Source organism: Thamnophis elegans, chromosome 5 (assembly GCF_009769535.1).
Source record: "Thamnophis elegans isolate rThaEle1 chromosome 5, rThaEle1.pri, whole genome shotgun sequence".
NCBI lineage: Eukaryota > Metazoa > Chordata > Lepidosauria > Squamata > Colubridae > Thamnophis > Thamnophis elegans.
The window spans coordinates 44,802,170-44,852,950 of record NC_045545.1 but is presented as its reverse complement, the minus strand read 5'-3'; the positions used below and the strand labels follow the sequence as shown (position 1 = coordinate 44,852,950).

The following is a 50,781-nucleotide window of genomic DNA, read 5'->3' as shown; positions in this document are numbered from 1 at the left end:
TGTTTTTCAACCTTTTTTGTGCAAAGGAACACTTTTTCCATGAAAAAAATCACGAGGCACACCACCATTAGAAAATGTTAAAATTTTTTAACTCTGTGCCTATATTGACTATATATAAAGTAATTTTCCCACGGCACACCTTACACCAGTGATGGGCAACCTTTTTGGCGTGGTGTGTCAAAAATCGGCAAAAATCGAGCATAACTCGCGTTGTGTGTCACTTCGACAAAAACATAATTTTGCGCAATTTATAGTTTAAACTACAAAAATGTATAATTGCAATATATAATTGTATTTAATAAACCAAAAACAAATTATTTAACATACCTGCTTAGTAACTTCTTTGTTAAGCGCTTTTGCATGCTGAGCTATGGAGTGAGCAATGCTCAAACTTGCAGAGTTTAAATTTGTAGAGCCTTTCATAAATTTAAGGATGGAGTTAGATTGGCTCTTATAAAGGTGTAGCTTCCTGGAAATGTATTCCCTCCTTTCATCCTCACTTTTTTCCAAGAGCTGGGAATGATTAGTTTCAAAATGTCTATTTATATTCCACGTTCTGCTTACTACCGTTTCAGTACATAGAACGCAAAATGATCTGCCATTTTTTTCTATAATGCCATACATCTCGCTCCATGTCTCTTGAAAGGGTCGGCCACTGCCACTACCACTCCCTTTACTTAACCTTTGTTTTTATTTTTTGGGTGCTCCATCAGTGGGCCAGTGACAGCAGATAGAATTATAGATAGCCAATTAGGGGTTAACTAGCCTAACAAGCTAACACAACCTCCCCCTCACTTATCTCAGTTATTGTGGGCAATTACAAGTCCATGGCACCCCAATAGTTGCTGCTAATGGCGCTCACAGTTCCCGTTGGCACTCCGCTGGTCCCTGCTGTGATGCGGTCGTAACCGACAGTCCCAGGAGTAGACTCTCTGTGCCGGCCTGACTGGAGAGAGGCGCGCACTGTTCCCGCGCTCCTCTCCTGCTGGTCCTCCCTTGCCGCGCTGATGACGTGTGTGCGCACAGCACGCACGCCTTACCAGCAGCCCCTGCGCTCAGAAAGGGGCGGCGGCAATACAGTAAGTGAGTGTGGGCGTGGGAGATCACACGTCCCGCCCCCCCCCCCGTTCCTCCAGCACAGATTCTTTCATCCTCGGCGGCCGTGCAGGAGCCGAGGATGAATCGCATGAAATCCTGTGCGTATCACCCCAAATGGCTACGTGTGTCAGCACTGACACGCGTGTCATAGGTTCGCCATCACTGCCTTACACTATGTCACGGCACACTAGTGTGCCGCGGCAGTGGTTGAAAAACACTGGTCTAGACTCCTGGAAACTACATGGACAAGTCCCCCAATTCTTTCAGCACCAGTTTCCCTTTGCTTTTATCTGGGGATTAATCAATGATTAACAACTGGATTTGTGCTTAAAGCAGAAGTAGAACTTGCAGTTTCTGTTTCTAGCAGAGTAAGTCTAACTACTTCAACCAAACTGGCTTTCACTTCCCTACTTTCAATTTTCAGCGTTTCTTTAAAAGTTGCAAGTACTGCAGTACCTTACACATTTGCTCATTTAAAATAACTTTGAAACGTGATTACGAACGGCAACATTTTGTGCAGTTCCAAATAAAGCAAACTGACAGTTCTGAGGTTTAGCCCTCTGTTGTTTTTGTGTTCTAAAATCATAATTAATTTTTGCAAGCCAATTGTACGGATAAATTAATTTCTAGGTCATGTATCCTATTCCCCTAAGGATATAGGAAGAATAGTACGGCCATTTATTAGGATTTATGGATTTAATGAACGAGATTTCCGAGAACAGCAAACCGAATGGCTCGGCCCGTGCTTCGGAAGATCCAATTCTTTCAGGAAACCACCTTAGATGAATGGCTGGATTTTATCCCCAGCGCGGTGCTTTCTATTTTCCATGCGTTTTATATTTCTCCTATTTTATAGCCTGGTGTTTTTAACCCTTTGTAAGCCCCCAGAGCAGCTTAGCGAGGCGGCGGCCTCGGGAAACTAATTTGAATGGATTCCAGGTAAAAGCGCTTGGCTTTTTTTTTTGGGGGGGGGGGGAAACGAGGTTCCGAGATGCGAGAAGGGAAATTCGGATCCTTTCCGTGACCCGCTAAGCCCATTTTTTTCAGCCTCACCAACCAACTTTCAAAATTTCGTCGCCAGCACTTGGATGAGAAATGACCTGGCTGGCGGGAGGGGAATTCTGGGAGTTGAAGTCCACACATCTTAAAATTGCTGAGGCTGAGAAACGCTTCCCGCCCAGACGAACACACGCCCGCGCTCGCTGTAGAGAAAAAGAGAGGCGAAACGATATCTATTCGACAAGTCTTTTCCCGCCTAAGCTAAAAAAAACCTCGAAGCTGCGTCCACTGCAGGTCCCAACAACAAAAAAACTAACAACCCCGCCGCCCCGGCCGTCTCGTTCGTCTGTCAGACCCAAAGGCCCCACGTGGTCTAAGCACTTTTGCGCGGGTTCAGGCCGGCGGGGAAACTGAGGCCTTCCACAAAAACCGTCAATAAGAGCGTGGAGGGGGTGGGAAAACAAAGAGTTGGGATTCTTGCTTCCGCCAATGGGGTGGAAGTTCTTCCAGTTCGGGCCATTACCGCTCAAGAAATCGATGAGTGATTGGCCGTTCATCCAACGGCCTAGTGAAAGTAGCGTAGGAAGGCGAGATTTCTGTTTCCGGTGCTTGGAGCGCTTCAGATTCTACGCTTTTCTTCACCGACAGGTCCTTTGTGCAATGAACACGATGGGCTCCGATTAAACTGTCCAATGCCTGCCCAGTGGGCGGAGTTCCAGCCTGTCGGAGGTTCCAAGATGGCGGCGGGTGCGTGAGGCGCGATACTCCGCGCGCGATTCCCTCTTGTTGGCGCTTGCCGCCATGAAGGGCAAGGAGCGCTCGCCTGCCAAGGCCAAACGGTCCCGCGGTGGCGAGGATTCTTCTTCGGCGCGGGCCGAGCGGAGCAGTAAGAAGCCCAGCAACGGCGGTGGGAAATCTGCGGGCGGCGGCTCGGGCGAGGGCGGTGGCGGCAGTAGTCGGCGGAGCCTTCATCTGGAAAAAGCGAACCGGGCCAGTAGCCGTGAATATGAATCGGCCGCGGTGGGAGGCTCTGGGAGCGGCAGCGGCCGCCACGGCTACGGCGGGAGCAACAATAGCAAAAACGCGGAGTCTTCCTCGTCCTCCCGTGGTAGCAGCGGCCGCGGCGTCGATTCCCGCGCGCCCCCCGCCGACTCCGCCGGCAGCAGTGAGTACAAGACGCTGAAGATCAGCGAGCTGGGCTCGGCGCTGAGCGACGAGGCGATCGAAGATGGTCTCTTCCACGAGTTCAAGCGCTTCGGAGACGTCAGCGTCAAGATCAGCCGCCTGCCCCCGGGCACCGGATCCGGCGACGAGCGGGTGGCCTTTGTCAATTTTCGCCGCCCTGAGGATGCGCGGGCTGCTAAGCATGCTCGCGGCCGCTTGGTCCTCTACCATCGGCCGCTGAAGATCGAGGCCGTTTATGTAGGGGGCAGCAGCGGAGGGGGAAGCAGCCGGCGACGCGGCAGTCGCTCCCCAGCGCTTTTGGACAAGGAGTCTTCCTATGGGGCCTCAGCAGTGGGGGTGGCGGGGGCATCTCCTGCCACTATCAGGCACCCTGCCACTGGGGCCACCCAGAGGGCCCTCTCTCCTGTCGGCGGAGGAGCAGGCTTAGGGTACAGAGACTTCCGATTGCAACAGCTTGCCCTTGGTCGTTTGCCCCCACCGCCTCTGCCCCGGGAGCTGGAAAGAGAACGAGACTACAGCAGCTTCTATGATCGGGTGAGGCCCACGTACAGTCTGGATCGAGTTGCTGGAGTGGCGGCCGCTGCGTTTCGTGGGTTGGTACAGGAACGGCCACTGAAGAAGAGATCAGTCCTGAAGATGACCAGAGAGCTAATCGTACCCTGTTTCTGGGTAATTTGGATATATCTGTTACAGACTCAGACCTTCGTAGGGCTTTTGATCGCTTTGGGGTTATCACCGAAGTGGATATTAAGAGGCCATCCCGGGGGCAAACTAGTACATATGGATTTCTTAAGTTTGAGAACTTGGATATGGCCCACCGGGCTAAGCTTGCCATGTCTGGTAAAGTGCTGTTGCGCAATCCTATTAAAATTGGCTATGGTAAAGCAACCCCCACCACGAGACTCTGGGTGGGTGGTCTGGGACCCTGGGTACCTTTGGCTGCTCTTGCCAGGGAGTTTGATCGCTTTGGTACCATTCGTACCATTGATTATCGTAAAGGTGACTCATGGGCCTACATTCAGTACGAGAGTTTGGATGCTGCACAAGCTGCTTGTACCCACATGCGTGGCTTTCCTTTGGGTGGGCCAGACCGTCGCCTGCGTGTGGACTTTGCTGACACTGAGCATCGGTATCAACAGCCCTATTTGCAGCCATTGCAACTTCCACCCCCTGCTCACTATGAACTGGTAGCAGAAACATCAGCTTTTGGAGCGCATCGTGGAGCCCCACCAGATCCACTCCGAGGTGCTCGGGACAGAACATCACCACTGCTCTATGGTGACCGTGATAGAGACTTATATGCTGAACCAGACTGGGTGCCTCCTCCACCTCCAGTTCGGGACCGAGGCAACCGAGCATCTGTGTATGATGCACTTGAAAGTCTGGAACGGCGTCGAGATGGTTGGTCTCTAGAAAGAACTCGTGGGGAAAGAGAGCTTGGTAGTAGTAGAGACCCACCTAGGAAGCGAAGGCTAGTGGAGGATGGGGGTCGACATTTGGACCGATCACCAGATAGTGAACGTTCATCTTCATCTCGTAAGCGTCACTGCCCTGCTGTAGCATCGCCTCAAGATCGTAGTCCTGAAACAGGCTTAATCAGAGACCGCTATAACACTGATACTGATCGGCCCTCTTCTCGCCTACTCTTGTTGGATCATCCTTCACCAGTCAGAGAGCCACGTAAGGGGAGTTTGGAGAGAGGGCAGAATGAGAAGCGGGAACATAAGAGTTTGATGGAAAAAGAAAGGAAACACCGCACACTTGTATCAACTGCCATCCAAGAGTGCAAGAGTCCAGCTAAAAAGGATGAACATACTTCTGAAGGGAACAGTAGCAGTGGATCTCGGCTGAAGCCACCCCAAAAGCAGCAACAGCAGGATGGAACCTCAAAGTCGGGATTATCTACCAAACTCTGCCTAGCCTGGCAAGGAATGCTTCTGTTGAAGAACAGCAACTTTCCATCAAACATGCACCTACTACAAGGTGACCTCAGCGTAGCTAGCAATCTGCTGGTGGAAGGAACATCTGGTGGCAAAGTGGCCCAACTAAAGATCACACAGCGTCTTCGTTTGGACCAGCCCAAGTTGGATGAAGTTAACCGCCGTATCAAAGTAGCAGGACCCAATGGATATGCTATTCTCCTTGCTGTGCCTGGTACCACAGACAACCGTGCCTCATCTGGGGCTGGTGAAGCTAATACCACCTCTACCCAGCGGCCATTAAGAAACCTGGTTTCCTACCTTAAACAAAAGCAGGCAGCTGGAGTGATAAGCCTCCCAGTAGGAGGCAACAAAGACAAAGAAAACAGTGGGGTCTTGCATGCTTTCCCCCCCTGTGATTTTTCTCAGCAATTCCTGGATTCTACAGCAAAGGCCCTGGCTAAGTCGGAGGATGACTATTTGGTCATGATCATTGTTCGTGGTGCATCTTAAAGTCTTAATGCTTTCTGTGCTTATCCTGCTGCTTCATACAACTCCCCCCTCCTCCAGTGTCTGCCAGGTGCTAAGCCTTAGCCAACACCCTAAGTATAATTTTTGATCTGTAGTTACTCTTATTTTCCCTTTATTTTCTATAAATTCTAGAGAGCAGATATATTAACTGTTCGCTAGGCTACCCTCAACTGTCTTGCTAGTGACAGTATAGCAAGAAGGGATGGCCTGCTTTCACTAAAATATGAAACATTGAACAAGCTTGCCTCCCTCTTTTTTTTTTTACTTTTTAACTTGTCCTTGTTCATTTCACAACTTTAAAGTAGCTATAAAATCTTTTCCTATACTTACATTCTAAATTGCCATACTTAAAACATTCATGATTCATACCCATTCTGAGCCCCACAGCTTCCATAAAACTATAGTTATGATTTCAGATTAATTCCTAGTTTACAAAATGTAAAATTGAATTGAATTAACTCACGGTTGAGTCCCTGATACTGCTGATATTAAGCCTTCATGGTGCATTGCAGTTTTCTTTCAGCTGGGTTTTCAGTTTTTGTTCCCAAATTCAGAGAAATGCGTACCCTTGAAAAATGTCCCTAAATGGTATTTGCTTTTTTGATTTTTTTAAAACTTGTGTGCATTTAAGGGTTGTGGTTGTAATGAGAGCTTTACTATAACCCATGAACATCATGAACTTCTGTATTAAAGAAGCAGGTGGTTAATGGTATCATTGTTTTTGCCCATTACTAATTGTAATAGGCACAATGAATTCTAAAGTATAACGGGAACGCAACTTTCAAAGATGGCACTTAACTTTTGTGAAAAGTTCTGCCACATAACCATTTCAATTATCATTCTATCCCTGTGGAAATAGAAAGGAAACTTACCTGCTCAATATTTTTCAGGTAAAATATAGGCATTATGCGAGGTTTTATAGTCTGGTTTGCACTGTTTTAATCTTGACACTTGCATTCACCTTATATTTCTAAATGTTGGGGAAGCAATTCAGTTTACTAAAAGAACACAATTTGATTGAAAGTAAGCCTATAAAAGCAGTCATTTTTTAAAATATGTGCTAAGACTTAGGAGGAAAGAATCAACAGTTTAAATGTGTCACTTTTTGCTTGGTCTCTTCTCTAGTCCAATGTTTTCGTTCCTTTGTAAAGCCGCTGTACAGTAACAATGTTTCTCATGTGTAAACCAATTCTCAAGTTTGAATAAGTACAATTACGATAGTTGAAAAAGTGGCCTAATGAAACACTGCTCAGTGAAATATTGGGAAACATACTATTCTTAAAGTATTTTTTTCAAGTAGAGCCTCACTTCTGAAACTATTACACCCTTTCACTCTTTTAAGAATGTGGGTACAGTAACCTAAGTCCCACAATTCTGAAATATAAATTGTTCTGTAATAAATGAAACTTGGAACTGTGAACCAAATTAAATCTAGCCACTGTTATAGGCAGAGTCACTAAGACAAATTTGTGTTGCCTGTACTGCATAACATTATTGGATTATCCATATTACTGCATTTGTCAAATTCAATATGCTAGTGGCTACATAAAGAGTTTTCTTAGTGTATTTATTTGGAGAGTGAATTTGCTCTATGTTGAACTAATATATTAATTTAAAAGCCATCCTTGTATTTTTGGGAAAATCTTTAATATCAGATTCGAAAGTCAAACTTGTTGGCACTAGTATGCATACTGATGTGCTCTCCTTGTTAAAAAATCCTTTGGAACTTGAATTTGAGGTAAAGTGAACATACTGGCATTTTAGGCAACTTTTGGGAACCGGTGTTGGAAAACTCTACACCATGGATTTCTTTTTCTATTTTAATTGAAAATTATGTTCAATGCTGCTTCTTATGATTTGAACTGGGTAAAGGATATGTGAAATGGGCAATTCAGTTTTCCAAACCTTTATCTAAGATTATTTTTTAAGAAAGAAGATAATCCAGTAACAGCTATAGAAAGAAAAAGAATGTTAGGAGTCCAATTTAGACTAAAACGATAACCAACATTGGATAGCTCAGCACTTAGTTATAGCTGCTGTAGCTTTTTTTTTGTATTAGGATAACAGCAGTACAATTATTCATTTGAGCCAACCTCCAAGACTTCAGCATAGCAAAAGTTAAGTTTTGTGACACATCTGTATGCAGAAAAAAAGAATTGTGATCTTTTGTATATGGTATTATGAAGCTTTAGGGCAATGTATATTTGAATGATGCACATGTTCAGAAATTTGTTTCTAGAGTTATAACATTAGGATGAAGAATGTTTTTTTTTTCCTGAGAGTCACTTAATACCACTTTTGGGGGAACTGGAAAGGAAAATCTTAGTTGGCATGTTGTCTTTAGGATTTAAATTCTATAATTAGAGACTTAAAAGTTGCCCTCCCTTTTAAAGTTAACTAGGAGCTTTGCATTTTGACAGTTCATCATACGTGGTTGGCTGTCAGTGGAGTATCAATTTAAGGCTACCTCATTTACCAGGATCCACTTTTGTGTTTATACAATTGCCTCCCAATTTTAATTGTCAAAATTTATTGGCATTTTAAAAGCCAATATATTTAGCATGGATCTTTTCTTCCCAAGATATATAAGGGGGAAAGGAAGAAGCCTTCCTTAGGAATTTAAACAAGTAGTAGGAGTTTGACTATGTTTTAAGAGTAAAAGAATGTAGGAATACATCTGAATTGGATAAAAATGGAAAGGTTAAGGGTAGCCACATAAGCATACAAAATAATAATCCATGTAGGGTGCCTGATTGAATGGTTTGCAAAATTGTAAAGTAATTTGATGTATGTTCATTCCTTGCTTTCGGTTTTCCCCCTATAGAGCAAACAATATTAGCTGCTCCAGATGTGTCACTGAAGATAAACATGTCCCTTTACATTATCCAAACTAAAGTATTTTGGAACAACTAGAAAAATGCACACAGATGTGGGATGAAGAGAATCTGATGCATATTTTAGCTAGTTTTCTCCAGTAAGTAAAGAATCTGTAGTTGGAGATAACATAGCAATGTGAAAAAATACACTTACAAACAGAACACTAAATTTCTTGTTCTTGTTTGACTTTTTGAAAGTGAGAGAAATTGTGTGAATTGTGAAAATTCAGTTGATTTTTCTCCTGTATGTTTTTTTAAACTAGTACAGCTTTTTTTTTCAATCTCTACCCTATATTTTAACTCCCTGAACTACTATTTGTGCATTTATATACAGATGTTAATTCATTTCAAAAGCTTTGTGCCAGTGAAGGGTGATTGGTGCTTTCAGACATTACCTAGAACATTAATAGCCTTGTAGTTGGAACAGTTATCTGTAAATGCAGGGGGAAAACAGATCTCTTGTAAACATTTGTACTGAATAACCTCTTCTTTCCTCCTGAAAGCAAGGCTAGTGAAGTGCTGAAGACCACAAGGGATTTCAAACTCTAATGGACCTTTGCGAAGAAAAGCGTTGGCTTATGTGGAATTTACATGGGCCTCATGGAAGAAAGCTTATCTGTTTAGTATTTGTGCATTTTACTAAAATGGCAGCTTAAAAAGTTGTGTATCTGCTATTTGTGATGCCAATGCCCATGTTTTAAAGTGGAAAATTGACCTCTTTGCTATGTGCTGTGTACACAAGATTTCTGCAAAAGTAAAGGAAAAAAAACCTTTTATGGCTCACACAGCTTAAAATAGCTGTCACTCAAAACATGCGCTCACAGTCGAGCTGATTTTGTTTCATTCTAAATAAATTGTTTCTTTTGAGGAAAGTGGTTTTTCTGCCTGGAAATGAATTGACGACAAACCTTTGACCCCTTTGTTTGCAGCTGTGGGGGTACTTTACAACTGCTCCTGCTGCTCCTCCTCCTCGATCTGATAGTTGTGGGTCTCAGACAAGAAACAGGGAAACCTTCGCTTTGATATTGACCATCTTTTGTATCAGATCTGAAGAAATCTAGTTTGTTGTGTTGCTGTGTCCTCTTGTGTACGGTGAATGGGGATCAATGGCTGCTATCTCCTCATCTTTACGAGGAAATGGTGCTGTTGCTGGCATGCAAGAAGCAGGGAAAGCATCTTGAGTCTCAGAACAGTGTGCAGATCTGGGACTTTGTTGATTTTGAAGAGCTGGAGTTCCTGAATTTTAAGTTCTTGATTTATTTTGTTCACCTAACTTGTTTGGCCTTAGTTCTGATTTTAATTTGAAGAAAGTTTGAAATTGCTTTGCATCTTGCTCATAACCTTTTCACCAAATTGAAAAGAAAAAGTAACTCATAAAAAAAATTAAATGATAGCGCGTTTCCAGACACAGTTGAAGAGCTCCTCCCCCACCAGGGGCTTTTCTTCAGAGTTATGCAGTCCTGGGTGTAGTTCTGAATGGAAGAAGAGTTCCTGAGAGCTAGAGCGCTGTCATTTAAAACCTGTACGATTGTTATTGGTGCTCTTACTTGACCCCGTTTTGAAGCAAATGGTCTACACACCTTGGATGTGCATGCAACTTGATCGTTTCATAGGTACCGCTGCAAACTTTTTAGTTTGTAGTACAGATGATATCAGGAGGAAAAAAAAGTGGTGAAACTTTGAAAACAAATGTGCTATATTTCCTGCATTTGGGGATCTTGAGCTTTGGAAAGCTGTTCCCACTGTGCAGGAGTACAACTCTTTGCTGCAGGAGACTTCGGGGCACAGTTGACTACACATCACCAGAGGTCAAGAGGAAGCGAACAGTGCTGCACCTGCATCGTGGCTGCAGAAACTGCATTTGTTTCCCGAGTCTCTTAGAATTAACTAGTTGCCATTTGACATGCAGATGGAAGACACCTTGAAATGCAAGCTTGCTTTGGTTGCCTTGAAATGCTTAACCTATTGTGGATAAAGAACACTAGCGCGGTCCTATATCCATGCAGGATGATTGCTAGGCAGCAGGTGCTTATCAACCAAGGATGCTACGATTGTGTTCCACAAAATATGGGTTCCCATGGCAAACTGCTGTATAAAACTCTTAAACAGGTAAGGGGGTTTTAAGAGGTCAAAGTGAATTGTAATTATAAGGAACTGGGTTGACTGCTTTTAGGCTTTGCTCATTGTAGCCTTCCAAGTTCTTAAATTACTGGTTCTTACTAACTTTTACAATACCCCCTCTCCCAATGCAATGAGGTTTAGTACAATTAAGTATTAATTTGAACATCTAATGCCACTTTCATATTGATTCCCGAACTTTTAAAATGATGTAAGTAGTTGTGAGGGCTGAACATTTATGGCGACATTTCTGTTCAGCAAATTACAGAAGCTATTAAGGCTTGTATCAAATACAATAATCTCTAACGAGGTCCTTTCTCTGTAAGAAAAGTAATGTAAAAAAAGGTGGGCGTGTATTTATGGGTACATACATAATGAAATATATTTCTGTGGTGATTGGTCCCTTCTGTACAGTGAAAGACTGAAATGTGAAGATGCCAATTTTTAGATAATTCAATTTTTTTCAATAGTTAATTGAGATATGACCAGAAATAAATCAATCTGCTTATGGAATGCTAGAGGATATCAGTAGAAAAGCTACTTGGCAGAAATAGTTGTAATTCTAAACTTTAGAATTTTTCTTGATTGGTAAGTAACAGGTTCCAATAAGCATCCTTTATTGGAAGAAAGCAGCTAATTTTAATAAATAGATGAAAAGGTTTGGTTAAGTATCCTCTGTGATTGTAATCTAAAAATTGTATCCTAACTTGCTCCTGTCTACTCAGAAATAATTCATGTAAAATGGAATTCACTGCTACATATTTATAGAATTGCAGTTTAAAAGAGTTTCTGACGAGGGAATGATACAGTTGAGTTAGCAAACTGAAGAAGAGTCTTCAGATCAATTAAATCACAATATTTGATGTATTTTCCCTTTATTGTTCAATCCAGTATATAACTACAGTGCATTTGGTGCTGGGAAATGCTTTTAATAGCTGTTCCATAATAGTTATTTCTTCACAGGATTGGTCAGCCCCTCTGGACTGATAAGAGGGACATCTTTATCTGAAAGGTAACTATTTTTTCCATAAGAATGAAATGCTGCTTAGGTTGGCTTTGACTATGACATAAGAATATAAAAAATGGACGTAGCTGTGTAATCATTCAAAGCAGACTTGATAAACTTCTGAAACTGCATTTCCTTAGAGCACTGTCTTAAAATTATATACTGTAAAACTAAAGCGGAATAGCAGTTTTAATATTAAACAGCATTTAAGATACTAATTTTAGAAAATCTTACCAATTTCATCAGAGAACAAAATTATCCCACTAAAACCAATGAAATTGAAAAAATGATTAACTTTGGCTAATACTGTACATAACTTGTACAGTTAAAGGCAGCTTTTAGTTACCAATCCAAATATTAGGGCTATACAGTTTTAAGATTTCAGACAGTATTTCATTAAAAAAGACAATCTAAATGAAATATTGCCCCTCATCAGGATATACTCTGCAATGGTACAATAATCCTTATATTTCTCCATTTTTCTAGCAGAATATAACAAACCTAACACTTTGTTCTTAGATTTTGGAAAATAATTGCATTAAATCCATGTAGAATTCATGTTTCAACATAATGAACTACAAAGATAGCTACTCTGACTATATTTAATGTCATGATAAACCAAGGTTTATTGTAATGTGCATGACTTTATGAAGCCTCGGGATTATAATATATTCTTTAGGAAAATAGGTTTGTATAGCTTTTAGTTTGATTGTAGTTAAGTCATTGAATGCTCTGATGTTTGCATTAATTATACTACATTAACTTGTGTTTTGAATTGGCTTGTTTTAGAAATATTTATAATTGATATACAGCCAGAATCTCTAGTTCATATAAAATGAGATGTTCTGTTTAACTAGAGTTAAATGTTTCTACAGGCATTCTTGGGATCACGCAAAAAGAAAGATCCGGGCATTCTGTGATTGGTGTATGTCATGCAGTGACGTGCGGTGAGGTTTATAGTTGGTGAGGCACTGACACAGGTGTTTCAAAATTTTTTAGACTTGTGGACTTCAACTCCCAGAATTCCACAGCCAGGCATGCTCAGTTCCGATTTAAAGCGACAGAATTTCCCCTCCTTGCAAAATAAGTTTTCCTTCATTCTTTTTCTTCTCCCTCCCCCTCCTTCCTCCCTCTCTCCCTCCCCCCCTCTCAAACAGACACACGCACACAGAGAAGTTGGATCCCTCTCCCACTCACTCCCAAACAAACACAAACACAGAAGTTGGATTGGATATATTTTCCAATGGCTTAAAAGCAGCTCCTCTACCCTCCCCTGCTGCCTGATCTGAGCCTTTGATTGCAGACGGAGCCACGTTGCCTTTTCAAACTTGTAATCAGTGAAGCTGGGCTTATATACTTTTATCCAGCTGTGTGTGTGTGTGTTTGTGTGTTTGAAAAGGCAACGTGGCTGCATGCAATCAAACTTTTTCAATTCCTCCCCCTCCCCACACACACACCTTTTCCAGCTGTTTCAGAGAGGATTTCAACTCTGCTCTTGCCTGCCATCATGAAAAGAAAAAAAAATGTAAAAAGAGAAAGGCAAGAGCTCTGAGGTCAGACTGAGCTAGTTGCTCCCAGAGAATTCTAAAAAGCCTCTAAAAAGTGCCCCTACAGGAGGCGAGAGAACCATGTGCCTCCTTTGCATAAGGAATTTTTCGCCTTTTAACCCTTGCTTAACTCTGCTCAAGTGATCATAAAGATAGACTAAAGGAGGCACGTGGTTCTCTTGCCTCCTCCTGCAGTTAAGCACTAAGCAGAGTCATTCACTGTGACTCTGACAGCAACTATCTTAGCCTTTTTCCTTTTAAATTTGTTTTTCTTTTTCATGATGACTTGAGGTGAGGCCCTGCCTCTCCTGCCTCCCCTGACTGCACGTCCCTGATGTCATGCAATGATTGACTTTGTGTCCATAGTCTTTTTTTTAGACTGCAAATTATGTTATTTTTTCTACATTAATTTAGCAATGGAGCTAAGATTGCTCCATTATTTTATCCCAGATATGATTAGATGAAAGGGGGGGAGCCTTCCTGATTGTAACATTAAAATTAATTGATCAGGAAAGATGGCTGCTAATTGGCTGAAGTTAAACAGGACATCGCTAGGGAAATAGGGCTTCAGGCTAAATCAGGCATTCAAAAACTATCCCAGAAGATAATGATATCCGTAATGGTTGCTAGAAGCTATGCAATTACTGTGATAGTTTCTGCAGTTGAGATAGAACCAGGTTTGGTTAAAGGATATCTTTGCATTTTAAAAAAATACCTTTATAAAGTATTTTTACAAATACTTTGATTCCAGACTTAAGCATATTTAGATAAAATCCTTTGAAAACAGTGGGTCTTTATTCCTGATTAATTTGCATCAAATTGATTTCATTTATTTTCATTAAATAATTTAAATTTTGATCTAACTGGAGAATTAGTTCCAGTTTAAAGTTGTATTATGCGTAAAGGGGATACGGTTGGCACAAAGGTCGGCAGTTTGGCGGTTCGAATCCCTAGTGCGGCATAATGGAGTGAGCTCCCGTTACTTTTCCCAGCTTCTGCCAACCTAGCAGTTCGAAAGTACGTAAAAATGCAAGTAGAAAAATAGGAACTACCTTTGGTGGGAAGGTAACAGTGTTCCGTGCGCCTTCGGGTTCAGTCATGCTGGCAACATGACCATGGAGACGTCTTCGGACAGCGCTGGCTGTTCAGCTTTGAAACGGAGATGAGCACCGCCCCCTAAAGTTGGGAACATCTAACACATATGTGCAAGGGGAACCTTTACCCTTATGTGTAAAGGTTTATCACATATAATGAAGTATAGGATTTGATACATGATAAGAAAGTATTCATCATAGTGTGGATGCTATAATCCTAATCTACAAGTGGAATTTTTGAAAGGTATTTAAGAAAGCAAGATCCCAAGTTAATTACCTTTTAGGCTTCCTCTGTGTGAGTAGAGTTCACTTTTTGAGTAAAGCAAGAATTATATGGGGGCGGACCTGCAGACCAGGATTTTAGAGATGCTTACGTGGGACATGGGCAAAAAAAGGTTGGGAACCATTGATTTAAAGCCAATTATTATTTAGTATGGCAGGTGGGGTTGGAATCAAATTAAAAATATGAAAATAAAATTTCTTGATTATATTCTTAAATTAAATTTGCATGCTTCTTGAACAGGATGAACATTTCAGGCAAATCCCTGGTGTTTTCCAAGTGCATTATTTACTAAGTTACTGTCCCCAGGAGCCTGCATGATAATCTTGGTGTTAAGTCTTCAACAAGGCAAATGGAAATGCCCGCTGCTGGTAGGTTCTGGTGATGACAGACTTTAATTATTAAGGACAGTAATGATTGGACTTTAACTCAAAGAATAATAGGGCATGGAAGATATCACAGCTTCTATGCACTACTGACGGCATGTCTATGTACCAAGACATTCAAGTACCACTAAATGCATTTTATACCTTTGAGATGCAAAATGCATTCAGTGGTACAAAGATAACTTGCACAGTGTGCTGTGTGTATGTTCATTTCTACTTTCCATCATGTGTTACATACTTAAGATAATTTGTAGTGATAAGGTATCTTCATTTCTAAATGAATCTGAAGTATTTAGGAAAATATATCAGAAGCTGCAGTTTATTTAATTATTTATTAGATTCTCTCTCCCCCCCCCCCCATTACCTTTTAAGTTCCTTCCTTTTATTTTTCCCACAATAACAATCCTGTGAGGTGAGTTGGACTGAGAGAATGACTGGCCCAGAGTCACACAGTTGGCTTCTGTTGTATGTATTTGGGTTTTGGTTTTGAATCCAGGAGACATAAACATTGCACATTACTACAAATTGTATCACACCATTACATTATCATTTTAGTCAAACTTAGGCATGCTGAGTGTATAAGAGGTATTTTTTTAAAAAAAATCTTAGAGGATAAATGTCTTGGGTTGAAAAGGCAGGGTTAACAGCTAATTGACTTAGCGGTTGGAAGTGGAAGACACAGAGAGCACAAAAATCATTTTGAGGATATATCTCTTTAGTTCCTTTTTAAATCTATTCATGGTGCTTAATTATTGTGGCTGGTGATATGTGTGTGTGTGTGTGTATAATAGTGAACAAAATGGCAAACAATGTTAAAGTTTTACTACAAAATTAAAGAGTAGACTTAGAGATCTGGGCTGGAAAAATCTGAACAAGCATCAGAGTTAATATTTTTCTTGCTCTCTGTGCTGCTACCTAGTGGTTGTTGGATAATTGCAGACCAGTTATTGTATTTCTATGCTATGCTATGAGAAAGGACCCTCTAATGACAGATGAGATTGGGGGCAGTAGAGTGGCAGCACAATTGAAACATAAAATGCCCTGGACTTAAAAACATCACTGTTTCAGCAGCTTATGATATGCAATATTGTTTATAAGAAGAAAGATCCCCCAAATTAGGAATTCCATTAATATATTGCTATCCACCAAAATGTTCTCAAATATTTTGGAAAGCTTTCCAGAAAATTTTAGATGACTGAAGCAAGGTGTTGGAGACCCTTTAATTCCTAGATTAAATTGGATTTTTTTTTTTCTTGCACCTTTGCCTACTTATGTCAAACACTTTTTTTGCCAGCATGGAACTGAACAATTTTTTAAACTATCCATGTTCTAAGTTTTTGTCAGACACAAAAGATTCAGCAAAATTAATGTATTGTTAACAGCCTATGCACAGACTTCAATTGGCACAGGAGTCAGTTAACACCTGCTTAGAATTAAATAAAGGTCAGTGGCACCCAAGGGGGGTTTGGACTTAGTTCTCTCGGTGGCTACTAAGTAGGGTTTCTAGGCTGATCCGTGTTTTCACTCCCCTCCCCCCTAGATTCTAACATCCCTTCTAGAGTTTTAAAGGCAAATTGCCTTGAAGAAATGTTAAGAATTGGTAAGGTTACAGAACATTATAGGAATATTTCTATTGATCTATTTCATAAGATAGAAGAGTGAATCTAAAACTTCAGGAAGGCTTCTTATAGCATCCTTTTTATTTATTTATAAAATTTATGTATTTATTTATAACATTCATTGGACACCCATTTTACCATAGATTAACTCTGGGTGGCTTACAGTTACATTTACAGATAAAACATAAAAAGTTAAAATCAGTCATTAAAACCAAGGACACAAAGGGGGAGGTGCCGGGGTGAAATCTGCCTGGTTTGGCCCAACTGGTAGGGACGGCTGTGAGCTGCGCAATCTTCGGAAGCTTTTTTCCCGCTTTTAAAGGATTTTTTTCCTGCCGGTTTGGGCGAATAGGCAGGAAAAAAAAATGCTTTAAAAAGCTGACGATTGTGCAACTCACAGCTGATCCATGCGATTGTAGGAAGCTTCCCCCTCCCCACTTTTAAAAACCTTTTTTTCCCTGCCTATTTGCCCAAACTGGCAGGAAAAAAATGTTTTTAAAAGTAAAAAAAGTTGGCCATACCCACCCAGTCACATGACACCCCCCCCCCCCAAGCCATGCCCACAGAACCAGTGGCAAAAAAAAATAGATTTCACCACCGGGAGGTGGGATCTGTTTTGTTATTTGTTTTGTTTATAGAAGAATTGGGTGATTGTCAGTACTGGGTTATGGCTAAGCTGCACTTTAATTACAATTATTGGAGAATAACTATCAGGATCATTTCTTCTTGTACTTCATACATTAAGAGTACTTTCTTGCTGATGTTTTCAGGAATGTAGGGATTTGCAGTTCTTTGGATTCAATTTACAAAAAAATGGCTTGCATCACATGAGAATGAAAAGCAGCCATGCCTTTTCACTGGATTGTTCAGTCATGGAAAAAGGTGGCTACTTAAAACAACAACTGCAGACTGCTGCTACATTTGTGGCCTCGCATGCTTTGAAATATTTTTTAAAATCAAATCCAAAGCAAACAGCTTCAGAGAATCGTTCATGTACCTCGATCCTAAGCATAGCAAAAGATTGCATCATGAGGAGGAGAGGAAGTTTATAACATTATTTAATAAACATTGACAAAACAAAGTTCTAGGCCACTTTAAAGAATGATACTTCCACTTTGATCTTTTAAGTATAGTAAAGGAATTGTGTGTGCACAGAACTGTAATCACTATCCTAGATATAACTATTGCTCAGTTATACTTATTTTTTCCCACAAAAATTTTCTTCTTGTGTTAATGATTTTATATTAGAATGAATCTAACCAACAAGGGATATGTTTGAACACAGCCTCTAGCAAATGGAATCAGAATGATAATGCTGGTTGGAGTAAACTTATGTTTATTGATTTTATTTTATATTCTAAATTTCCATCCTATTTATATTTAAGCAACATATTTACATCAAGCTACTCTGTTTAGAGACAGGCCTCATAATTGGCTGACAATCTGAGAATGATCCTGCATAATCATATGTGTTAAATTCTGTAGAAAGTGGTGATGATTAAGGTAAATTATGATGGGACAGTGTTGAAAATGTCCACTGATTAAACATTTAACCCAGGCATGTCCAACCTTGGAAGCTTAAAGACTTGTGGATTCAATTCCCAGAATTCTCCAGCCAGCCATGCTGGCAGGGGAACTCTGGGAGTTGCAGTCCACAACTCTTAAGATTGCCAAGGTTGGACATTCCTGATTTAACCTTTCCAGTGAATGCGATAGTACAGGTGCAGCAGATTTGAAAAGAAGGAAAGAGCCAGGAAGAAGGTGTCACTTCAGTGCACGTTGTACTGTATTTCATTCATTTGATTTAAAGAACCATTCTAGAAGCTAAAACACTGCAAAAAATAGGGTTCAGAATTGTCTTATTCTGTGGATGACATCTTAGGCAACTAGTAATAGTAAATATAGGAAAAACAATGTATTTGTATTTTTCTTCCCAGTCTGACGAAAACTGGGAATTGGTGATTCTAAAGATTATATACAATCCTTACAATACCATAAATCATATAAACACACTTTGACAAGTTGAAACAATGCTTTTGCAGTATCTGCATGGAAAAATGGCAATATCATAAAGAAGCACAAATCTCATAGTGATGAATTAGACCAGGGGTGTCAAACTCGTGCCATCACATTTTATCACGTGACATATTGCAACTGCCCCTCCCTCACTAAATATGGGGTGACATGGCCAGCACATCTGGCCTGTTGCCCTCGAGTTTGACACTCCTGAATTAGACTATTAGCAGAATTTCAGCTGACATAAATTCCATGATGACACACTTCACACTGGCATGCTTGGAGTCAAGATTATTTCCCTTGCTTTTTTTATTAAAGAGGAACAAGTTTATGCTGAAAAAGCTGAGGAACTAACTATATTTCTTGCTATGTTTGTAAAGCAATTTGGATGAATCAGGTATTTTCTGGGTAGGTTTAGTCAACTGATTTTGTTAATACTGAGATCCATTTCAGTACTTTGTTTTCACCTCTACGCCTCAGGAGAAGATTCTCATTCAGAGTGGGCCTTCAGCAAATAAACAACTTTTAAGCTTAACAAATGATAAGCCTGGAATGAGGATTGGAATGATGTAAGCAATATTTTGCATCATTATAATTCAGTCTTAGGGAATGAAACTGGTAGGCACTCTTAACCAATGCCATCAGTCATGGTGCTGCACACTTGGGATTTTGAACAGCCAGATAATGTCCAAGACCAAGAAAGATAACGAGCTAAGCCTGAAATGGAAAAGAAACTTGAATATATGAGAAACCAACATGAATGATTCAAGGGTTGTATTCCTTTAACTGATATTGCCATCAGATAAAATAATACATTCTTCTATTTTCACATGCAGTGCAGCAATGGGATTGCTACCTGCTAGAGTGTAAATATGTTTTTGAATTGGTCTGAGTTCCTTCACATGGCTAGGAAGTTAGCAGTTGCAACTAGCCAAGCAAACAAAGCACACATGACACAAGAAAACAACTACCTCAGATTCCAATTGGAAGCATTAAATATACAAATAGAAAAGTGTATCAACGTTGGTACTTTTTCTAAAAGTTTCACAGCAAATGTAAGTATAAAAAGGATACAACATGCAAGATTTAATCTGTTCTGCTGGTTCAGTGTGAAAAAGCTCTATTCACTAAGTAGAAAGCCTATTTCACATGCTCCATACTTCTTATTTAGAAGCATGTGTTCATGCAGGATATAATGCTTTTCCTTGTTTAGACAAATTATTAGATCTGACTATTTTACTTTTCTAGCTATTGACCTGTGTTGAATTTCAACTATATGGTCAGTGGCTGTGTTAGCTTGGGAATTCTAGCCCAATGCATTTGTAAAATAGATACAATTGGTAATGTTTATCCAAATTGCATGGCAGGCACAGATATTTCCTATTATCTATGAGCTGATTTTTATATTAAAACTGATAAGATATAAGTACAATGGATATAAAAAGTCTATATAGATAGACCTCAGCTTGCAACAATTCGTTGAGTAACTTAAGTTACAGTGGCATTGAAATAGAGACTTATGACCATTTTGCACACTTAGGACTGTTGCAGTATCCCCACAGTCATGTGAACAAAATTCAGACACTTGGCTACTGACTCGTATTTATAACAGTTGTAGTGTTGAGTAACTTCAAAGATAACCTGGGGTTATCTGATCACCTTTTGTGACCTGACAAAGTCAATGGGGAAGCCAGATTAACTTAACAAACATATGACTGACTTAACAAACTGCATTGATTCACAACTGTGGCAAGAAAAGTCATAAAATGGAGCAAAACTCCCTTAACTGTCTTGCTTACCAACAGAAATTTTAGGCTGAATCGTGTTTGTAAGTTGAGGATTATCTGTACACCCCTGTTAAAATGCCAGATTTGTGAGATGTAAAAAAGAACAGACCAAGATAAATCACTTCAGATTTTTTCCACCTTTAATATAAACTATAAGCTGTTCAATTCAATTGAAAAGCAAATCATTTAGAGGGAAAAATAAAAATAAAGCACCTACAATAAACTGGTTGCATAAGTGTACCTTAGACTAACATTTTATTGAAGCATCTTTTGAGTTTATGACAGTATTCAGTCTTGGGGTAGGAGCATACCAGCATGGCATATCTGGCCTTGGGAATTTTGCCTACTACTTGCAAATCAGTCAGATTGCAAGGGCATTTGTGCACAACCTCTTCAGGTCACCCTAGAGCAGTGATGGCGAACCTATGACACGCGTGTCAGTGCTGACACACGTAGCCATTTGGGGTGACACGCACAGGATTTCATGCGATTCATCCTCGGCTCCTGCACGGCCGCCGAGGATGAAAGAATCTGTGCTGGAGGAACGGGGGGGGGGCGGGACGTGTGATCTCCCACGCCCACACTCACTGTATTGCCGCCGCCCCTTTCTGAGCGCAGGGGCTGCTGGTAAGGCGTGCGTGCTGTGCGCACACACGTCATCAGCGCGGCAAGGGAGGACCTGCAGGAGAGGAGCGCGGGAACAGTGCGCGCCTCTCTCCAGTCAGGCCGGCACAGAGAGTCTACTCCTGGGACTGTCGGTTACGACCGCATCACAGCAGGGACCAGCGGAGTGCCAACGGGAACTGTGAGCGCCATTAGCAGCAACTATTGGGGTGCCATGGACTTGTAATTGCCCACAATAACTGAGATAAGTGAGGGGGAGGTTGTGTTAGCTTGTTAGGCTAGTTAACCCCTAATTGGCTATCTATAATTCTATCTGCTGTCACTGGCCCACTGATGGAGCACCCAAAAAATAAAAAACAAAGGTTAAGTAAAGGGAGTGGTAGTGGCAGTGGCCGACCCTTTCAAGAGACATGGAGCGAGATGTATGGCATTATAGAAAAAAATGGCAGATCATTTTGCGTTCTATGTACTGAAACGGTAGTAAGCAGAACATGGAATATAAATAGACATTTTGAAACTAATCATTCCCAGCTCTTGGAAAAAAGTGAGGATGAAAGGAGGGAATACATTTCCAGGAAGCTACACCTTTATAAGAGCCAATCTAACTCCATCCTTAAATTTATGAAAGGCTCTACAAATTTAAACTCTGCAAGTTTGAGCATTGCTCACTCCATAGCTCAGCATGCAAAAGCGCTTAACAAAGAAGTTACTAAGCAGGTATGTTAAATAATTTGTTTTTGGTTTATTAAATACAATTATATATTGCAATTATACATTTTTGTAGTTTAAACTATAAATTGCGCAAAATTATGTTTTGTCGAAGTGACACACAACGCGAGTTATGCTCGATTTTTTGCCGATTTTTGACACACCACGCCAAAAAGGTTGCCCATCACTGCCCTAGAGATTTTCAATTGGAGTCAGGTCCAGGCACTGCCTGACCCATTCCAGAACTTGGATTATCTGGGGAAGACATTATTTTGTTGATTTGGAGATATGCTTTGGGTCCTTGCCGTGCTGAAAGGTGAAATTCCTCTTCATCTTCAGCATTTTAACAGAGGCCTGAAGGTTTTTGTGCCAGAATTGACTGATATTTGGAACTATTCATAATTCTCTCCCCCTTGACTAAAGCCCTTATTCCAGCTGAAGAAAAGCAGCCCCAAAGCATAATGCTGCCACCCCCATGCTTCACTGTGGGCACAAAACAGCACTATTACAAAACACAGTGTATAAAACAACACTGATGTGCAGTGTTTTTTACACCAAACATACTTTTTGGAATTATGGCCAAAAAGTTCAATCTTGATCTCATCAGGACCATAGCATATTTTCCCCACATGTTTTTCTCAGACTTGATAATAGGTTTTTGTAAATGTAGCCGGGCTTGGATGTTTTTTCTTTGTAAAGAAAAGGCTTCCGTCTTGCAACTCTACCCCACACCCCAGACATGAAGAATACGGAAGATGGTTGTCACATCTAGTACACCATCAGTATTTTCCAGAAATTCCTGCAGTTCCTTTAATGTTAGGTTAGCAGGAGCTAGGACGAGGACAGCACCTCTCACCCTGTCACATGGAGCTCGGGTCTTGAAATAGGTACCATTTCAGTGGGAAGATAACAGTATTCTGTGATGTTATGCTGGCCACATGACCTTAGAAATGTTTTCCGAGAGCTCTGACTCAATGGCCTTAAAATGAAGATGAGTACTGCCCCCTATAGCCAGCAACGACTAGCAGAGTAAAATCCACAGACACTCCTTTTTAACCTTTATTGTTGCTATAGGCCTCTTGGCAACCTCTTGGACCAGTTTCCTTGTTGGTTTTTCATCAAGTTTTGGAGGGACATCCAATTCTTGGTAATGTCACTGCTGTGTCATATTTTCTCTACTTGCTGATGACTGTCATCACTATAGTTCCATGGTATATCCAATGTATGGAAAAAAATTTGTACCCTTCTGACTGATACCTTCCAATGAGATCCATTTGATGCTTTGTAGGCTCTGTACAGACCATGGCTTCTACTATAAGAGGCAACTGAGCAGATATCAAATAATAACAACAGCAACAATAATGAGATATCGACCTGGCCATCGAACCTACATGATTATGGGGCACTTGGTATCATGTCCAAAATTTTTACAAAATACATCAATAAATTGCAGCTTCCTGCAATAACACCAGTGGAACTGCAAAAAAAAAAAAAAAAAACGCTACTCAGAACATTGTAAATCTTAAGAAGGTACTTGGTTGATATCTAGGATGCTGGCAGCAACCCATATCAACTATCTGCACCAGTCAATAATAGTTGTGATACATTTTTAAATGTTCAGTTGACTTAAGTTTTATGTTTAATGAATAAAGGTTTATAATAATAATCTAACTAAAACAGCTGGGCATCCAGTTCTTGCTAATGTCACTGCTGTGTCATATTTTCTCTACTTGCTGATGACTGTCATCACTATAGTTCCATGGTATATCCAATGTATGGAATATATGGGCTTGATCAGAGGCACTTTAATTGATGGCAGGTATCTACTGTCAACCTGTACATGGCTATTTAACATCACTTTGAATGTTATTGGTTACCGTGTTTCCCCGAAAATAAGTCTTATTTTCTTTTGACCCTTGAAATAAGCACTTGGCCTTATTTCCGGGGAAGTCTTATTATTTTTGAGGTGCAGGAGGCGGTGAGTGTGGTCACCTCATGGCTGCTGCTGTGTTGCAATATTTTCAGGGAGGGCTTATTTTCGGGGGAGGGCTTATTTTAGCACATGCACTCAAAAGCCTGATTGGGCTTATTTTCCGGGGAAGACTTATTTTCGGGGAAACAGTGCCATAGCCTGACTTCTGAAAAGGATGGGCACCCTTATGCAGCCATGTTATTGTAAGTATTTCATTTTTATTTTCTCCCCTAAAAAACTTAAAATTGATTTTCAGATGTTCAGCTTAAAGGTTGTATTAAAAGTGGAAAAAATTCTGAAGTGATTTATCCTGGTCTGATTTTTTAAAATCTCAAAAACCTGAAATTTTAACCAGGGGAGTGTAGGCGTTTTATATCCACTCTATAACACCCCACCCCCACATATTTTATGTTTCACCTCAATCACATATTAGGAAGTGATATAAATTCACCACGTATATGTAACAAACTACAATGATTTTCAGATCTGAACAAATGCAGTCCTATTATATAAACTTTGTAACGTGAGATAAGCACATTCATATAATAATTCAAAGGTTTTATTTTACTTTTGAGTGAATATTCCTTGTTGGACATAAACCAATTGAGTTTTCTAATTCTGGTAACTATCGATATACCTAACTTTCTCCAGTTCCACACTTTCAAGAAATATTGGAGTACTGCACCCATAGATCTCCTAACAGGGGGTCTTGTGGATGTTGGACTGTAAGTCCTACCTGTGTTATTTGAAAATTAAAAGGAACTCATAATCGGACATTTCTGGAGAACATTGTTTGGAAAAGTTTGGAGTAAGATCAAAGGAGTGAAAATGACTTCTGTTCTCAAACCTTTCTCTTAGGTACACTAAAAACCTCAACGTGCAGGTAATTTTCGACTTACAAATTTGTTACCACAAAGTTATAGCAGCACTGAAAAAGTGACTTATGACCATTTCTCACATTTATGACATATGACATGGTCATATGATCAAAATTCAGACACTTGGTAACTGACATATTTATGATGGGCAGTGTCCCAGGGTTATATCATCACTTCTTGTGATTGTCTAACAAGCAGAGTCAATGGGAAAGTCGGATTCACTTAACAGCTATGTTACTAATTTAACAAATTCACTTTACAAGTGTGGCAAGAAAGGCCATAAAATGGGACAAAACTCACTTAACAACTGTCTTGCTTATCAACAGAAATTTTGGGCTCAATTGTGGTTGTAAGGTGAGGACTACTGGTATTAAATATGAAAACTGATGAATTACAAAACTTGCTTCCTTATTTGGTCTGATATTGGGGGCGGGGGATTCTTTTTTGCAAAAATGAGATCTTGTCCTAATTCTCAGAATATAGTTTTATTTGCCCTGTAAAAGAAGGGATGTTTTTTTAAAGTTTGTGTGCTTATTTTTAAATAAAGAGTGATGATACGCTAATATGAATAAACTGATCATTAGCATTTTATCCTGCTATTTCTCCAGGAACTTCAGGCAACTTACATGAAGATAGCTCTTCATTCTATCCCACCATGTTCCTATGAGGTAGGTTGGACTGAGAAAGTGTAACACCATGTGAGTTTCTGCATATAACTGATGTTATACTTAAACCTGCATCTCCCTTGTTCCTCTATTTTGGGATATTAATCAAGCAGCTGTCAAGATACAAGAAGGGATGTCTAATTTACCTTTTCATTTGCTTTGGATGATAACTGCAGTAATTTTCAGACTCGAACACACTTTGCTAAATGAAACAATTCAAAGAGGCCATTTTGACCATGAGACTCAGACTCATTGGTAGTTGTAGGAATAAAATTAAAGCATCCATAACAAATAGCTGAGCAGCTTCTATTTGACCACATGCAACAATACAGAAATTATATAGTTACAGCATTACAGTTATAGTTATGCAGAATATTAATATTTTTGAAAGACACATTGTAGTCACTGTCCCATAATTAGTTTATTGTTGAAAATTTATGACTTCTACAAGACCGCCTTTGGAGAATTGCAGAATCTTATCTGCTTATACAGTGGATTCAACTTTCTTGTCTCCATTTTTGGGCTAAAGGTTCCAAGAATAATGAAATGGATGAAACAAGGAAACATATACCAGTCAAAATGAAGGACCATGCATATGTCTGGGTGTAATCATACAGCCAACCTGTAAGTAAGGAATAACAGGGTTTGGTTATTACATCATTCTCATTTGGTGTAGCTGTCTTTTCATATCATTACTAATGCAACTCTTAAAAACCATGTAGGTACCTCAACAATACTGGCTTTGCATCATTTAATCCAAGTGACAATAAAGATTGTGTTTATATATTAATCCACCTTAATTGGTTTAAATTGCAGGAGCTGATTTCGTATTCCAAGGTAAATATTTCATCCCTTTAATATTTCTTCATGGCATGTTTATTAAATAATAATCTGTTTCAGTTTTTCTTTCACCAGTCTGTTAATTTTTCTGCTTGCTCAATCTGTATTTTAGGATCTACTGAATCCCACATTTGAGTACATTGTTCGACAGCAAAGAAGAGATGGAGGCTTTTTACAGTAGTATTGAGCTATGGAGTACTTGAATGGTGCAGAAGATACAGTCTTGTGTTCAGACTAAACATTCTTATACACCCACATATAAGGACATTTTAGTTTTGGTGAATTTTATGTAATGTATATAGAATGAATCTTGGTAATACTCTTTAATATGATGACTCACAGACTTTTAAGTAATAACAATTTTGAAAATGGGTAAAACACATCTTTTGAAAAAGTATTTACATTCATAGAAGCAATGTACTCTTATCCTATCCCTAACATTTATAGAATGAACTGATCTCTTATTTGGTGAGATCTCACTGGTGTACACATGGTTACTTGGGAATAAATCCCCAGGATCCCATAGCAATTATGTTGCGGAGGATTTTCTTGCTCTGGCAAACTGTTAAAATTTACCACCAGAGGGCTTGTTCCCACATTAGAACAGTATGGCTCATATTTAAAGGACTCTGGAGTAGATCGTGTCTGAAAATCTGCTTCTATTGATTCACACTTAGATGGTGCTTCTGTGTATTACATGTATGAATTGAATTACTAGGGGATCATAAGATCCTTGCCAGTCTAGTTCTCTTCATTAAAATAACAGCCATATATGGCCAGTTTGATGGTACTCATGTTGGGGGCGCCTGTGGCAGCCTGAGTGCTCTGCCAGTGAAAACGGACTCCTGATTCTCCATTTTCAGCTGTAATGCCCTCCTGCAACACTGCCAGTGAAAACGGAGCTTGGGAGGGCCGCAGATACATTTCTGGTGGTAGAGGCCCTACGGGTCGGTCCTTTGCTGTTTCCAGGGTGGCCCTGTAGGCCAGATCCTGTGGGCCTTGAGTTTGACACCCCTGCCTTAAACTATATATTTTTTTCTAATTTAAATCTGCAGCAGATAACTTGCACTGAATGAACTCAAATGTTATAAATATGATAGAATATGCACATTTACCATTTACATATGAAATTCTGACCCTATTCTTTTTTTGAAGTCTCAAGTGCCTTAACATGGTGTATATGGACATGATCATATTTCTGATTATTTCACTTACTCTTTTCTGTTTGTTTCAGGGCTATGAAATAGGTTTTGAAACATATCCTGATTATACCAAATGATGTTACCTACACAATTATTTAAAAACAGTACTTGCCATTTTGTTTTTAGTTATTTTCCTAATAAATCCAGTGTTCATGTTTTACTTCCAGTGCGTATTATAAGGAAATGTTTACCTCAGGTGAAAATTTTTGCAGTTAAGCCTCTACTGTTTTAAGAATATAGGTTTTATTGGGCTCAAAGTATATAACCATGTAGTTTAATTGTTTATTCATTGTTTAAAAGTTCTGCTTTAGGTTTCATATCTTGAATCACTGAATCCACATCCAATGGATACTATTAATCTCAGTTATGTAATAGGTTGCATGGATACAATTGCAATTTAAAACACATAGAAACTTTACAATGATTGTCTTCTGGAAATGAATCCTGTCTCACCGTACTTCTCAAAATCCACTTTGACAACTGCACCATACCCAAAGAAAGCAAGACAGGTGTGGTTTTACCATTTTTGTTGCTAGTTGCTAAGGGAGGGTTAATAAAACAGCTAGATTTAAAAGTTAACACTTCTAAATATTTACTAGACGTTCTTCAAGAAGTCTAAATCATGTTGTAGTTATTAATGTGTTAATTTTAAAACCTTACATTTTTTTCTATTTGGCACAGCTCTTCAGAGGGCAGTCCCTGCCCCATATCCCTAGAATATGCTTTAGGGTGTGGGTCCTGCATTAACATCTGTCACAGTGAAGACCGATGCAAAGATTCCAGGTAGAACCTGTGCAATTTCCCTATCCTCTTTCTGCATTCTATTATAAAGGTATTAAGTTTCTCTGGTTAATTTCCCTATTCCTGGTTTAGTTCAATAAACATTTTCTTCCTTTTTTCTCATCGGCTGACATTGGTTTTTTATCAAAACTTGTATCCGTTCCTTATTTTCCTCATGGATGCTAAATGAAATTTTTAACGTTGTTGTTTCCCTTAGATTGTTAAATTGCGTTTGGCTTTGAGCTGTCTGTTAAACATAGCTTTAAATAATCATTTTAACTAATTCCCTCACTACATAGGGTCATGTCATTTCAAATGAAATATAAGATCCTAATTAAGCTTTCGAAATTTAAACAAGGATTGTATTTCATCCACATTTGGTGTAAACTGGATAAATGTAAACTATTTAGCTTGGCAAGGATGAAAGTAGACAGTGAAACTGTTAGTGTAGCATTGCCCGAAGAAAACATTAGTTTAGAAAATAGGATCTTTTTTCTATAATATTAAAATACTTGTATGAATATGAAAAACATACATTTCTACCTCCACCTATCTGTCTCTTACACACACACACACACAGAGAGAGAGAGAGAGAGAGAGAGAGAAAGAGAGAGAGAGAGAGAGAGAGAGATGTAAACAAGTTGGTCTAGCTGTAGCATTGGTGCTGTAGCATGTTTATTGTTACTATTATTCATGTTCCACTTATCAACATCTTTCCCAAAGGATATCTAGTCCGAACAGTGGATACCTTCATTGCTGCCTTTATAAAAATACCATATTTTTCGGAGTATAAGACGCACCTTTTTTTCCTCAAAAAAACAGGCTAAAAATCTGGGTGCATCTTATACACCAAATACAGCATTTTTTGCCTCCTGAAGCCCTGCCCCCTTCACCAAAATAGCCTTGCCTAGCCCTTATGGAGGCTTTCAGAGAGCTCCTGGGGGCTGGGGAGGGCAGAAATGAGCAAAAAAAATGCCTTTTTTGCCCCAGTCCCCAGCAGCACTCTATAAGCCTCCATAAGGCTATGCATGCATTTTTTCCCCCAAAAGGGCCTGTTTTCAAAAAAAAAAAGGGCCATTTTTTGCTCATTTTTGCCCCCCAGGGGCACTCTGCAAGGCCCCCCCCCCCAAGGCTATTCATGCCTTTTTTAAAAAAAAATATGGGCCTGTTTTCATGAAAAACAGGCCATTTTTGGGAGGTTTGCAGTGTGCAAAAACTTTTTTTTCCTTTTAGAAAGCTCTTTAACTGATTGATAAGAATTACATTGATCAAGTGCTGTACCAGCAGAAACAAACCTTAGGTGCTGCAGATTGTCAGCGATTTCCTACCTACCTACTCTTTCTCTCTCTCCCTACCTCCCTACTGTATTTCTCTCTCTCTCTCCCTCCCTCCCTCCCTCCCTCCCTCCCCCTCCCTCCCTCCCTCTCTCCCCCCTATATCTATCTATTCTCTCTCTCTCCCTATCTACTGTATTTCTCTCTCTCTGTCCCTTTACCTACCTACTTAACTACTCTCTCCTTACCTACCTACTGTATTTCTCTCTCTTTCTCTCACTCTCTATCCCTCTATCTACCTACCTACTTTTTTTAAAAAAATTGCCTCTTCAAAACCTTGGTGTGTCTTATACTCCGGTGCGTCTTATACTCTGAAAAATACAGTAAATGCATTGTCTGTAGTACAACATGAGTGTTTTCCTTTATAATTAAGAATTGACAAATATTTTATATTCAAATTATTATTTCTAGGGCTGTGCAAAGGGTTCAAAAGGTGTGGTTTACAATGTTTGGAGGCACCCCTCTTTCTGTTGTAAAAGCAGCTGCTTTTCCTGAAAATCACAGAATTTCACAGCCTTTTACAATTGAATAATTTTTATTGTTTAAATACCTTAAAGATTGAAAAGTATTATCCTTAACCTACAAACATAGAAGTCAAAATCTATCTATATAGTTTACCTGGACTTTCAACCTTTTTTTTCATAATTTCAGTGATGCATCTGTTTGGCTGATAGATATTTAAGATATAGCTTTTGGCTTTGTGTACACCCATACATTTTTTTGAGGAACTAAGCTACTCATTTGGACCTACAAGGAGATAATCTTATAATAGTAGAAAGGGATAATGCTCTGATATCTATTAACAAAAATTTAAAAGAAAATTATAATACAACTTTAGTACAAGACAGGACTGAGGAAGAAATAAGGAAGGTAATGATTTCTTCTCTGTAGTAATTGTGGCTGATACATTCTGCTATTACTCTTTACACAGCACTGTTAACATAACCTGGCATTTTATGAACAGAAAGAAATCTCTGCTCTTTACTAGAAATAGATTTAAAGGGTGATGAAGTGAGGAAGAGAGTAGAAAAATATTTAAATATGAAATGTAACACTAAGTATTACATTGCCAAATTGTACACAGGTAGTTTTATTTTCCCTTGTTTACACTTTGATAGGATTTTTCCTAAATGTAAATGCATATATAAGTCACATTATAATTTGTATTTTGAAAGAAAAATACAGTGTGCTGTACGGTTAGAATTATTTTTTCAAGGAAAGAAAATAATAATTATGTTACCTGCTATAGGAGGTCCAACAATAACTCCAAACCCAGCAATGAATGAAGCAACTCCCAAGGCACTGTGAAATCTGGCTGCGCCTACAAGATCTACCTGTTAAGGAAGCAGTATTTATTATTCAATAGACAGGTAAACAGATTTATCATAGTGCATGGAGAGACAGAGAGATTTGTTGTATTCTAAGCTTGATAAAGCCATGTTTTTATATTACTATAGATACCATTGTTGTAATTTAATAAAATTATAACACAGCTATAACAGAGCAAAACCAAATCATATGAGTTGAGGAACCTTAAAATTTCTTACATTGCCAACATTAAAAGACAAAAAAAGTCTATCCCTTGTTAAACATTCATACACACGCACATTTAATACTGTATAAGAGTGAACTGTTGGTTTCAGTTTATGAACAGTGTCTTCTAAAGGAGCTAAAATTTCAGATTCCTTGGAGGCTGCCAAAGTATCCTGGTGATACTGATAATACAGGTTTCAGTTTTACATAGTACAAAGTATATGTTGAATGCAAATCAAACTCAAAGACAATATCTCAAAAATTTTAAAATAGCCACTAAAAATCAACAAAATTTTAAAATATTAATTCCTGTTAGCCCAACTATTCCAAAACAACTTCCTCTCTGCAAATTTCAGATTTGAACTATATCACAATGTCAATGTGTTATGTGATTTGGGATCATGTTCTAGCTGTTGTCTATTAATAGCCAATATGCCTAGCAGCTTTCAAAGCAGGAAATGAAGTCCCTTACCACCTGACTACATTTCGGAGGTGTTATGTCTTTGCTTTTTTAAAAAAAGTATAATGCCTCATTCCACAAAAGTTTCCACTTCCACTGGGAAGTGAAATGTTTTCAAGGGTAAAAAACCCAAGAAAGTACAGATCAGTGCTTAACTCATAATAAATTAGGATCAGTAAAAAGCATTTTCAGTGTTTCAGTGCAATTCTTTCTCTGCCTCTTAAATTCATGTTTCTGACTGGACCTGAAACATGCAATTCTCCAGTTCTCTAGCATTGACTGAATTGAAGCAAATTTCATCATTTGGGAAGTGCTACTGTTCTAATATTTTAATTGTTCAATTACTTTTTTCCACTTACCAGCACAGGAAACAGCAGTGCAAGATATCCACCACTGAAAATGGCAAAATTACAGAGTAACTCATAAGTAATGGGAAGGTGGTAGCCAGAGGACACAGCAAATTAGTGAGCCCACAAAGAATGAGGTATGTTTTATGGTAATGATATGTCTTAGTCCAGTTTTGATTAGCAATCCAGCCAGAGACCAGTAAACTGACTGTCTCTACTATCCCTAAAAGAAAACAGAATAAAAACACATAATGATTTCTAAAACAGAATTCTTTGGGTCAATAAGGATCAAAAAGAAGGAACTGTCACTTTATAAATTTCTAAAATTTATTTAGCACCAGTGGACATAAATATACCTAGCAATAATATCTAGATCCTAGTATCAGATTTGTGTCCCCTCTATTTTTTTATTATTTTAATTAAAATATTAATAACAGAAAAATTATGCTGCAAAACACTGTGAGGTGTTTATGGTAAATATTTATAAAGTGGTTTATAAACTGTCATTCCAAGTCTGAGGGTAACCAGATTGTTCTAATTCACATGAAGCAAAAATAAACTGCAAAATGGGAAAAATAGAAACAATCACTCTGGCAATTTAAAATATCCTTTTCTATACTACTTATAGACTTGCTGGTAGATGCTCACACTGAATGGCTGTGGCCTCGTTTGTCATGTTTCTTATCTGAGTGGTAAGTCTTCGATCCATTTATATTTTCAGTTCTATCGTTATCAAGATTCAACACCAAATTCCTGGTGACCCTAATTCCCCCATGTCTCAAAAATTGTCCAGTATGTTGTATGGAAAATTCCTGGATGATATAGTAAAGCATCTTTTCACCATTGGAAGACTCTTTTTCCCTCACTTTCTTTTTTTTCTTCAGCTCCACATTCAATTGACTGATGCCCAGTATATTTAATTATATGACTCTTGAATACTACATTTTTTGCTTTATTTTTGTTAGGCATATGGAGCTGAAGTTTTGTTTCTATCTGATACATTCATATCTGAGAATTCTAAACATTTCTTCTATGATTAAACTCTACACTTATTCACAAGCTCTGGTCAGTAATTTTATGGCAAAATGCTTTGTTAAATGAAATTGGAGTTTATAATCTGGAGTAATTTACCCTTAACTTTCTCCATCCCCCAAATTGCCCATTGGTAAGCTCTCTTGCTACATAAGGAGCTTGATTTTGCCTCAAGAGAATCCATTATCCAGTTTAAGGTGGATTTCTCACTGATACCTCAGTTTCTTAACCCCTATTCTGCATCAGTGTTTTCAAGCAAAATTTAAAGGGTTGGTTTAAATTGAAAATAAATAACAAAATCATTTTAACTATTGGTTTATCTCTTAAGAAAAATATGTAATAAAGATGGAAGCAGTTTTGTACTGAGGTGATTTTTTAATGCTAATAAAATTTAAGAACATATTTTGTTGTTATTAAGATGGCTTTACAAAACTACATAATTATAGAAGCATGCCTTTGAATAAAAGGTCTTAATAGTTACAGCATAACCACATTTCATAAAGCTATATATTAAATATTTTTTTCCCAGTGTCACATTGTAATTTCTTCTTCACTTCAGTATTCGTCTAATAATGGAGTTCAAATTTTGAATTTGAATCAATACACATTCCTTGATTTCTTTTGAGTTGACTTTTAAACCCTAAACAATTATACATTTTGATGTGCTTCATATGTAATTAGTGATTACATAATTATCATGATTTGCATTGATAGGTAATGGTGACATTTTACAAGAAACATTTTAAAAGTTCAAGATTTTTCTTACCAGCTACTAATATGATGTAAGCAGTATCCATTGGGTCAATACCCAATGTTTTGGCTCTGGCTGCAAGGTGGAAAGTTGGGATAAAATAGGCAAGCTGACTGAAGAGAAAAGACCAAGTGAAAATAAAGAAGAAGGGATTCTTTAGGTGACAAACAACAAGATGGCATTGCTTCTGGATAAAAGGCTGCACCCTAGATTTTCCTTCCTCATTTGATTGGATGCAACTTTGATCACCAGTTTGGTTATCATTCTTGTAGGCGTCCACAGAACTGTTTTTATGTGACGTTTCAGAAAACTTGTAGTTAATTGGGGCTAAATTATGAGACTGTTGTAGGTTGTCTGATTTAGCACATTCTTGATTGGGAGGATCCAGAATGTTCAATTCTCTGGTGCAGATTTTATCTACACTGCCTCTGGAAATCTCTGGAAACATACTTATTGTAACTATTTGGCCTTCACTTTTAGGATCTATGTCTCTAGTCTTTTCTTATAAACTGGTCGTAGTAGGAGGCTAGAAGGTATAAGGTTCAACATGATGCCGCCATATATCAATAAGAACCCTGAATGGGAAAAGATATTTTTAAAAAATCATTAAAAAAATCATTACAGTCACAGAACTAACTAGCATATGGATAAATATTTCTTTTCAGGGTTATTTATTTTGATAATTTTCAAGCAGTATCCAACAATTTCCGTATTCTCTATGCTGTATGGAATCTACTTTAAGCACTGCCTGAAATTATGTCAAAGTTTTTATTCTCGTTAAAAGAAAAGATAAAATGAACGCCATTAGTAGTAGATATGGTAAATATCACTTTAAGTGAATAACAATATTAATAATAATGCATTTGACAATCCTCAGAGATTGCCCATCTTTCCGAGATGTCAACCCCCCCCCCCAAAAATACTGATGAACACCTTAGGCCAGAATTAATTTTTATATTTATACTAAGTGAAATTTAAAAGAAAAAAAGTTTTCTAGCTATTTAAAATGAACCTCTGTTTTAATCTCTAAAATGTTATTTTGACAGTATTTGTTTCCCATGTGTCTCACAAATTGTCCTGTGAGAAAATTAGAGCAATTAAAATAGAAAATCTAAAGCACAATGTATCTTTCCTTTTGTATCAAAAGGATACAAAGCAGATTTCTCATTTATCTCACTCAGGAAACTGAATGACTGAAAGAGAATGAGGAATCAGTTATTATTTGACTGCAATACTAAGTTTAACATCAACTTACTTTCACATATTAACAGTGTGAAGATATAAGAAATGAGGATGACTAACCTTGCCAACCGTACATTTCTATCAGGAATTGGACAAGGGGTGTTAGCACAACACTCAGCCCCATTCCCGAGCGACCAATTGCATTGGCTAGAGCCAGGTATCTCCTGAAATACTTAACTACCATGACAGCAGCTATCTGATATAGCAGACAAAAACCCAGCCCTAAAGAAAGAAAACATCATGAGCAGAAGCAGCATCTTCTGTAGGAATGTGTTTTTATTTCATTTCGTTAAAACAGCCTTTCATGAGAACATATAATGAATCGCAGAAATACACAGTGTTCCAGGTGGACAGTGTTTAACTCTGAAGCTATTGCATTTTAGTCTTTACTTTTCCCCCCATAACAAGATAAATAATTACTTCCAACATACTGTTGGAAACAAAAGGAAAAAAAGATTGGATTGTTGACTGCTAACGTTGCATTCTAGAATTTCCATACTAATAGTCACAGACTAATCTCTAGTCTGAGGTTTGGTATATTTATTTTGAATGCAGTAATCCTTAATTTGAAATGATGTCACTTAACAAAAGAGTAACTCAGTTGCTGACATAGTACACATTTAGGGACCATAATTCTGTAATATGATACTATGTCAAAGGCTTAATCTTCTCCAGAATAAAATACATACAACAGACATGGAAACCTTAAAACCCTGGATAATCATTGCCTTATCAGAATCAGCATCATGCCATCATACTATATAATATTGCAATGTTATATGTAAATATCTGAACAACTTCTTAATGTGAAGTGATATAAAAGTAAGAATATATTTCTCACAATAGTGATATAACAAAAGCTTTTGTAATATTTTATCTTTGTATCTGTCTCCAATACAAGCATTCAATTTAATCAAGAACTTTTAAAGTTTTAAGGACAATGTAAAGAAGTACGATTGAGTACTCTCTGGCCTTGCCTCAGGTAAACAATTATTCATGCTCCTCAAAAGATGATGTAGGAGGGAACAAATTAAATGCCATGGTTTTAAGTATTCCATAATTACTTAAGGACAGAACATCAATTTAAAATAGTCAGTTATAGTAGGATTCCATTTAACAGCCTCAATTTAGCTGCGTGGATTTTATGCACTTTTGGGGGGGGGGGGGGGGGATCCTGTTGTCCAAAATTCAGGCAGAAACAACATTAAAGATGATGTGAATAACTAAGACAGCCGGCTAAAAGCAGCATCTGACATTGGTTCCTTTTTCTGCCTTTCCTGAAGTACAAAGCCAACTGTATTTTTGGGCTGGAAATATCTCATTCACCATTTAATGGATTCCTCTTCCCTCTGAACTGTCCACTATATTGAGGGGTTATTTTTCTGTATTGCATTGAGCTTGTTTCCTTTTCTGTTTCACAGCACTGCCACTCCAAACTGATTACAGATCTCTTTGGTAGGGAATAGCTTTGTGAAAATGCCCAGAAAATCCAACCTTGGACAATGAGTAGGTGATACAAATTATCTTCATGTATAATTTCAATTTCTGGAAAGTTTCTGGAGGGGCTTATTAAATATACTTGACATGGTACGCTTACCTGTTAGGAGTCCCATAGAGACCCAAAGAAAAGGAATGCTTGTGGCCAGTGTGCTAACAAGAAAACCAGCACCAACCAGCAGAGCCCCTAACAAGGAAGTTTTCCGTTCTCCTAGCATTTCACACACTGTAGTTACCAGAGGTGCTGGAAAAGAGCAGATGGAAATTGGCATTAATGATAGCTTGAGAAATAGATACCACTTCTGGGACAGAAAACACTGAGGTGAAAATATTTAAGCTTTAAGGAACTACCAAACTACCTATTTTTGTTCATTAAACTTACAATAGTTTTTATAAAGACTTTGATTTATGAAAAGTACACATGAAAACTCTAATGTGTGAGCTATGGTCAGTAAACAAGATTGGCGAATGACTAAAAGTTGGGAAAATAGTTTTAACTCACAGAGATATAGGTAGGGATTTGGGGGTTAGGCTTTGCAAGCATATTTGGCATTCTGAGTAAGAGTACCACTTTCCCCCAGCTCTAGGGGAAGACTTCACAAATTGGACACTGATCATGAACTGGCCTTACACTAACATAATCTCAGCACAGTCCAGTGAAATGCATTTAAGCATGCACTTAAACCAATATTATACCAACCTGCTAGGAATCGAAGTGAGGACATAATGGAACCAATCCAGCTGACATGTTCAGAAGAGCCACCAATGTCTTCTTGAAAAGCCACAAAGAAAATGGCAAAGTTTTTCAGTGTTCCAATCACAAATACATTTACCTACAAAAATCATCCGTATCACATTAATTGAAATGCAAAATGGAGTATTAATTGACACTCTATTGTGAAACTCTGCAGTGTAATCTTTCAATGATCAGAGGATGAAACTAGGTATCACACTGACAGACCCAGCAGAGCCCAAAAGACCAGCTAGTATCTGATCTGAGAAGAAAAAAAATTAAGAGGAATGAGTGACCTTTGCTGAAAGCTTGTATTTCATGAATATTTTGAAACCTGTCATATGAGTGCTAAAATAATGATAGAAAGTATTTTTAAAGCATAAATGTTATGTTTTGGACTTCTTTGGCTGAGCTATGACCTGTCGGTCTAAATAACATCACAGCATTTTGAGATGGTGAATAGAAGAAGGGAGGAAACTGCAAAGTTTCATACAAAACTGATAAAGATCAGGCTGAGTAGTCCCGGGTTGGCCAAGAACACCAGAAAAGATGAATTCAGATATAATGAGAAATCAAAGCTATGTTTTGAACAATGGAATGCCCTCAGAATTTAAGCTAAAAAGGAAAAATATATCTGGAAGAAACTGGCTACACATTATAAACGTTAACTATAAGAAGTCCTTGGTTAACAACTGTTTGCATTTGTGATGCTGATAAAAAAGTAACTTTGAACCAATCCTTACATTTACAATCTTCCCAAGTGTGTAAAACCAAAGGAAATGCGAAGTAGATCATAAGCATAGTATCAGTTTCACCTAGCGACCAAGTAGGCTGTCTCAACTGCCACTAAACAAGGACTGCCTGTTTGAGCAATTCCTGCTTTATGCCAGGGCTCTGTTGGAGAAACGGTTATATAGACTAGTTTTTGCACACATGAAATCATTGCACAACTGTATGGAAAATGGTACATAGTTTTGGTCTCCATTGGCATTGCACAAATAGTTGTGTAAGTCAGGCATTCCCTGAAGTTTTGTTTTAAACTCATTAAAAATCATTTTCATTTCATTTCTGAAATGTTTCTTGCTTTCTGTCCTTTCTACACACATTCTGATTTCTAAAATATCTTTGCATCCATATATTCCCACCTTTTGTTTCATATCCAGTTAATATCTTTCAAAAGCAATATATCAGTGTTTACGACTCTCTAAGCGGTTTACAAAGTCAGCATATTGTTCTCAATTCATAAGAATCAAGCTTATTCAAAATTCTTTGGTGAGGGTTTTTTGTTCAGAAGCTGTTTGAAAGTTAAGTAACAGTGTCAACTGTACCACTTCTGTCTATATCCTGTCTACACAGATTCAAATAATGCCCTCTCTCCTGTGCCTCAGTTTCTCTTTCCAGGCATGGCAGACAGCAAATGAGATGGGATGAGTGTTTAAGTTTGCTATGGAATTGACCCAGGGCCAGTGTTGCTGTGGGCCCACAATAGGACAAAACGTTTTCAGTCCCATTTCTAAACAGAGAAAGGTATGTGGCTTAGGTACTGGGCTGACAGTGGCAGGGCTGGGCCCTAGGCATCCTATTGGTCACCGTAGGATAAGGTTGGCCATTAGAAAATATCCTGAGAAACATAATTGTGATGGAAGAAAGAACTGTGATGAAGTTTTTTTGGCTTCCACTTTATAATAAAATCAACCTCCAACTCAACTAACCCATCAAACTTATACAGCCTGGGGCTAGACTTTTCTTGGCATTGTCTAGCAGTTGTGTGCTTCTAACAAAATTCTAAACAGCAACATTTCCCTTGCTGCAAAAACCCACATTACAGTGACACAGAATGCAGATTGTGCATTGGTCGTTTCTATTCTTTTAGAAACTATTCAGAGTTAAATAGAACTATTTTATTTTTACATTTGGATAAGCTTCTTAATCAATCCTTTGTATCAAGAATGCCATTGGGTGGGGGGGGAGTGCTCTAATACCCTTCTCCCTTTGCATTCAGTTCTTCATATATTTCTGCCCTTCCCCACACTTTTCTCTCTCTGACTTACACAGCTTTCTGCTTTTCTCCTGTTTCTCTGATACACCACACAAAATATTTGGGCTTTTTGACAAAGCCCATGGGCAGCCCTCAATGTTGGGGATCCCAGTATCCTTTTGAATCCCCTGTGAAAGCTTGGAATTGGCAATCCAATCGGATACTTCTACTTTGCAACCGGATAAATCTGGTTGGTAGTGACAATGGGGGAATGGATGTGCCACAGATCACAGACACAAAGGTATCCTCTCCCCTGTTCTGTTTACATCTACGTAAAGTGTCTGGAAAATGTCATTACTTAGTTCAAAGTGAGAGATGAGATATTAGGTATGTTGATAATACCTAATTATATATCTCCTCCTTTGGCCAATGGGTGATGTCCTGAGTCAGTGCTTGAGGCAGGGTGAGCCTCAAGCAAAGGGTAAGTGGCTGTTCCCTCAGAAGCCTAGTGATGTCAAGATTATACCATCTTTGATTGTTGAAGTTGTGCTCCTTCAGAGAAAACAGGCTCATAATATTAGGGTTCTCCTGGTTTAGAGTTCCTGGTAAAATAGTAGATGGCAACCATGACTTGGAGGGGATTTGCTCAGCTCTGATTAAACTGTTAATTGTAGCCCTACCTGGAAGAGTACCCTGAGGACACTGAGCTCACACTCTTGTCATCTCTTGTTTGCTGTAATTCAAGCTATATGGCACTGTACTATTTCCCTTTCTGTAGAGAACTGTGACATGCAACCAAAAGCAAACTTGCGTCACAGCTAGCCAGATGTTAATTTTTGGCAGTAGGAATAGAAAACCACCAGTTTTCCAGATGTTACTTTCAGCATGATCTGGAGAGGGATATGTGATTGGTATATCACATTCATCACCATAAATCAATTGTAACTTCTATACAGACCATACTTACTACGTTCTTCAGAGTAGCACAAACTGCTCGTTACCAGAGACAGCAGGAGTCTCATGGATTCATATATGCCATCTATTTGCCAAAATTTACTCAACCATGGTTTGTTGCATAAGCCAAAATGTCTGGCTAAATGCTAAAACCAAACAAAATTATAACTAAGCACAGCACATGATTTCAGCTAATAGTTATCCAATTAAATTCATAGTACTTACTCTAAAGAAACTAGCTCTAGAAAGATGCTAGTGTATGGATCTTGTACAATTTGTATTCTTTGATGTTTTCCATTCTGTTAAATCTGCAAATGTTTGATAAGTTTTTACCAAAGGGGCAACAATTCTTACTCATTCCTTAAGTTCTTTATATAGTTTCAAACACACAAACACACACACACAAATAAAATCAAGCGCCTTTTGTATTTGTCATGACTTTTAAGCAACACCAAACCATGCACTACATAGTACCGGTAACTTAGCTGCTGCTTACTTACAAGAAAAAAGTTGAGAACAATCAGCCAGCCCCATCCTCCATCAGGAACTGCTGTGCTTTTGGGACCTTTGCTGTTTTTATTACTTTCAATGGATTCTCCATCCTTTTCTGAACTCCAGGCAGTTGCTGCCATTGGCGTTATAAGAAATGTAATAACCAAGGCAGTCTGCCTCTCAAAATGTGTCAGCACAATTGCTTTAATAGGTATGTGCTGCAGGCTTCCAGTGTAATCATTAACCAAATGTTTTAAAGGATGAAACATATAACTGAGGTGGAACTTTAATTGCTATCTTTAGTTTTTCCTCCTTTCTGTTAGCAAAGATTGGTGCTACTGTAGCTTGATGCCCCCCCCCCCCCCAATGCTTTTAAGTAAACAAAGATAGGCCTTTAAAGTAGGCTTGCGAGGCATTAAAAAAGTTGCTTTATAGTCTCTGGATTTTTTAAACGAAACTTCAACAAGCAGACCAGAATCAGATGAAAATAGCCCAAAGCTGTTACTTTTGTGGTTTGTTAATATTTGCAAGACCTGTTGCTGCTTCCTCTTTATTTGCTCTCTTCTCCTTTTTTCCGGGCATACAGTTCAGTTCAGTTCACCAGAGCACCTGTAACCGTTTTGATCAGCAGGGGACAGATCACCTCTTCATCTTCTCCAGTGTAATATTTTCCCCTAGCAACAATGTAATTGAAGTGAAGATTTTTCTATTTATTAAAAAACCCTAGTTTGATCCATTTTTTTAAACAAACAATTATGGATTGTTTAACTTCCTAGCAAGTTTTCACATTAAACATATTGAATGGAACTGCTTTAAAAATTAACTTTGTTGTGCAAATATTCAAATGTTACTAATGAGCTTATATTTGTTACAAGATGGACAGGACACCCTAATAGATTTCTTTGTTAAGAGTTCTGACCCATCAAAGGGTTTCAATGGAGCTACACGTTATTTGTATTCATTTTTGTTGTTAAACATACAAATCTATCTGACCAAAGTATAGTGGGTAAAACAATTTTATAGATCACAACTGAAACAAAAATATGGTTGTAATTCCAGCAATTTAAATCAGTTTCCCCTTTTCAATTAGGCCCTGCCCTTTTAATTCAGCTTTAAAAAGAAGTATGTTTCAGACTGAATGCCAATTGGTTAGACTGGAAAAATTACTTGCTTCTGAGATCTGAGATATTGCACTTTCTTTTATTTCATGGTTTAGTAGACTTTAAAACAATAATACTCTGCAGTTTTACATTTGAATAATCAAAAACCATTTCCACAAGCTACAGTGTATCCTGAGAGATGGTAATTATCAGCCGCAGCCCAAAAGTCAATTAAGACTAACCCAGTGTTTTTCAAATTTGGTAATTTCAACTCCCAGGATTCCTCAGCTAAGGGAATTACATGTCTAGAGAAGTTGTCAATTTTTACTTTTCTTGCTGACAAAAAATAGTTTTAGAAATGGCTTGATACAAAACCACTAGTACATACTTAGTAATTTAACTTTCCTTCATTACATAAAAATCCTCAGTGATTTGGATTCAGGATGTTCTTCTATAGTGCAGATGTCATATTGCAGCAGAGCCAAGATTTGGTTAGATATTTTTTTCTTAGTGTGAATGCACACATCAAGACAGTAGTACTATGTTGTAAATTAAGGCTGTTAAACTCCCAGCCCGGAGACTGGATGCATCATGCACTGGCTACACCGATGGCTGTTTAGCGAAAGGGGGGGGGGGTAGTCTGATACATCACGACACCGTGACAAGGTGAGTTTGACACCCCTGTTGTAAACAGTGGCTTACTGCTGTGGTTAGTGATTGTAGACATAGTTTTGTGTTATTTTTTTCCTTTTTACAGAAACTTAATTGCAAGCTAATGAACTACCCTTTAACTACAATGCCTATGTGTGCTTTGCAGCAAGGAAGAGGCAGATTCAGCTAAATGTCCAAAGGACACAATACTCATCCAGATGTTTTCTTTCTCTATGGAAGAATGTCTAGTGTCCCAATCATATCCCTGACTAGCATTCAATAGAGCTGGGGAAATCTGTAGTCATCCATATTGTCAACTGTGTCAACATTGAAACTATCAGTCTCATACTAAAAAAAAAAAATCTTTCCTGTTTTGCCCACAATTTTGGATGGTTTTACTTTTATTTTACTATTACAATTTAAGAGTTGAAAAAAAGGGAACAATAAAAATATTTCAGAATCTAATGCAAAACCCTGTAAGCTTTCTCCTGTATACATGGAGGAAGGAAGGAAGACTGAAGGGAAATTGTCTCCACCCCCAAATGTATAGTTGGGGAAGGTGTCTAAAGGAACGTTGTTTATATTGGATTCTACAGCGCTCTGCCCATATTCAAGAGAATGCAGACTCTTCTGGATGTCTGTGGAGCCACTGGTGCTCTGATGCTGTTACCTAGTATTGGATAGGGTATTGATATATCTGCAAGCAAATAACCAAACTCAAAAACAAGGACTCCAAAATTCAACCTTGAGCTGTAGGTCATCCACCTAGGTAGCATATTTCTTTCTTTAGGAACTGCCGAGTATAAAGAAAGCAAAACCTTTATTCTGCAGCTTTAACAGTAAATCTGTTAAGACTTCCAGCCTTTCTTCTGTGCAAATCTTATCCATCCCAGTGATGTGTATTTACCAGGTAGCTGATTTGTTGAATATATGAAGATGTGTTGGCTAGTTTGTGGCTCAGGATCTAGCCAATCTAGCCAATAAAATAGATTTCAGTCAATCACAGTTCAGTACTCTAAATAGCATGTTGTGGAAACATGGTATTTACTGTTTCTGATTGTATAATCCTTTGCCACCAGTTTCTATCTCCATTTCCATTTTTTTTAAAATATTCCCTTTGGCTAAGTAGACTCTCACAATGCCAAATAATTAGTTTTTTGGCAGAAAACGAAGGGCACCAGATTTCTTTCAATCTCTTGCTGTTAAGTATTTTACTTAGCAGTAACCTTAATTGAATTATGTCCCTAGGGCTTAACTCTGATGAACTGTTTTTTAAGTATAAGCATGCAAATTTACACTTTAAAATTTAGGGCAAGAAACATCCATGCTTAGTACTGATCCTGTTGGTATGTTTTGAGTAGCCAGCACATAAAAGAATGTGATAGCCTCATCAACCACAATAAGATCATGACATTCGTTAATAACTGGTTAGAGAAGTTGTTCTCATTTGTTTTCTAGGTTACTCTTCAGAAAAGAGCAGTGCAAAAACCACATTGCTGTTATTATCGAATTCCTTTAAAAATCTATCAATATGCAAGGAGGCAATTTTTTTTTTGCAAGGTGGCAATATTTGAGCATCCTTGAGTGATCTAGAAAGTTGTGGTGAATTGTGGTGATCAGTATTTGGAATGAGATAGGAAATCCAACTTATAGACTAGGATGAAAAATTGAAAAGTATCTCAGAGAAGGTGGCAATGGCTAACCTCTTGCATTTGATAGCAACAAAGCTACATAAAAATGGGCATGTAAATCACCAAGAGCCAAGCTTGATATGAAATAGACTTTTTGTTTCAATGGGCCAAGGAAGAAGACAAGATTTTCTTAACAGATTCTTCTGCTACATCAAAGTAGATGCACAATTTTTAGTCAAGATAGAATGCATTACTTGTCCTCAACATTTGTTTGCATTCCTCTAACATTGGGGACATCTGTTAAGTTGCTGTCTCTCCAGCAATACATAAAAAGTGCTTCATTACTCAAAAGATGAAACGATGGAAGTTCTGTAGATACACCCTGTACCAAGGTAGGGAAGTGAGGATGTTGACAGATTCAATTGGGTTCTGGCTTCATGAGTTTGGACATCCCATTTGTATTAATTGGCAGAAGACAGTTCCACAAAAGTGATTTCTTGAAGAGCAATGAATACTGTGAATGTGCAAGATTAAGATGCCATTTTATGTACTGCCACTATGATGCCATCATGCTTCTGGATCATGATATTGCTGAAAAAAAAAAACACCAAACAATAAATAAATAAGTTAAACTTTTTTAATATTGAAAGCAAACCCAAAATATTAGTGAAAATAGTGCAGATTGGGGTTATTGATGATTTTATAAGTCCTATAGTTACATAACGGGTTGAACCTGGTATTTTATTTATTGAATTTATATAGCCACACATCACATTTGCATTTGACTTTGGAGAGAATATACAAAACAAAAATTACATAATGAATACAACTTATACATTTAAACAGTAAAAACACTATAATAATAATAAAACATGAAAGAATGCAATCAAACTTATACCAGCCATTTAATGGACTCAATGTTTCCATGGAAAACCCAGGTTTATCCCAAACATATAGATCATGGGGATGATAAAAATGAATTAAGGATTCAAATCCAAGATTAAGAGCTGCAGTGGCGCAGTAGTTAGAATTCAATACTTGCCGGCTACTTCTGATTGCTGGCTGCCTGCAATTTGGCAGTTCAAATCTCACCAAGCTCAAGGTTGACTCAGCCTTCCATCCTTCCGAGATTGGTAAAGCAAGGGTCCAGATTGTTGGGGGCAATATGCTGACTCTGTGAACCTCTCAGAGAGGGCTGTAAAGCACTGTGAAGCGGCATATAAGTCTAAATGCTATTGCTATTAAAAGAGCCAGTTTGGTGTGGTAGTTAAGGCATTAGGCTAGAAAACAGGAGACTGAATTCTAATACCACCTTAGGCATAAAGCCAGCTGGGTGACCTCGGGTCAGTTACTCTTTCTCAGCCCTAACAATCAGGAATCAGGCAATTGCAAACCATTTCCAAAAATAATTACCCATTTTTTAAAAAATACAAAAATTAGGTTGAAAATTGCCAAGAGCACTCCAGAGCTTAGAGGCAAAAATAGTAAATGGATTCTCCCTGAAAGGGAAAATCTACATGTAACAGATGTGTTATATATGCAACTTTTATGCAAATTTCCAGAACCAAAAGAAGGGGAAAAGTTTTAACTTCTAATTTTAGTTTTTTGAAATCCTTATTCAAAATGACAATGATAAGGTCTGTTAAGTCATTAAACACAACTAAGGAAAACCACAGAATCAAATGAACATGCCTGCCCATGTGCTTTTTGGGAATTACACTGCATACATGTAATGGACTGGGATCCATCAATATTTATAGAATCATATATTGGTCTTTAAAACTGTATTAATTATGCTTACCCAGAGTCTGATTCAAGACATACAACAGGAATATCTGTTGGATCAGAAGTTAATTTTGCTGCTTGCTGGGCCAAAACAGATATTACACCTGCATGCTCATCTGAGAGGGTGCCACGACCTAGAAGATAACTGTGCATCATTCAAAAGAAAAATGTTCTGCATTTAGCTGTGAAGAAGAATAAACTTTCTCCCCAAATAATTAACTGTAAATTGCAGAAATTGTCTGGAGTTCTGACAATATATCCAGTTACTACTGGTAGTTGCAAAGTCAAAGTGCAATGAAGGACTGATACAGCTAAATAACATTTTCAGAAATTTTGGTTGACTTTTTGGCAATAAAATCCTGAAACAATTGGACTTTTGGATATGACCCAGCAAGGCTTTTAGTATGTCACTTATTTGCTGCAGCTTTACAATTATTAACTAGACTTTGGGTCTAGCAGAGGGATGGAAAGGTTGTTTAATGTGAAGTTGCTAATTTTGGCAATTCTAAGCCAGAGGTGAGGAAGGTTAGACTTGTTTGGTCTCCTTTGAAAGCTCCAAGCACCTTAGTACTTTCCTCTTATCCTTTAGGAAGAAAAAAGGTTTCCCTCATGTTTATCTTCCTTTTATGGTACCCCTTAATACAGGGATCCCCAACCTCCAGGCTGTGACCCACCTCTGGGCTTTGAGCTGTTTAGAACCAGGCTGCAGAAGTGGTGGGCAAGCGTGTGCATGCATCCCCATGTGCATGAACAATGGGCAAATATGTACACTTGCCTGTCGCTCTGGCGGAACCATCCCCCTCCCCCCCCAGTCCACAAAGCTGAAAAGGTTGGGGAACTCTGCCTTAGATTTTAAAAAGTGCCTTCCTTCTCATTTCTATCTTTACTATTGTTTCAGTGTTTTCCCATTCATTCCCTCTTTAAACGAACAAAGTATGTACAGCAGTATTGGTTTTAGAAATAATTAAGTCAGTGCAATTTGTCACAGGATGAAAAGGGCTCTTTCCCTTGCTCAGTGAATGTGGAAGGCTACTCCTCTTCTCATTTTCTTTGCTAACAAATGAGCCAATTGAGTCTACATCTTCCTCCATGGCTCTTACAGGTTTACATAATTGTGGTTCATTGATGGACAGTAGCACAAATAGTAACTTTAAAATGACTTGCCAAGTCTGGCTGAGTACTTTCTCTGGTCCTTGAATCTGATCACGGTAGACAGGAGGTTGCAGAACAAATCATCTCCATGGGCTAGCAGTTTCTCCATCCTCACCCCACAGGTGCTTTTCGAAAGGCAACAGGACTGTCTTTGTTTCTTCCTTGAAAACATTTTACTTCTCATCCAAGAAGCTTCTTCAGTTCTGAACTGTCCTGAACTGAAGAAGTTTCCTGGTTGAGAAGCAAAATGTCTTCAAGAAAAAAAAACAACAAAAGTCCAGTTGCTTTTTGAAAAGAACTTTTGGAATAACCATAACCTGGACACTTGGAATTTCCATAGACATTTTCCCAACCCCAATGTTACTCCTATCATTTGCATATGTGAACATCTGGCTGCTTTAACAGCACACATGCAGATGATAGGAGCAACTTTCATACAATACACTCAATTGCTGTATCTGCATAACAACAGTGAACCAGAAACTAAGAACATGCTGACTAAAATTCAGTTGGCTCAGTAGTTTTGCAAATACAAACTGCTGGAATTAAAACTAAGGCCCTTTCTTAGATAGGGGTGGGAGGGCCTTCAGACAGCCATTCATGCTCTAATTATCTCACAACTAGACTAGTGTGACATGCTCTGCACAGGTTGTTTGGAAGACAGACGTTTTAACTGGTCCAAGATGCAGCCCTGAGAGCAGTGATGCTCATCTAACACCCCTGCTTCACAAACTCACTGGTTGGTTGGCTTCCAAATGCGATTTAAGGAACTGTTTCCTATAGCGCCCTACATGGCTAGACTGCAGTGTTTCTCAACCTTGGCGACTTGAAGTCTTGTGGACTTCAACTCCACAGGACTTCAAGTCGCCAAGGTTGAGAAACACTGGCATAGAGCCTGGTTACTTGAGGGACCACCTGCTTCCCATAATATCTCCTGGTCAATTCAATCCTATAGTGTTGGAGTACCAGCTAAAAGAGTAGTTTACACGGGGGAGGGGGTGGCACTGCTGTATAAGGCTTTATTCGAAATTCAAAATAAAGACAACTGAGAAGCGCAGGGAGAAGACAAGCGGTGTTGGAAATACGCGCAGAGCTTCTGGAGGGGTGAGAAGGCGGCCTCTGACACCCCCCCCCGGAAAGAGTCTACTTACAGCCCAAATTTAGCCCCTGAGAATCGGTGCAGAGGACTCCCGCAATGGAAGGATTCTTCATACTAAGGAAAAAGGAGACGGCACCGATGAGAGTCGAACCGGCCAGAGGAAAAAACATCCCCCGCCCCCTCAACTACAGGCCGGCTACCCTTCTTTTAAAATAGAGAGAGAGAGAGAACCTGCCGGTCGTCCCGCGGGCAGGAGCGCCGTCTTTGGCGTCACTTACGTATCTTCCAAATGCGTCTCCAGCGTCCCTTCCATTTTGCCGACCGCAGCCTCTCCGGCAACCCTCGAATCCATCAGCTGATCCGGAACCATGTGACTGGCAAGACTCAGACGGTGGCTCGCGAAGGCCTAAATTCTTCGCGGTGAAATCAAAGCGCCGTTCGGAAAACGCGAAGAAAATGGGTTTCTGCGGAAAGGGACCGCGCTTAAAACGCAGCTTGTTTAGGTTTTTGTTTTGTGCGGAACGCGCATTCGTATTTGAGAATTTGGATTTGTTTTATTTCGTCCGCGAAGATAGATGCCTCCTATCGAAAATGATTTTAGATTTTTGCTTGGGGTTGAGCTTCGTTTGCAACCATTGGTGCCTGCTTGCCCATAGCTAGGATCCTGATATTGTGTGTGTGAATAATAAAATAATATAGTTTTTAATTAGTTTTAACTGGTTTTTAATGGTTAAGGTGACCAGGTTTTCAGATTGGTAAAGAGGGACACCTTTGACGGGGGGGGGGGTGTTGATTAAAAATTTTATACGGAAAAATTATACAGAAAAATTATGGTGTGTGCCGAAATGGATAAATTAACGAAAGAAATACAGCTGGGTGAGCTCTCCGGTGCCCCGCCCTTTCCTGCCTCCTTCCATCACGAACCAGATCACAGACAGTGGTCACATTGAGGAAATGGGGATTTTGCAGTATCCTACCTCTGGAGTGGGGAGGGACTGGAGATTTTGCAGTATCCTACCCCTGGAGTGGGGAGGAAATAGGGATTTTATAGTATCCTTCCCCTGGAGGGGAGAGGAAATGGGGATTTTGCAGTATCCTACCCCTGGAGGGGGGAGGGAATGGTGATTTTGCAGTATCCTACCTCTGGAGTGGGGAGGGAATGGGGATTTTATAGTATCCTTTCCCTGGAGGGGAGAGGAAATGGGGATTTTGCAGTATCCTACCCCTGGAGGGGGGAGGGAATGGGGATTTTGCAGTATCCTACCTCTGGAGTGGGGAGGGACTGGGGATTTTGCAGTATCCTACCCCTGGAGTGGGGAGGAAATAGGGATTTTATAGTATCCTACCCCTGGAGGGTGGAGGGAATGGGGATTTTGCAGTATCCTACCCCTGGAGGGGGGAGGGAATGGGGATTTTGCAGTATCCTACCCCTGGAGTGGGGAGGGAATAGGGATTTTATAGTATCCTACCCCTGGAGGGGGGAGGGAATGGGGATTTTGCAGTATCCTACCTCTGGAGTGGGGAGGGAATGGGGATTTTGCAGTATCCTACCCCTGGAGTGGGGAGGGAATGTGGATTTTATAGTATCCTACCCCTGGAGTGGGGAGGGAATGGGGATTTTAAGGGTACTGAGGACGTGCCGGCTCACTGATTCTCCCCAACCAGGCGATTTTCCTCCTTTCCAGCTGGGTGGCGGGAGCACCTGGGAACTCCCTAGGTCAAAGCCGAGAGGAAGGGGGGAGAGTCTATATGAAGGAATCCCGAGGCTCTACTTTAACCCATGCGGGAAGTTTGGGGGGGGGGGCTTCTCCGAGCTTCCGTTCCTCCCGCTTCCGCTCCTTCAGCTGGAGATAATTGCACACACAGCCCCCAAAGAATCCTAGGCACACAAACAAGCAGCTTCCCCACCATGGGCTTTGTTCTTAACCAACAGCGGGCAAAGGGAATAGAGAGAGGCGGTGGCGAGGCTACCTTTTGCGGGGAGAGCAGGAGCTTGGCCAACCGTGGAAAGGTGCCTTGGGGCTGGGATCCAAGGCGCGCTTAACTAGGTGAGGAACTTGTGCGGACCCCCGCGCTTAACTAGGTGAGGAACTTGTGCGGACCCGCCGGGGCGTGGGAACTGAGGAAACGAATAGAGGGGGGCGTGTGGAGAAGAAGAAGCGTGCCCAGCTGTCATCGGGGCTGCTGAAGCTTGCAAGGGAGATCTAGAAGCAGATGGGATGGGACTTGGAGTCCTATGATCTTGGCGAGTGGGGATTCCTGCGATGGGATTTGGAGTCCTAAGACACTGGCCATTGGGGGCTGCTGCGATGGGATTTGGAGTCCGATGCCCCTGGCGATTGGGGGTTCCTGCAAGGAGATGCGGGAATAGGGGGGAGGGGTCTGCACAAGCCCCCCTTCTTTAGAAGAGCCGGAAGCATTAGAGGAGGGGACTTTGCACATCCCCCCTCCCCCGAAGCCCAGCGCCTGCTTACAGCAGCCCCAGATCGCCAGTGTCTTAGGACTCGGCACGCTTCTTCTTCTCCACACGCCCCACTCTCTATTCTTTTCCTCAGTTCCCACGCCCTGGCAGGTCCGCACAAGTTCCTCGCCTACTTAAGCGCGCCTTGGATCCCAGCCCCAGGGCACCTTTCCATGGTTGGCCAAGCTCCTGCTCTCCCCGCAAAAGGTAGCCTCGCCGCTGCCTCTCTCTATTCCCTTTGCCCGCTGTCAGTTAAGAACAAAGCCCATGGTGAGGAAGCTGCTTGTTTGTGTGCCTAGGATTCTTTGGGGGCTGTGTGTGTAATTGTCTCCAGCTGAAGGAGCGGAAGCGGGAGGAACGAAGCTCGGAGAAGCCAGGGAAAAGATGCAACCCCCCCTCCCCAAACTTCCCGCATGGGT

General features: G+C 39.4%; 3 protein-coding genes across 3 annotated transcripts; 1 reads left to right on the top strand and 2 right to left on the bottom strand.

Annotated features, from left to right (window-relative positions):
- The first annotated feature begins 2,717 nt into the window (after window positions 1-2,717).
- RBM15 (RNA binding motif protein 15) lies at window positions 2,718-31,864 on the top strand. Its single transcript, XM_032218685.1, is given in 10 exon segments — window positions 2,718-3,897; window positions 3,900-10,717; window positions 11,690-11,738; window positions 12,608-12,695; window positions 14,897-15,024; window positions 25,252-25,311; window positions 25,838-27,859; window positions 28,032-28,133; window positions 30,714-30,834; window positions 31,820-31,864. Coding segments are annotated over 2 exon segments (2,814 nt in total). The 5' UTR covers window positions 2,718-2,898; the 3' UTR covers window positions 5,715-10,717; window positions 11,690-11,738; window positions 12,608-12,695; window positions 14,897-15,024; window positions 25,252-25,311; window positions 25,838-27,859; window positions 28,032-28,133; window positions 30,714-30,834; window positions 31,820-31,864.
- On the bottom strand, window positions 24,940-40,810 carry SLC16A4 (solute carrier family 16 member 4). Its single transcript, XM_032218686.1, is given in 10 exon segments — window positions 24,940-25,930; window positions 30,705-30,798; window positions 31,817-31,866; window positions 31,869-32,027; window positions 33,603-34,076; window positions 34,079-34,162; window positions 34,890-35,051; window positions 36,427-36,570; window positions 37,027-37,159; window positions 40,492-40,810. Coding segments are annotated over 10 exon segments (1,686 nt in total). The 5' UTR covers window positions 40,753-40,810; the 3' UTR covers window positions 24,940-25,805.
- An 859-nt stretch (window positions 40,811-41,669) lies between these two features.
- LAMTOR5 (late endosomal/lysosomal adaptor, MAPK and MTOR activator 5) lies at window positions 41,670-48,287 on the bottom strand. Its single transcript, XM_032218688.1, has 4 exons — window positions 48,180-48,287; window positions 47,954-48,015; window positions 45,667-45,784; window positions 41,670-44,456 (listed from the first exon to the last, which is right to left on the bottom strand). The coding sequence occupies exons 1-4, from the start codon at window positions 48,269-48,271 to the stop codon at window positions 44,396-44,398; spliced, it is 333 nt and encodes a 110-aa protein (XP_032074579.1). The 5' UTR covers window positions 48,272-48,287; the 3' UTR covers window positions 41,670-44,395.
- Between the last annotated feature and the right edge of the window lie 2,494 nt (window positions 48,288-50,781).

Coding starts and splice junctions, on each gene's coding strand:
- LAMTOR5 (XM_032218688.1), bottom strand. CDS start 48,271: ATGGTTCCGGATCAGCTGATGGATTCGAGGGTTGCCGGAGAGGCTGCG. Junction 48,016..48,179: donor GAGACGCATTTGGAAGATAC/GTAAGTGACGCC, acceptor CTTTTTCCTTAG/TATGAAGAATCCTTCCATTG. Junction 45,785..47,953: donor TCAGGGGCTAAATTTGGGCT/GTAAGTAGACTC, acceptor GTTATCTTCTAG/GTCGTGGCACCCTCTCAGAT.